The sequence below is a fragment of the Neltuma alba genome, unplaced genomic scaffold (genome assembly GCF_004799145.2).
Source record: "Neltuma alba isolate B1F8T4 unplaced genomic scaffold, ASM479914v2 tig00013402_pilon, whole genome shotgun sequence".
Classification (NCBI taxonomy): domain Eukaryota; kingdom Viridiplantae; phylum Streptophyta; class Magnoliopsida; order Fabales; family Fabaceae; genus Neltuma; species Neltuma alba.
In genome coordinates this window covers 1-51,102 of record NW_021637660.1, presented here as the reverse complement: position 1 = coordinate 51,102, position 51,102 = coordinate 1, and the positions used below count along the sequence as shown (strand labels likewise).

The 51,102-nt window shown below is 34.6% G+C and overlaps 4 protein-coding genes and 1 long non-coding RNA gene across 5 annotated transcripts; 2 read left to right on the top strand and 3 right to left on the bottom strand.

Annotated features, from left to right (window-relative positions):
- Positions 1–6,499: 6,499 nt before the first annotated feature.
- Positions 6,500–7,552, top strand: LOC114737060 (uncharacterized). The gene has a single exon (XM_028924958.1). It carries the CDS (start codon positions 6,500–6,502, stop codon positions 7,550–7,552), a length of 1,053 nt encoding a protein of 350 aa, XP_028780791.1.
- A 9,725-nt stretch (positions 7,553–17,277) lies between these two features.
- LOC114737058 (protein ACCELERATED CELL DEATH 6-like) lies at positions 17,278–19,555 on the bottom strand. Its single transcript, XM_028924957.1, has 3 exons — positions 19,488–19,555; positions 18,249–18,963; positions 17,278–17,799 (listed from the first exon to the last, which is right to left on the bottom strand). The coding sequence occupies exons 1-3, from the start codon at positions 19,553–19,555 to the stop codon at positions 17,278–17,280; spliced, it is 1,305 nt and encodes a 434-aa protein (XP_028780790.1).
- An 11,416-nt stretch (positions 19,556–30,971) lies between these two features.
- On the top strand, positions 30,972–34,686 carry LOC114737057 (uncharacterized). Its single transcript, XM_028924956.1, has 8 exons — positions 30,972–31,502; positions 31,642–31,678; positions 32,564–32,730; positions 32,811–33,424; positions 33,515–33,596; positions 33,675–34,082; positions 34,271–34,380; positions 34,470–34,686. The coding sequence occupies exons 1-8, from the start codon at positions 30,972–30,974 to the stop codon at positions 34,684–34,686; spliced, it is 2,166 nt and encodes a 721-aa protein (XP_028780789.1).
- Positions 34,687–35,699: 1,013 nt separating this feature from the next.
- LOC114737061 (uncharacterized) lies at positions 35,700–37,499 on the bottom strand. The gene has a single exon (XM_028924959.1). The coding sequence runs from the start codon at positions 37,497–37,499 to the stop codon at positions 35,700–35,702; it is 1,800 nt and encodes a 599-aa protein (XP_028780792.1).
- Positions 37,497–38,914, bottom strand: LOC114737062 (uncharacterized). Its single transcript, XR_003739384.1, has 3 exons — positions 38,865–38,914; positions 37,738–38,112; positions 37,497–37,617 (listed from the first exon to the last, which is right to left on the bottom strand). It is a non-coding gene; the product is annotated as an uncharacterized LOC114737062 (long non-coding RNA).
- Between the last annotated feature and the right edge of the window lie 12,188 nt (positions 38,915–51,102).

Below are 51,102 nucleotides of genomic sequence, written 5' to 3'. Positions count from 1 at the left end.
TTTTAAGTATCCTTGAATAATTATATATAGTACTGGGGGCATGTGTGCTTTTAACGTATTTAAAGCCTCAATTTTCAATAAGCTTTAGGATAATTATAGGAAAAATTACGTACAGGTCCCACAGAAGAGATTTTATTCATCTAAGACTTCACAAAATGTCAAAATTACTAACAAGTCCCAAGAAACCTCAGAGTAATATACTCTATTTGTAAAATTACATTACTGCCCCTCATATTCCAAATTCACATTTGCTCTGTCATTGCGATTTACAACCTCAACAACGACTACTAATAACCTAATGAGAAGGTGTTAACAATCTAAGCAGTACCCATTAACAACTTACTTTATAGAATCATATAACCTCCACATAAGAGTAAATTATAACCAAATAGTATAATACAACAACTTTAACACTAAAATGGGAAATTTTTTGATATCATTAAGAATTTTAACTACACCCAATAGGATTATAGCAAAATTTTAATGTGGAGATCCATTGACAACCTCAACGGTGAGTATTAATACCCAAAGAGAGTTGTTGACAATCTAGGCAGTATTTATTAACAACTGACTTTATAGGATAATATAACCTCTAACAACTATAAGATTAACTTTAATAATATTTAGTTACTCCTCGGTCCTAAATGTAAGACCCTTATACTAGTGTGTATAAGGTCTTACATTTAGGACCGGAGGAGTATAATTTAGTTAGTTATAGTTAGAGGTATATTATCCGATAAAGTCAGTTGTTAACAGACACTACTAAGATTGTTAACAGTTCTCTTTAGGTTATTAATACTCACCATTGAGGTTGTCAATGGATTTTCGCATTAAAATTTTGCTATAATCCTATTGGGTTTTTAGTTAAAATTCTTAATGATATCAAAAGCTTTCTATTTTAGTGTTAAAGTTGTTGTATTATACTATTTGGTTATAATTTACTCTTATGTGGAGGTTATATGATTCTATAAAGTAAGTTGTTAACGGATACTGTTTAGGTTGTTAACGCCCTCTCATTGGGTTGATAATAGTCACTGCTGAGATTGTAAATCGCAATGACAAAGCAAATGTGAATTTGGAATATGAAGGACAGTAATGTCATTTTACAAGTAGAATATATTACTCTGAGGTTCCTTGGGACTTGTCAGTAATTTTGACATTTTGTGGGACTTTAGATAAATAAACTCTCTTCTATGGGACCTGTGCGTAATTTTTCCTAATTAATATGTAAGTTCTTATAGTTTCAACTATCTTTTAATTAGGTTCCTATAATTTTTTTCTTCTTATCAAATCCTTATAATTTCACATGTTTTTAATCAAGTCCTTGTAATTTTTTTTTCTTTTTATCAAGTCCTTATTGATTTACCTTATTTTTAATTAGGTCCTTGTAGTTTTTATTTTTTATTCTATAAATAATAATAGTCCATAAATAATAAATTATTATAATAATCTTATGTTAATATTCTTTTAAATTTTTAGTTAAACATATATTTATTTATTTTTCAATTCCATTTTTTATAATTATAAAATTCAAATTATAATAATAAAATTTTCTGAAATTAGAATATAATTATAAATAATTTAAACATATATATTATTTATTTTTCAATTCCATTTTTTATAATTATAAAATTCAAATTATAATAATAAAATTTTCTGAAATTAGAATATAATTATAAATAATTTATAGTTAAGTACAATTGATTATTCTGATTAATTATTAAGTACTAAATCATGATATTAATTATTTTTTCCAATTATAAAATTATTAATTTAAAAAATGAAATTAATTTTAAAGAGTAAAGTTAATAAATAATTTTTTTAAAACTACAAAGGACCTCACTAAAAAATAAGTGAAACTATAAGGAATTGATTAAAAAAAATGGAGGGATCTAATTTAAAACATGTGAAAATAAAAAGATCTGATAAAAAGAAAAAAATTTTATAGGAACTAATTAAAAATCAAATGAAATTATAAAAACCTGGAGATTAATTATCCCATAATCTTTTAAAAAAAGTTCCATGTTAAACCTTTTAACGATTTAAGATTAAGCCTTAAAAAAATTTGAGTTAATTTACCATTTGGTCCTTAGATTTGCATAAATTTTGGTTTCAGTCCTTGAAATTTTAAGTCATAGGTTTTGATCCCTCAATTAGTAAATGGTCCAGATTTTTATTAAATTATAAAGACCAAAAATCAAAATGAGAAAAAATTTGAAAAATAAGAAATTATACTAACTCATTTGTATACGAATTCAAGCTCCGGATGAGGTTCAAATTTAAGTTTTAGACTTCTATTTCACGTTCAAGTCTATTTAACTAAATATAGCATAATCTAGTTCCAACCCTAATGCTGTGACCAAGAAAAAAATAATTCCATTAATGGAATAGTGTAAAATTTATAATAGGTCATAATATTCACAAGTTGTGCACCCGCTTTCCCAAACGGGCCAAACACAACCCACCTTTTTAATTAAATAATTAAAAGAATTACATGGTGTGAATTCGCTGGCTCCATTAATTCGATCCTCCCCTTCTTCTATGCAGGGGTCTTTTTCAGAAGACTTATTTTAAATTATCTGCTTTATTGTTTTTTTTCCCTACATAAACATGCTTTATTAGGAAGAAATGCATATTCTAGAATTGAATAGAGATAAATTTTGGAATATATTTATTTAAAGGGTTAAGAATAAAAAATATTCCTGAAAATATACCAAAAGTTTACCTTTCAGCTTAAATCTATCAGTTTAAATTTAAAAAGATCTCAATAATGCCAGTACTGTTGTGATGAACAAACATCCATTTTCTGGACACTTGGACCCACGAATTGAATAGGTTTTTTTCCTTTTAACTGGGGTACTTTGGTGTTTTTATTAAAAAATTATAGGTCCCACCATCAAAAGTAGTGTTTTAAATTCTCCCAAAAAATTGAACCTAAACGTAAAAGAAATTTTAAGTTGACTATTACACATGATAACATAGGCTTGAGAATAGATACACAATTCTATATGCTGTTGATACAAATAATTTATTTTCAAAAGATACTTATAATGTCTACCAAAAAAATATTGAAAGTATTCTGATGCTTTTATTAAAAATTCTATAATGTTTGAAGAACTTTTAACATAAATTTATGGGTATTTTTAACTCTTAACTGCTAATTAAATTTGTAAAAATCTTATATCTACTTAATTAATTTTTATATATTCTTCTTTTTAATCAATTACAGGGTAAAAACATTTTGCTTTGAAATCTACTCAGGTTTTTTTTTTTAATAAGATGTTTAAATATCCTGAAAATATCTATAAAGGAGAACTAAAATCTGAAATTTTTTTGATTTTTATATATGTTCAAAGTTTATCGTCATAACAAAAATACTTTGATTGTTGACCGTTATCCGCTGTTAGGTTTAACTATTAAGGCTGTGTTTGAGATCATGGTTGGGTCTCCAAACGTGTATCCCTGCCTAATAAGTTAAGAGGTAGTGTTTAAAACATGTTTGGACACATGTTTGATCAATCTGCCTTCTGAGTCTGAAATAGATTGCGGAAGAAACTCTTTGAAGTTGCTTTTTTTGGCATTAGAAAATATTGTTAGAACATTTATTTGAGTGTTAAAATTTTTTACGAATTTCTCTCACCTCACTTAAAAAAAAAAACACACACACACACACATACTCCTCGTTTGAAATGGTCACATTATATATATAATTTCTTTTTAACAATAAATTAAATTTCTTTATTTTTAATAATTTTATTCTCATTACTTCTTTTAAAATGGTCACATTATATATATAATTTCTTTCTAATAATGAATTAAATTTCTTTACTTTCAATAATTTTATCTTTCTTACTTCTTAAAAAATAGTCGCATTATACATATATATCTAATATTAGATATATACTATTTAATAAAATTCATATCCTTTTAAGTCATTTTACATCTAAACTTACTTTTATATTTATCAGTCAAACAAGTTTCAGCTTCTCAAACTGACTTTTTTCCAAAACCTAATCTCAGAAAATTACTTCTGCCATCGCTATCCCAAACACAACCTAAAAACACTAGCAAACCATATGATTTAACGGTCACATAAAAATAAGGGAAAATTGCAAATAAAGACCCCCCAATATATAAAATAGCAATCAGGGACCCTGAATTTGAGAAATTGCTCCAGAGGACCCGGTCCCAATTTGCAATTATGAAATGTGTGTTAAATGGCTGAAATGCCCCTCACTCATCATCACTGTTAATGAAGGCAGAGACCAGGATTTTAATGGGTGGCGGGAGAGCTAGTGGAGTAGGATGAGCCGAACGAGTATGTGTGATATTGGGATCTTCTAACATTGGCAATAATGCGAGTAACTTACTGAGTAAACCCTTCTTGTATTGTTCCCCGTAAGAGTTACACATCGTCACATTCTCCATCTTCATCTCTGCTGTGTGGGTGAGTAGGCTGGAGGAAGGGAGGGAATGGGAGGTGTAGTTGAAGATGAAAGATATCACAATGTAGGAGGTTGTGGTTAGTTGGAGGTGGGATATTTTTGTTTTCGTAGTCTGAACGGTCATCTGTCATTTGTAGTGCACGGTGCTGGTTGCGATGGGGAAGGGGTCAGAGTGTAGTGGTTTGGCAGAGTGTAGGTTGGATAATGGCTGTTAGTTTGACCGTGAACGTTGAGGTGTTGCCGCGGAATGAGGGAATGACGATACCATGATTTTCGGTGTTGAAGTCGTCAAGCCCTAAAGTGAAGTTGTGAAGCCCTAAAGTGATGTTGGGAAGACAGGAGGTCACTGGTTTTTAATTTGGTATGTAAATGGTTGAGTCGATGGAATAAATGAGTAAATATTTATTAGTGAAGCTAACGTACTGACTAAACGTAAATTTTTGCTGCAGATTAGTATGAAAAATGGATTTCAATAACCGAAGAAGCTGTGGGAAGGAGTTGTTCTGTTACGTGCACATTGGTGGACATTTTGAAGCAAATGGTGAAGGGATAGTTAAATATATTGGAGGGAGTGTAAGGGTAACCAGTATAAAAGAATGGATAACAGTAGACGAGTTGTGTGGAATAATTTTACAATGGATAGGCAATGATGGTGGTGGATATGAGATTAAGTATAAAGTTAAATTTGATGAGAGTACATTGATTGATCTTTGTGATGATGGTGATATCAGCAACTTGTTTAGATATAATGACAGCAGTGGTCATGTGTATGTAGGAGGGAAAGGGAATGATAGGGAACCTAGAGCAAGGAATGATCCAGACGTGTAAGTGGTTATGTTTTCCAATTGAATCTTGTTATTTACTAATATATTGTTGGTAATTCGTATAGAAATATTGTAACGAAGCTAATGGTGTTGCAGTCCTAAATTGTAATTAGTAAATGCAAGCATGTTATTGAACATAGTGGACATGTCATTTCCATTTGTAAACTTGTGTTTTAGAAATGCAGACTTGTTATTAGACATAAGCAGAGATTTCCATATGTAGACTTGTAATTCAACGTATTGAAGTTATAATTATCATATACGGACTTGTTATTTAGATCTGTAGATGTTATTTTACTAACCAGTAGTTTCTATATGGAAACTTGTTATATGAGTAACTCAAGTTGTAATTACCACATACGGACTTGTTAATTGAGCAAGGAATTGTTTGTAGATGTAGACTTGTTATTTTAGTTAGTAAAGTTGTAATAACCATATGCGGACTTGTTATTTAGATATGTAGACATGTTATTTTATTCAAACCTGTCGTTTGAATATAGCTGTCCTAACTTGGTATTATGGTGGCAGGAGTGAGAATTTATTTGGACTTTCACAATACATGAATACATTTGAAACGACCATTGGTGATGAACATGAGCCAGTGAATGTTGAGAATGGAGTTGAATGCCTAACTTTTGAAGGAGGCGGATCAAGTCAGAGAAGCAAGTGTAGTGGTTCAGAGAGTCAGGGAAGACTGACGGGCGAGATGAATTGTACGAAATGGGCAGGAGTGTTTGTAGGAGTGGGCCAATATGTTCCACATGCTGTTGCTTTTAGGGAAGCTGTGTACAGGTTCAGTATTGCAGAGAAGTTTGCAGCGAGATATATCAGGAATAGTAAGGAGAAGATGAATGTGAGGTGTAAAGTAGAAGGGTGTCCTTGGAAGATATGTGCAAATGCTGTTGGAAAGAACAGTCATCTATTACGTGTGACTACATTTTGCAATAAGCACATTCATTCAGCCTAAGACAATTTGATTGTGACTTATGGTGGGAGTGCTGCGTTGACATCATCAGTAATAGTTGAAGAGATAAGGGACCATGCTGAAAAACGGCCCACTGAGATAAGGAAGATGTTGGAGAGGGAGTATGTGTGAGGCTTACATATTGTCAGGCATATAGAGCAAAGGAAAAGGCAATGGAAGAAATACATGGGAAACCGAACAGTCCTATATGTTAATACCATGGTTATGTGAAAGGTTGAAGGAAACTGATGACAAAACGGTTGTGAATGGGCCTCATTGGTAATAGATTTGAGCGTGTGTTCATTGCATACGGTGCATGTGTTGAGGGTTTTTTGAACGGTGCAAGGCCTATATTATATGTTGATGGTACTCATTTAAGTGGTCCATATAAGGGGACGTTACTGTCAGCTTCGGCATATGATGCGGATAATGAGATGTTGCCGTTTGCAATAGCAGTGGTGAAGGGAGAGAATCTTGATGACTGGACGTGGTTTTTTCACAAGATTAAACAAAAACAAGTTGGTTCAATGCAACTGACTATTGTGTCAGATAGACATAATTCTATAATTGGTGCTGTGCAAGCAATATTTGGGGGTGAAAGGCATGCATACTGTTATAGGCATGTGAAGGAGAACTTTAGCTCTGAATATATGAAATTAAACAGAGGTCGGAGAAGGACAAGTGAAAATTCAAAGGAAGATGCATTAAAGGTACTGGATAAAGTGGCTTATGCAAGACTTGCGGATGAGTTTGATCATGCGCTGGATGATCTCAGAACCATGTCTCATGAGTTATATGAGTGGGTTATCAATCAAGGTGATGTGGATAGGTGGGCATTGAGCAAGTTCCCATATAGAAGGTGGGACAACATAACAACTAATTTAGCTGAATCTTTTAATGCTTGGATGGTAAGGGAGAGGAAGCATAACGTGGCCCAAATGATCCATGAGCACCGGGAGAAAGTAGCAAGAAAGATGCATGCATCATATGCAGCAATGACTAAGTGGAGTAATTGCGTTGGGCCAAAAATAGAGGCAAAAGTATTGGAGCATGTGTATTTCGGTAGGTACATGCACTGTGAGAATTATGGAGGGGGAAGAATATGCGTGCACACATCATGTGGAGACCAAAGAGTGGACCTTGGCCTACACAAATGTAGCTGTGGAACTTGGCAAATGTTAGGGATTCCATGCTCACATGCTTGTGCAGCCATTAAGACCATAGGGGGAAACGTTTATGATTATGTTGAAGAGTGTTACAAACGTTCATCCCAAGAAAAAAATCTATGCCCGGAGCATGGTTCCAGTGGTGACAATTGATATGCCTCACCTGAATGACTATACGTTTGAGAATCTTACTGCTCAACCCTTGCTTTTACCCCCAGTCACTGCTAGGCCTTCTGGAAGACCAAGAAGAAATAGAAAGGAATCACAATTCCACAACAAAAAAATATATCATTGCACTAGATGTCTTCATCCTGGACATACAAAGAGGACATGCAAAAATCCTAACCCAAGTTGACTTCCACTTACAAATGGGACAACTAATTTTTTTGGCACATATAGGGTTCATCCTTCTTAATTTTTTGGGAGCAGGATGTTAGTAGATGTGCACATATATTTTTGTTACTTCTATGTTTGGGACAAAGGGACATTAAGTGGAAGATGTAAGTTAATGTGCACTTGTCATTGAATGTTGTAAAGAACTTGTTGCTGTGAAAGAAATCAGAACTTGTCACTTCTTGTTATTTTGCATAGTTAAGTTGTCATTTGCTTTTGTGCACTTGTAATTTCATGGTCATCAGAAGTGGTTGCTGTCAGAAATGTGCAAAGTGTAATTCCGTGTTTATCAGAAGTGGTTGCTGTCAGAAAACGAAATGTGTCAAAACCTTATAGGAACTTGTCATGTGCCATAGTAAAGTTGTCATTTGGCAATATGAAGTTGTCATTCCGTGTTTATCAGAAGTGGTTGCTGTCAGAAAACGGAATGTGTCAAACCTTATAGGAACTTGTCATGTGCCATAGTAAAGTTGTCATTTGGCAATATGAAGTTGTCACTCCGTGTTTATCATAAGTGGTTACTGTCAGAAAACGGAATGTGTCAAAACCTTATAGGAACTTGTCATGTGCCATAGTAAAGTTGTCATTTGGCAATATGAAGTTGTCATTCCGTGTTTATCAGAAGTGGTTGCTGTCAGAAAACGGAATGTGTCAAAACCTTATAGGAACTTGTCATGTGCCATAGTAAAGTTGTCATTTGGCAATATGAAGTTGTCATTCCGTGTTTATCAGAAGTGGTTGCTGTCAGAAAACGGAATGTGTCAAAACCTTATAGGAACTTGTCATGTGCCATAGTAAAGTTGTCATTTGGCAATATGAAGTTGTCATTCCGTGTTTATCAGAAGTGGTTGCTGTCAGAAAACGAAATGTGTCAAAACCTTATAGGAACTTGTCATGTGCCATAGTAAAGTTGTCATTTGGCAATGTCAACTTGTCATTCTGCGTTGATTAGAAGTGGTTGCTCTTGGAAATGTGCAATGTAATCACTGTCTTCAAAAGTATGAAAATGTATTAAAACCTTCTAGGAAATTATCATTTTCCATAATAAACTTGTCATTTCCCTTTCTGAAGTTGTAACTTTGTGTTCACCAGTAGTGAAAATCCAGTCGTTTCATGAAAACATTATTCGAACTTGTAATTTTCGATAGTGAACTTGTCACTTTCGTTTGTGAACTTGTCATTCTATGATTATCGTAAGTGGGAATCCACTAATTTCAACAAAGAATCTCGGTTTCATGAAAACTTTATCGGAACTTGTAAATTTCCCAAGTCAACTTGTCAATTTCCTTAGTGAACTTATCATTCCGTGACTATCATAAGTGGGAATCCACTAATTTTAACAGACAATCTCGGTTTCATGAAAACTTTATCGGAACTTGTAAATTTTCCAAGTCAACTTGTCAATTTCCTTAGTGAACTTATCATTCCGTGATTATCATAAGTGGGAATCCACTCATCTCAACAGACAATCTCGGTTTCACGAAAACCTTATGGGAACTTGTAAGTTTCACTAGTCAACTTGTCAATTTCCTTAGTGAACCTGTCATTCCGTGATTGTCGTAAGTGGAATTCCACTAATTGGAACAAAAATTTTCCCTTGCATGAAAACATCTTGGGAACTAGTGATTTGGCATTGTCAACTTGTCATTTTCCTTTGTCAACCTCTCATTCCGTGAATCAATGTGCAAATTTAGCCACCTTTAATACAGAATCACAAATTTGTATGAAAACCTTTTCACAAGTTGTCATTGGCCATAATGAACTTGTCGTTACCCGTACTAAACTTGTCATTGGCCATTTGGCCTGACTAAAGGGAAATTTGTCATTCCAAATATAAGTGCTGTTATACCATCAATCCAAGCATATCATAACCATTACAATAATTGGCATACAATTTCAACAAATGAATCAATTGACAAAGTTAGTAAAAGTCACAGCCTAATTTAAATGCTCTCTATAAAGACGTTCTCCTCTTCTTGGTCATTCAGCCCTTCTCTGGTTGTGAGATAAGATCATACACCTTCTGACGGCATTCATTGTCATCATGGTTCACCAGCCACCACATCAGCTCACGCCGAAAAGAGGACACATCAGCCTGCACAGTAAATAAGGTAATGTCAATACCTCAGTATATTCAAGGGAAACATCAGGCTCCCATTTCTTGAGCCATATGAGCACATGCACACCACAGTCCCTCTTGCCCACAACACCACCCTAACAGTTTCAGCTCCTCAAACCAACACAACCAAATAACATATCACATGAGTAGGGTGTAGACACTTACAAATTTTTCTGCTGTGGTACATCAGGCCAGACAATTTCCAAGTTATCACTAAAATCTGGTCTGACCATGTGAAGTATGTCTTCAAACCGATCCCTCTGCACATATGCCATATTCATCAAAAGGATAATAATATAAAACTGTCATTTTCCTATCTAACATGCACAGGTCAGTAACATCTTACACATCCGGTGATGGCCATTTCTTGGGGGTCATATGTGGCTGCCTTCTTCTGCTTGGAGGTGGTCTTCTTACGCTGTAAACTTGCTCGCATGGAATCAAGGACATTAAACTTTTGGGTCTTTGGTTCGAATGCAAAACAGAACCAATGCTCCCCAACTAGAGCAGGACCCAGAATCAAGTCACAGTCACCTATGTTGTAGCCAACATAATGCGGAAGTATTTGTCGTGCATGCTGGTTAGGATCCCAACGAGCTGGATCACGGGTCATTATGGCCTGTGAAATGCAGAAAACCAAGTTCTTATTCACTGTAACACATTTTATTCTGTCATTTTCATTTCCAATCTTGTAAATCAACAAAGCCTATTAGTAATACAGAAACCTCACCATGAAGTCTGCATCAAATATATGCCTCCTAACTCGGCCTTCAACTGCCTGTTGTTCTTGCACCAAAGCCTTACAGACCAACGACATCACTCGGTTACTCACCCTGTTATTTCCACTAAGCGAATGCAGCAACCGTCGGGGGATGTCTTCATCAAACATTCTGATCAAAGGACTGAAACATATTCAAGTGAGTTACTAGATGTGTTATGTTAACATGTAGTCAACAAATAAGATCACATAAGCAAAGATTTTCACTTACATCTCACCCTCATCACCTTTGACAGCTCGGCTGACTAAGTTGAAAAAAAAATATCCTTGGGCTCCATAGGCCTCTTCACTCTTGATTGTGCCTTCAACTCCAACCAAGGAGACTTGATCTTGCTGAACCGAACCCTAGTAGATCTCCTTAGTTGTTGTGCCTCCACAGATACAGGTTCTGGATCAGGCCCAACATATTCAACAATGGCCAGGGGGGATACCTCCATCGGTGAGTGACCTTCTGCCTCATCACCTTCAATGGTGGGTGACACTTCCCTAGGGGGACTGGCTGCAGGTATGTCACCCTCTGCATCACCCTTGTATTCCCTCTCCCCTTTGCTCCTGTCATCACCATCCCCTTGACCCTCTTCCTCCATCTCTTCATTGTCGCTGTCATTCTCTGTGTCGCCCTTCCCATGACTGTCTCCATCTTCACTGCTTACTTCATCCTTCTCCTTTTCCTCAGTTGTGTCATCATTGTTGCGCCTCTCCTCCTCATCATCTTCAGAGTCACTTCTATTTGTAGGCACTGTCTCAACCCGAGCCTTTCCTCTTGATTTACCCTTCCCACCATCTCCCTATCTTGGGATTTGCACCTTCACCAACTCCTCATCCACCATTTTCATTAGCATCTTTTGCCCTTCCTCTATCCTCTTCATTAGGCGCTCACGTAACTTCTTCAGCTCCTGCATGTAAAAGACATTAATCAAGTAAGTATATACAACAACAAGTTCACTATGGGAAATGACACCTTCACTATGACATATTGACAAGTTCAGTAAACCAGATTACAATTCAGGTATGGCAGATCACAAGTTCATTATACAGAATTACAAGTTCAGTAAACAAAATCACAACTTAGGTATGGCAGATCACAAGTTTATTATATCGAATGACAACCTCAGTAAACCAGATTACAATTCAGGTATGGCAGATCACAAGTTCATTATACAGAATTACAAGTTCAGTAAACAAAATCACAACTTAGGTATGGCAGATTACAAGTTTATTATACCGAATGACAACCTCAGTAAACCACATTACAATTCAGGTATGGCAGATCACAAGTTCATTATACAGAATTACAAGTTCAGTAAACAAAATCATAACTTAGGTATGACAGATGACAAGTTCATTATACCGAATGACAAGTTCAGTAAACAAAATCACAACTCATGTATGGCAGATGACAAGTTCATTATACCGAATGACAAGTTCAGTAAACCATATCACAACTCGCGTATGGCAGATGACAAGTTCATTATACCGAATGACAACTTCAGTAAACCAAATTACAATTCAGGTATGGTAGATCACAAGTTCATTATACAGAATTACAAGTTCAGTAAACCATATCACAACTCACGTATGGCAGATGACAAGTTCATTGTAAACCATATCACAACTCACGTATCGCAGATGACAAGTTCATTATACCGAATGACAAGTTCAATATACAAAATCACAAGTCAGTCTACCCATTGATAAGTTCAATATGGCCAATCACAGCATAAGTATTGCGAATAACAACTTAAGTTTGCCAAATTACAACTTAACAATGACAAAGCTCTATGTCACTATAGCAAATCAGAACTTCAGTATAGGAAATGACAACAATACTATGGCAGATAACAAGTTCAGGTTACGAAATAAAAACTTCAGTTTACCAATTATACCACATACCGGGTCCAAAAACTCTACAATTATCCTCTCTTCTTTCCCTGTCACAGCTTCACTGCCTTTTCCTCCATACATAATTCCCCTAACACTCTTCCTCTCCTTGCTGGCCAATTCTTTTATCTTCTCATCAGTCCAGTATTCAATTGCAGTAGTGGACTCTCGGCCAACAGGCGTGTTCAGGTTAAAATTCTCACCAAAAAAAAGCTGCAAGCCAGCCACATATATACAACATTAACGTTATGCACATCGGTAATCAAATGCAAACACAATGACAAATAAAATAGTAATACCAGAAGTAAGTATATGCAGCCACCGACAGTGCTGCTCCCCTGCCCTTCATTGCCCCGCCTGTACCCTTTGACATAGTCTCCCATTTCTTTCCAGAGGTCCTTTATAATATAGGTAGCCCAATCATACTTTCCAAAGTCATCCATTGTGCAGCGCATGACTCTAACCAACTTCTCACTCACTTCTGAGCTTGAATTCGGACATAGAAAAGTACCCAGGGTGTATAGCACAAATAAAAACTCGAATCTGTGATCCTCCTCCCCTGAAACAATGTTTTTTAGTATTTTGCTAAATGACACTTTCTGATATTCATTTCTCAACTCCTGATACGTAGCATCACTCTCATCAACTTTAGTTTTCACCTCCTCCCCACTGTGACGGATTCCTAGCAGTTGCTCAACATCTTCTGCTCCTATTTCCTCTGATTTGCCCCTGATTGTAAATTGATGCGTTGGCGGGTCATATGATCTCAGCATGGTCACGATGAGATCACGGGGTAGTCTCTTTAATCCAACCTTCAACAGCCTCCCGAAGCCCATCCTCTCAACCCTCTCCCTTAAGTCTTCATTATTGTTCACAAAGTGCAGTAATTTTCTTAATCCCTTCAGGGACACCCGAGTTAGAAATGATGGGACATGTTTCTTTTTCTCCTCTTCTCCCTTTTGTGGCCTTCTTTTCTTCACCTCCTCGGTGTACCTCATCTTCTCTTCAGCGGCCAGAGCTTTCCATGCATTTGACGCAGCATCTCTTTTTTGTTTGGCTGTCATGTCAGGGTCAGCTATTGTGGCCATAAACTCACTTCTGAATAACAACCAACCGTTGTGTGCCTTTTTTGATCCAAAGGCTCCTTCTGATGCCATCTTCCTCTTCCTTCAAAATATTCAACATACAATCCTTCACAACCACATTTACTAACTAACTATCACCTCTGTTAACAACCTATTCTGTAACCAACAGCCTTCTTACATCACCACCATTGACTTCTTATTTCGAAACATGAACTTGTAATTTCATATAAGCAAGTTGTTAATTTCTCAAAGTAAACTTGTTATTCTCAACTACTTCTCATGCTTGTTATTTCTCATTATTAACTTGTCATTTACAATTATCAACTAGTTATTTTACATTATAAAGTTCTCCATTTGTCATAATCGCCTTTCTTATTCCCAACTTCTTATTGTCATTTTTAAACTTGTCATTTCCTATTGTTAACTTGTTAGGAACCCATGGCAACCTTCTTATTCCCAACTGCTCAATAACTTGTTATTCATTATATTCAACTTGTTATTTTCTATTACCAACTTGTCAATTACACATTCTTATTTTGCATTATCAACTTGTCAATCCCCCTACTTCAATTTTGTCATTTTAAACGACACTATCACTTTAACATCTCTTCAAATCAATTAATAGTTAACCAATTCAATTTACACTTTACCCATTCAAGTGTCGTCATTTCCCAAACTAATCTTGTCATCCTCCTAACTAATCTTCTAATTCCCTTCCCACCCAAACCCATTCGCCCATCTTCTTCCATAGATAACCATTTTTCGCCAATCAGTCACAGCATATTCAACAGAAAAAACATATATATATGTTCCTGCCCTAAACGCATTCCCTTCCCTCTCGTTAATGTATCACACAGGCAGCAACGAACACAAACAAACCAAAGCTTGAAACTTACCACCAGATTTTGTCGCCAAATGCCGCTGTTAACTTTGATAGCCACACACGACTGTCACGATGCCTCTACCTCTTCCCTTGCCTTTGATAATGCCGATAGATCACTATTCCAGCACGACTCCGTTCTCCTCTCTCACAGCAAATACACTCTTCTCTCACACAATACTCCTCTCGCCGCAAAATGGAAACAAACTCTTGCGCACAAATAAACACAGCAGACCGCAAAGAATGGCCGGGGGGATATACAAAGGAAGTTATCGCGCGTTTTGGGGGGAAGGAGAGCGCGGACAGGTTTTTTTTTTTTTCAAATGAGTGAGGGGCATTTCAGCCATTTAACACACATTTCATAATTGCAAATTGAGACCGGGTCCTCTGGAGCAATTTCTCAAATTCAGGGTCCCTGATTGCCATTTTATATATTGGGGGTCTTTATTTGCAATTTTCCCTAAAAATAAACTGTCAGAGTATATAAGAATCAATAAACACTTGCGGATATTGGACACTCATTTATAAATACTTTTAGGGTATTTAAATACCTTATTTTTTTTATTTTTTAAGAACTATTATAAGAAAAAGGTTTAGAGAGAGAGAGAGAGAGAGGTGTAAAAGACGTGTGCCCAGAGAAAATTGAAGGAATGAAGTAGGAAGCTTCCGGTAGAGAGTAAAAGCAAAAGGAAAGGTTCAGTTCAAAAAAAAAAGGCAAAAGCAAAGGTAAAAAGAAGCTGAAGAGAATTGATAAAAAAGAAGCAGTCACGTCAAGAAATGACTATGCGTGTTCCAAGAGGCATGATGAGCTACTCCACCGCCAATTCTACTCTGCTCTTTACTTGTTCAATGCCCAAAGAGAAAAAAGTAAAGAGGAAAAAAAAAGCTGCTTCGTGATGCGTGACATAAAGAGAAAAATGAACGTATGCAGTCAAAAGTTGAAGAAGTCTCAACAACTCCTTGCATACCGGAATTTGCAAACTGGAGAATAACAAAGAGAGAGACAGAGAAGGACAGAGAAGGTAGCAAAGGCTTAGCTGAAATGTAAGCCTAGTAAAAATGGAGCCGGGAGGGGATGCAGGGGAGAACCAGAGAGGCAAAGAAGACGCATGCTCCGTCTTACTTAGTGCCAAACCACTCTCTTTCGGTTATAGTAACGGCGTCGGTAACGGAGGGATTTATATTAAGACCAAGCAAATAATAAGGATCGGATAAAAAAAATTATACGAATCTAATTCAAAAATTGATGACACTACAAGGATTATTGAAATAGTTTTGCTGAAAAAATATTTTTACGTAAATTGAGATGAAATTTTTTTTTTATATTTATCTCAACCGCTGTAAAATTATTTTCAAAAGGCTAATCCAAATACTTTCCAAGCCCACCCATGCTACTCAGAAAATGAGAATTAAACAGACATAAATTCAATGTAAATTTATATGCTATGCTGTTTATTATAATTTTCAGTTAATAGATTTATAATTTGACATCCATTTACTTATACTTGTTAGATTATAATGATTTAATGTGATATGTTAATTTGACATCGTCACTTGTCAATGCAAGCTAGGCAGCACCCTCGCTTATTAATTCCCTGCTACTAAAAATATGATTTAAAATCATGATATTATTAGATTTCAAGTCACATGTCATGATCTAACATGATTTTAAATTACATATAATCTTGTATAATATTCACAACCAATTTGAATAAGAAATACAAAATATATCACTGTCAATACGCAATGCCTATAAGACAATGTACATTGGCATCTCAAGCGAGTTGCACATAAGATCACTCTTAGTTATAATGTCAGTTGTCCATCTATGTTTTCCTCTTGCTTTTTCCAATTTCTTGGTAGCAAAAATATCACTTTATCATCATGTAAATTATTCCGATGAGTTACAAGCTCTTTCAAATATTCACAACTCTTTCGTCTAATTTAATGTAAATTTTTTTCAAAATATGATTTTTTTTTGTATTTTAAAAACTATGAGTTGAAAATTTTAGATCTAGATTGTTGCAACTATATTTAGATGATGCAGATCTCATTGCAACGATAAGCGTGATGATCATCAAAACTAGCTGGTTTTGACAAATAATGAGGAAAAGGTGTTAGAGAATTCTGAATATTTCAAGATGTTGTCCTTAGGACCTGATTTGAGTGCTCATTACGAGGAATGAGTACCTAAATTCATCAAATTTGAATCATGATGATTAAATATGAATGGCCCTAATTCAAAATTTTCAAATATTTATTTTTCAAAAAAAAAGAAAGTTAAGAGACTATTTTTTTAGTTATATACCACTAAAATAATTATTTTAAAAAAATAAAACCGTTCAAATCATATCTAAACAATCCAAATTTGATGAGTTTGGGTTTCTCATCATTCGGTTGTCTTGGGCATGAAAGGTTTGCTTTACTGAATCATTCTTTTTCATTCAGTTTAGAGCAAATACTGATGTGCAAGTAAATCCATACAACCCGTTATAACAAGTACGTGGCATGCTTGCATAGACATAAAATGTAGGAAAAGAAAAAGATTTGATTACATTCTCATTACGAGCAAAGATTTTTTTTTAATTTTTTAAATCAAGCTCATTAAAACTTTCCTTCCCCTCCTATTTCCTCCATTTCCCACATATCAAACACAACCCAAATTCTAAAACAAATTAATTATATGTTGGCTAAGATCCTTCAGGTTGCTGATGGTATGGACACCTTGTCATATATCCATTTTCATTTTGACGCCATTTTTCTTGCCAACATATATGCCAGGTGTGAGCTTCGTTCTTTGATTTGTGGCCATGAGTGGAAAACCTCCACTATCAGCACAGCAGCAAAGAAAGTTATTATGGGCAGACCATGGTCTAAAGCAATGAGCAATGTGGCGTAACATCCGCAGAGCCACCACGCGATCACTGTCAAAGGGGCCATTCTTGGGCCCAGCATCAAAGTGGGAACCAGGACGCGGATTGACAGGAGGAAGGTCACGGTGTTCACAAACAAGAATCGATAACCGGCTGCTGTAACTCTGCCATCTGTGACGAAGAGTGATGGAAGATTTGCCAAAGCTTGGTACGTCAATGTTATAAATAAAGCGGCCGCCACTCGTATTGCATCCTCCTGCGACTGCCCTTCCTTATTACTTTTCTCTTTTTCAGATGCTTCGTTATCACTCCCCTCCCCCTCCACGTTTATTTGACGCTCCTCACTTATTTCACCACCCTCCTCCTCATCTTCCTTCAATACCTCTAGTACCTGATGCCACACTTAATTCCAATCAGCATGAACACTCAGATATATTGATCAGATGCATGGCAAATTATATACTCCTCCGGTCCTAATTATAAGACCCAATTGACTTATTTGAGGAGATTAAGGAAGTAAGTTAAGTTGGTTATTTATAATAAATAAGTGTTGTCATTCCTAAAATATCCTTGCTAATTAAGTATATTGGCTAAAACTATCATTATTAGAGGGATTATCTTAGAAAAAAATGCATAAATATAAGAGACAAAATGGATTGGGTCTTATAATTAGGACCAAATAAAAAGTCAAATTGGATCTTATAATAAGGACCGGAGGAGTACTACACTTCTGGTCCCAATTATAAGATCTAGTTTGTAGTGGGATTTACACTACAAAACTAGATCTTATACGTATTTATTAGGACCAGACGTAGTATTTCTTAATGCATATATGTATACCTGGTACTGTCTCTTTGCTGCCGCCAGTTGATAGGCACTCTGGCCTTTTTGGTCCTGCGCTTTCAACAGTGTCTGAAAATTTGGAAGCCTTTTGATCCTCTCCACCAGCACGTTCACTGCTCCAAATTGATTGGCGTTCACTGCCAAATGAAGAACAGTCTCTCCTTTTGCTGTCACTTGTTCGAGGCACTGGGGACATTTACTGATTAACTCTTCCATCACCATGATTTTGCCTTTCTGTGATGCACAGTGCAGCGGAGTCCAGCCTTCCCTGTCCATCACAAGGCACTGATTCACTCCATCATCTTCATCAAGATTTGCCTTCAACAGCTCCCTCACTGTCTCGACATGACCTTGTAAAGAAGCCACGTGCAATGGGATCATACCTTGCTGGTTTGTCTCAGTGGCTAATGAAGGCATTCGAGTTACGATGTGGTTTACAAAATCTGCTTTCCCTGATCTCGCCGCAACATGAAGAGGTGAATCTGCAAAATGAACTGAACACGCTTTCTCCAGTATTTGAGGATCCTCCTCCAATAGGTCGTGCAGTGTGTGAACATCTCCATCTATTGCAGCTTTCCCCAACCTCTGGTCCATGGCCTTTGCTCCACAAATAATCACACTTCTTGATTTCTTTAATCTCTGCAACAACCACTCTTCCTCTACTTGGCAACGCGGCTCCCGTGTATTTATAGAATAAAACTGGACATTTACCCTGTAAATATTAACATCACTTCATGTAAAATATATAATACTATCTCCTATACTTAATACGAGACTTTATTTGATTTTTATTTTGGTCCTAAATATAATACCCCAATCCACTTTGTCTCTAATGTTTATGTATTTTTTTTAAGATAGTCCTTCTAACAATAATAGTTCTAGCCAATACACTTGATTAGCAAGGATATTTTAAGAAAGATAATATCTATTTATGACAAATAATTAACCTAATTTCTTTTCTTAATCTCTTCAAATTAGTCAACTAGTTCTTATAATTAGGATTGGAAGTAGTAAGTCATAATATTCACAAGTTGTGTCCCCTCAGTCCTAATCAACATGATTCACTTTATATAATTAAGGAGAAATTACAAATAAAGACCCCCCAATATATAAAATGGCAATCAGGGACCCTGAAATTAAAAAATTGCTCACAAGGACCCGGTTCCAATTTGCAATTATGAAATCATAGCCAAATTACCAAAATACCCCTCTTTAATTTTTTTTTCAAAAAAGAACACCACTGCTTCGCCGGAATCCGGCCGCCGGCATCGGAGCTCCGGCGTCGGCGGCCGGATTCCGGCCATTGCCGGCAGCCTTCCTTTATTTTTTTTTGAAACTGTTTTTTTAAAAAAAAAAAAAATTGGGGGGAAGTGAGGTTGGGGGGATTTGATCCCCCAACCTAATGCTTTCCAAAATTAGAAATGACCATTGAGCCAACAAATTCTTGCTAACATTATAATACAAAAAAAAAATAAGTTAACTCATTTACTTTTGTTTCAGGTGATAACAATAATACATTTGAAAATAACAAGTTCTGATTATAAAATAACAAGTCTGGGATTAAAATTTAACAACACGTTTTTTGTATAACAACACACTCTGTTGCAGGTGATAACAACAATACATTTAAAAATAACAAGTTCTGAGTATAAAATAACAAGTCTGGGATTAAAATTTAACAACACGTTTTTTTTTATAACAACACACTCTGTTTCAGGTGATAACAACAATACATTTGGAAATAACAGGTTCTGATTATAAAATAACAAGTCTGGGATTAAAATTTAATAACACGTTTTTTTAGAAAATTATTTATATTATGATTTTGGAAAATAAATTATTTATAACTTATAAAAATATTTTTAATATATTTATTTTTTCTAAAAAATACTTTTTAATCTATATATCTATACAACTCATTATAAATCAAATTACTTCTTATAAATTATAAAGCATTTATAATTAAGTATTTTTAATCTATAAATCATAGTATAAATTTTTATATTATTTCATTCTTTAAATATTAAAATTTATTATTAAGTATTTAAATATTATAGTATAATTTATTATTTCATTCTTTAAATATTAAAAATAGTTTTCATATTTAAAGAATAAAATAGTATTTTTAATTATAAATTAGAGATAAATTTCATTTATAAATTTAAGCAATCAAAAAGTATTTTTAATCTACAATAAATTGTACTATTTATAATTTATAAGAAGTAGTTTGATTTATAATGAGTTGTATAGATATATAGATTAAAAATTTTTTATAAAAAAATTAAAAAAGTGTGTTGTCATTTTCCCTAAATTTTATTTATAAATTTGAACAATAAAAAAGTATTTTTAATCTATAATAAATTACACTTCAAGTTCTGATTATAAATTGGAGATGAAAATTATTTTTTTAGCAAATTAAATAGATTTAAAATACTTTTTATAAGTTATAAATAATTTATTTTTCAAAAGTATAAAATAATTAATTGTTATAAAAAAATGTGTTGTTAAATTTTAATTTCAGATTTTTTATTTTATAATCAGAACTTGTTATTTTCAAATGTATTGTTGTTATCACTTGGAATAAAATGTGTTGTTATATAAAAAAAAAAGGTGCTGTTAAATTTTAATTCCAGACTTGTTATTTTATAATCAGAACCTGTTATTTTCAAATGTATTGTTGTTATCACCTGAAACAGAGTGTGTTGTTATAAAAAAAACGTGTTGTTAAATTTTAATCCCAGACTTGTTATTTTATAATCAGAACTTGTTATTTTCAAATGTATTGTTGTTATCACCTGCAACAGAGTGTGTTGTTATAAAAAAAGCGTGTTGTTAAATTTTAATCCCAGACTTGTTATTTTATAATCAGAACTTGTTATTTTCAAATGTATTATTGTTATCACCTGGAACAAGAGTAAATGAGTGACAAACTCAATTATTTTTATATATTTTGGTATCTTTTATATGAGTTTTGTCAGCTTAATTGGTCCCTTTTTGCCTTAATTGATTTATTTTGAATTATTATTTTATAGGGGCAAAATTGTCATATTTTGGTTTAATTGTGACTAATTGATTTTTGAGGACAATTAATGCTACCTTATTTTTAAATTTTGTTTTCAGGTTTTTGGAAGATTTAAAAATAAAAATAAAAAAAAAGAAGAAAAGAAAAAAAAATAAATAACAATAATAAAAGGGGAGAGCAAAACGCAACGTTTTGCCCTCTCCCAACCTAATATTCTATAATCATCAGCTGGAGGGGCGGACGGGGAGAACGCCGAACACACACGAAACAGAGCAAGGCGAAGAGCGCACACACACGACGCCGAACAAGCTGAACGAGAGAGGAGACGCTGAGTGGCGGAAGGAGATAGAGGGAAGCAGGAGCGTGCTGGCGGCCGGACGAAAAAACAGAGACACACGAACGCGCCGCACGGAGCTGAACACACTCACGAGCTGGAACCGAAACGAGCCAGAGGAGAGACGCAAGACGCACGTGAACGAGCTGGGGGCTGGGCAGAAACACCAGAGGAGCGAGCGCCTCCGTTCACCACCATCACCACCGTCTCTCCTTGCCGGCGCACAGAATCAGTGAGGACCACTTTTCCGTCATTTCTTCCATGGCTGACCGCAAAAGAGGATTGATTGTGGCATTTTCATGGCTATGCGTGGCTAATTCCTAATTCTCTAATTCAACAATAATGGCAGGAGCTTAGATCATCAAAGGGGAGTTTTAGTTGCTTTAATTTCCTGTCTAATAATTGTTTAACAATTCCTAGGTCTTAGGATAGTTATTCTAATTATTAGAAAATAATTGTATTGCTTAATCTGATTATATTTGGAGATTATTGTGACTGGATTATTGCTTAGTATTTGACATTGGACTGTTTATAGTTTTGATCTCAATTATAATGTTGTGGTTATGACATTTGTATTGATTTTGGAATTAATATATTGTGATTTTCTAAGGTGGCTTAGAATTTTGGATCATATAGTCTCTTACTAGCTTTAATTCTGTTATTTTGGATTTAAAAGTTCTAATTAAGCATTGGTTTTAAGCATCCTTAATCCCATTTTACTATTCTGGTTGCAGTTAGTAAGTTGGGATTTTAGGAAAATATTTTGTGGCAACTCGAGGTGGCTCGGTTGTTGGATCAAAAGCTTAGTTATAATTCTTAATTCATTGTTTTTAACTCCCACATCCTTTAGAGTGATGATTGCCTGCGTTGTTGAATTGGAGGATTGATTTTTATCAGTGTTATTTGTGTGTCTCATTTTCATTTCTTTAATCTCCATTCATTTTAATCACTTTTATATAAAAACAAAAAAAAAAGTATTTTAATTTCAATTTGATTCGTAGTATTTAATTAACAGCTTTTCAAAATCAAAAATCTCTTTTTATAGTTTAGGTTACTTGCATTCATTTACTAGGATTTAATTTCGTTTTCGGCTCCTCAAAGTGAAACGACCCGAGTTTTGCACTATATTGCATTAATTCGGTTAATTTTTGGAGTAACCCCAAAGCGACAATTAAGGGCAGTTCAACTTCAATGAGTTAACTTATATTTTTTTTTGTATTATAATGTTAGCAAGAATTTGTTGGCTCAATCGGTTGAAAAAACCTGTTGTTAACCGCTATACTGAAGTTGTTAATAGGGTTACAAAAGTTGTTAACCGCTATACTGAAGTTGTAAAAATTTTCAAAAAAATTGTTTCCGGTCGCCGGAGTTTGTTGAATTTCCCAAAAAAGCTGTTGTTAATTGCTATATTGAAGTTGTGAATGGCATTACAAAAGTTGTTAACCGTTATATTGGAGTTGTAAACATTTTCAACTTCAGTATAACGTTCACAATTACGTTTTTTTGAAAAGTTTTACAACTCCAATATAACGGTTAACAACTTTGATATAGCAGTTAACAACAAGTTTTTAAATTCAAAAAGTGACATTTTTATAACTTCAGTAATGCCTTTAACAAACTCAAAAACCTGTTGTTAACCGCTATACTAAAGTTGTTAATAGGGTTACAAAAGTTGTTAACCGCTATACTGAAGTTGTAAAAATTTTCAAAAAAATTGTTTCCGGTCACCGGAGTTTGTTGAATTTCCCAAAAAAGCTGTTGTTAATTGCTATATTGAAGTTGTGAATGGCATTACAAAAGTTGTTAACCGTTATATTGGAGTTGTAAACATTTTCAACTTCAGTATAACGTTCACAATTACGTTTTTTTGAAAAGTTTTACAACTCCAATATAACGGTTAACAACTTTGATATAGCAGTTAACAACAAGTTTTTAAATTCAAAAAGTGACATTTTTATAACTTCAGTAATGCCTTTAACAAACTCAAAAACCTGTTGTTAACCGTTATACTGAAGTTGTTAATAGGGTTACAAAAGTTGTTAACCGCTATACTGAAGTTGTAAAAATTTTCAAAAAAATTATTTCCGGTCGCCGGAGTTTGTTGAATTTCCTAGAAAACTTATTGTTAATTGCTATATTGAAGTTGTTAATAGCATTATAAAAGTTGTTAACCGTTATATTGGAGTTGTAAAAATTTTCAACTTCAGTATAACGTTAACAATTACGTTTTTTTGAAAAATTTTTACAACTCCAATATAACGGTTAACAATTTTGATATAGCAGTTAACAACAAGTTTTTCGAAAAATTCAAAAAGTGGCTTTTTTATAACTTCAGTAATGCTTTTAACAAACTCAAAAACCTGTTGTTAACCACTATACTGAAGTTGTTAATAGGCTTACAAAAGTTGTTAACCGTTATATTGAAGTTGTAAAAATTTTCAAAAAAATTGTTTCCGGTCGCCTAAGTTTGTTGTTGTTAACCGCTATACTGAAGTTGTTAATAGGGTTACAAAAGTTGTTAACCGCTATACTGAAGTTGTAAAAATTTTCAAAAAAATTGTTTCCGGTCGCCGGAGTTTGTTGAATTTCCCAGAAAGCTGTTGTTAATTGCTATAGTGAAGTTGTGAATGGCATTACAAAAGTTGTTAACGGTTATATTGAAGTTGTAAAAATTTTCAAAATAATTGTTTCCGGTCGCCGGAGTTTGTTGAATTTTCCAGAAAAGTTGTTGTTAATTGCTATACTGAAGTTGTTAATAGCATTACAAAAGTTGTTAACCGTTATATTGAAGTTGTAAAAATTTTCAAAAAAAAAAATTCCGACCACCGGAGCTCCGGTGACCGCCGCTGCCAGAGGTCCGGTGACCGCCGCTGCCAGAGGTCCGGTGACCGGCCGGCCAGTAGGGGCTGTGATATTTTAAAAATAATATTTAAAATGAAGGGCAATGTGGTCTTTTCCTTTCACATAATAATCCCAATTTGGTCTCATGGTACCAAAATGGGATTTGTGGAATTGGGCGGACGTTTCTGGGCTTTTGGAGTTGGAGGTGCATTTTTCTATCTTTTTCCCTATTTTATAACTAAATAGGTGTAAATTATGGAATATATTTAATTATATTTATGAATAATTTATACTTATTTAATTAGCTTTTATATATCTTTTTATTTGATGAATAATGGGATAAAAAAGTTGTGATAAAATCTGCTCATGTTCTTCTTCTTCTTTTCTTTTTTCTTCTTTTTGTAGGGCATAGGTATTCTTTTAGAAGACAATCATGTTTGAGACACTATCGCACACTAAATATGAATACATCTCCTAACGAAAATTCAAAATTTGATTTGCCACATTGTAAATCTACTCACATTCTGATCACTAGCTAAAATGTTTCCAGTCCGTATTAAATATATCTCTGTAATATTAATGAATTGATTAATTTTGTAGGAGTCATTTAATAATGAAGAAATTATATTAATATAATAAAATGCCACGTGGCACCTCTACCAATTGCCACGTCATCACTGGGGACCACCTCCACGTGTCTCTGCCACCTCACCTCTACCTGCCACGTGTGTTGCCACATCACATGTCACCTTTGCCTGTCACGTGTCACCACCACATAATTCCCTCTTCAAAGTGACTTCTCCATGACTTGAACCCAGGACCTCTTCTGTGCGCGCATGCGGCTTTACCAGTTGAGCTGCAATAAACGTGTTGATTTATTATGTAAAATTAAATATATATAATATTATTTTACACAACAATTATATATATTATTAAAACTAAAAATATACTGTATGATAATTTTAATCATAACTATTTTAATGAAAAAATAATTTTTCAATATTTGTTTTATAATTTTTTATTTTAAAAAAATATTTTTAATATAATTTTAATTTCTAACCGCACTAATCTTAAATTTTAAATCATAAATAATTTTTTTAAATATTTTTTAAATTTATTTTTTAATTTAACATTGATAAGATATACAATTTAATGATATATGTATTATATTACATTATATTATATTATCTATATGTGTTTTATATATTTGAAGAAAATCATTTATAATTAGTCAAAAAATCTTGTTATTCAAAAATAACTACTATAATAAAATCTAATAAATTATTCTATATAAAAAATTAAATGATTTGAATAGATTATGATAAACAGTATTCTCCTGCTTGTTATATATCCTATGTAATTTATTTTCTTAAAATTTTTTATTTATACCATTTGTTTTTGTATTAAGACCAAAATAATCTATCATGGGTATTAATTATATCGTGATTAAATTTTATTGTTTAATGATTGAAATTCAAAATTCACTTCAATATTAATTTGCATTCATATAAATTTATTAAATCGTTTTGAATTTCTATCATATATTATATATTTCAATATATTTTACATATGATAAAATTATTTCTTTCTTATATCAGTTTGTATAAAAAAGTTATTAATATTCTTATTGTATTTTTTAATTATTATTAATAATCAAGAGGAATTTAAATATAAATAAGTTTTCTAGAAATTATCTTTCTATTTTCAGTATATACATAATGATGACATGAATGATGACGATATCTTCATTACCATCAACTCCATAAGTATATCAATTTATTTTATAATTAAAATATTTTTAAATCATTATATTCTTAATTGTTATAATATAATTTTTTTAAGATTATAATTTAAAATAATGAAATTTAAAATTAGTGACAGATTAGCGACGGAATAAAATTAGCAACGGAATTAGTGACAAAAACTTCTATGACAAACAATTTAGCAACGGAAATTTCCGACGGAAAAAATTCCGTCGCTAATTCCGTCGCTAAATATTTACTGATGGATTTTTCGACGGATTAGCGACGGAATTTAGTGACGGACAGAAATTCTGTCGCAAATCCGTCGCTAATATTAGCGATGGAAAAATTCCATCACTAATCTGTCGAAAAAAATTAGCGACGGAATTTCCGTCGCAATTCCGTCAGAAATTAGCGATGGAATTTGTTTCCGTCGTAAATTTCGTCGGTAATTAGCGACGGAATTTGTTTCCGTCGCAAATTCCGTCGCTAATCAGCTGTTTTTTTGTAATGATTGTTGTCTTAGATTATTGCTTTGTTGGTGTGACCCTCATGAATTTTTATAAGTATGTCTGTTACTATCATAAACAGATTATCCTAGTTTTTATGATATATTATGATGAAACTTTTGTTATTTTATTACAAATTTTAATTATATTTATTTAATAATTAAATCATGCATATTTTTTTATAATAACATAAGCTTTTAATTATACTTGAATAATTATATATGGTACTGGGGGCTTTTAAGCCTATTTAAAGCCTCCATTTTCAATAAGCTTTTAAAAAAGTTTCATGTTAAAACTTTTAATGGTTTAAGACTAAGCCTAAAAAAATTTGGTTAATCTAATACTTGGTCCCTTAAATTTGCATGAATTTTGGTTTTACTCCTTAAAATTTTAAGTCATAGGTTTCGGTCTTTCAATTAGTAAAATGGTCTACATTTTTACTAAATTATAAGGACCAAAAATCAAAATAAGAGGAAATTTGAAAAATAGAAAAATTTACTAAATAAAAAATTATACTAACTCATTTATGTACGAATTCAACTCCAGATAATTTAAATTTTAGACATCTATTTCACGTTCAAGCCTATTTAACTAAAACCTGATATAGCATAATCTAGTTTCAACCCTAATGTTGTGACCAAGAAAATAATAGTTCCAGCCCTAATATAAATGGTCTTTTAATATAAACATTAATATGAAATAATGTAAAAGTTACAATAAGTCATAATATTCACAAGTTGTGCTACCCTGCTGTCCCAAACACATAACCCATTTTTTTTAATTAAATAATTAAAAGAATTACATGGTGTGAATATAATTCAGTGGCTCCATTAATTCGATCCTCCCTTTTATGCAGCGGTCTCTTCCAGAAGACTTATTTTAAATTTTCTGCTTTTTTTTTTCCTACATAAATATGCTTTATATATTAGCGAGAAATGCATATTTTAGAATTGAATAGGCATAAATTTTGGAATATATTTAATTAAAGGGTTAAGAATTAAAAAAATCCCTGAAAATATATAAAAAATTCACCTAATACTATAAACTTTTTTTTTAGACTCAAATCTACCAATTTAAATTTAAAAAGATTTCAATAATGTCAGCTCTATTAAGATGAACAAACATCTTTTTTTTTTTTTTTACACTTGGACCCCTGAATTGAATGGGTTTTTTTTAGGTGTCACTATCAAAAGTGACACTTTAAATTCTGTCAAAGAATTGAACATATACGTAAAAGAAATTTTAAGTTGACCGTTACATAATGCTAACAGAGATTAGAGGATAAATACACAATTCTATATGTTGTTGATACAAATAACTTATTTTTGAAAGATACCTATAATGTCTACCCAAAATATATTGAGAGTATTTTGATACTTTTATTAAAAATTATATGATATTTGATAAACTTTTATTATAAATTTATGGGTATTTTTAACTCTTAACCGTTAATTAAATTTATGAAAATCTTATATCTACTTAATTAATTTTTATATATTCTCCTTTTTAATCAATTATAGGATTAAAAAATTTTGCTTAGAAATCTACTCATGTTTTTTTGAATAAGATGTTTAAATATCTTGAAAATATCTATAAAGGATCACTTAAATATGAATTTTTTTAATTTTTATATATACTGAAAGTTTATTGGGTCCGTTTGGATCAGCGATTAGAAAAGTAACTTATTGTCAATTTAACTTGTAGAAAAGTGAAGTTGGGTAAAAGCTAAATTGGATAAGTAGAAGTGTGTTTAGATTGGAGTTCAGAAAAGTTAGTCTGCAAAAGTAAGATTAGTAAAAAGTTGTTTGGATTATGATTGAGTAAAAGTAAATTTAGTTGTAAAATAACCAAAATGAGTATGAGTTTTGATAAATAATGAAACATGATTAAAAAAATAATTTTACATAATACAATGGATTTAAAATAATTTAATCTAAAGAATTGCAATTTAATGAGTGAATTAAATGTTAAAACTTAAAAAAAATCATAAAAAAATATTTTAAATATAAAGTGAACATGAAAAAAAAAAAGAATTGACAATTTGAAAACTTTAGAAAAATCATAAGAAATATTTTAAATATAAAATAAAAAGAATTTCCAGGAAAGAAGGGGTAAAAATTATGACAGGAAATAACTGAAAAATAAACTCCCTCCTATTTAAACACACACGTGTAACACAGCGTCTCTCTGACCAACATTTATGTGTTTATGATCACACGGATATATTTGTATATATATATATTAAAAAAGGGGATGGGGTCATGGTCAAAAAAAAAAAAGGGATGGGGAGAATTTGACGAGGGAGCGGCATAAATAAGAGAGATATTTGATATTTTGAGAGGAAGATGTTATTAATTTGCAGGAAGGGCTGTGAGGGAAAAGGGGCGGTGGGGAAAAGGGGCGTGAAGGCAGGCGCCATAAGAGTAGGTGCTGGGCGGATGGCGGTACGTGTCGCTTTCACACTGGTGAAGTTGTGGCGCGGGGGGCAAGTACTGGGCTCACAAGTGGAAATAAGCTCTTCATATTTCAGAATAATTGCCGCAGAAAATAAGCGGAGAGGGCTTGAAGAAACCAACCCTATTTGGAAAAATTACTGTAGAGTCCCACAGAAGACAATTTACTACCAGAAGGTCCCATGAAATCAGAAAATGTATATGAGGTCCCAAGGGACCTTATAGCAAAAAATTTGAAACTTGCAATTACTTTCTTACCCTTTTGATTAGAGAAAGTAACCGAAGCACACTCAAAATCGTTTCGGTTTTCATCTTCGCGAAATCGGCCGCGCGCTCACACTCCGTCGTGCGCTCACACTCCGTCGCCCGCTCACACTCCGCCGCCGTGTCGCTGGTGCTTTATCCTTGTGTGCTCCGACAGGTTCAATCTCCGGCGAGGTCTGTTAGTTTCTGGTTGGTACATTGTCGGTCGCTGCTCCGCATTCGGTCACTCTCTGGTCCAACGCCTTCAATCCCCTGCGCGGTCCATCGGTCTCGGGTCTGCACGCCGTCAGTCTGTCGTCCGCAGTCCGTCGGTCTCTCGTCCGCCCGCCGTCGCCGTCTTCTCCGACGCATTGAACGGTTTCAATCTCCAGCACGGTCCGGCCGACTCTGGTCAGCACTCCATCCCTCTCTGGTCCGCACTCAGTTGCCGTCTGCTCCGACGCCGTGAACTCTCTGGTACAGTCCGGTGGTCTCTCTACTAACGCCTCAATCTCCAGACAACTAGTCTCTCTCGGTTAGAATATTTGACAATTTGAAGCTTCTTGGTCATATTTTGAAAAATGTTTGGTTTGGAATGTTTGAACATTTGAATTGTTGATTGTTCATAAAAGCTGCTCGATGACCTGAAGTGGTTTGGAATGTTCGGTTGTTTCGTGTGTTTATATATGGAACCAGTGATAACCGTGACTTGTATTTTCACTGTGATATTAGAAATGTGAAGTATGTGGATATTACAATGATCTGACATGCGAATAAAAGTTAGGGGCAAAAGTTGGGGCTGGTTGGTACAAAGTTATATTAGAGATCAGTTTGAAGAACACTGGTTAAAATTGTCAAAAATTTGATTTGGTAGAGCTTTTTAAATGCAGCAATCAGTTATTGTTAATATTGCTGAATTAAAAGGGAGAACTTTATGTAATTGATTTGTTCGGCAATAAAATAATAAAGGTTTTGTTTGGCTTTTTATGGTGGGCTCCATGGTGGAATGTTAATTTGGCCATAAGGTCAGAAAGGGAATTGCTTGTTGGATATAGCACCTATTGGCTCTATACTATAACCAATGAAGGGAAATTCATTCTGGTGGATTGATTTGTGATCCATATTATTTACTGCCGTTCATTGCTTTCTGTCATCCAAAGGGATATATTTTGATTTTGTTGATTAGTGAATAATTTGGTGGTGTTGAAGATACTTACTATTTTAAAATATATGTTGATGACAGTAATTTTTTTCCTTTTTGCAGTCGAACAAAATGACTAAAAAGAGTAAGAGTAAAGATGGACAAAGGGCTAGGAATTTCTCCGGATACATATTATTCACTGAAGAGTTTTATGAGCAGAACAAGAAGAAGTTTAAGTCTTTTGAAGAGGGCACTAACTCTGTGAAAAAGGCTTGGGGGAACTTAACAGAAGAGGAGAAAGAACAATATGGTGAAAGGGCTAAAGAAATGAGAGTCCCACCAAAAGGGAAGAATTATATTGTTCCCTTTCACACACGCTGTGCTCCGGGACAATTTATGGAAGTCTGCAAGCAATTAAAGAAAAGTAAAGAGAAGATGGAAAGACTGAAAAGAATAGGTTTTGATAAATTGGTTGACATATGCTGCTCACAGATCTATAGAGATTTTTGTGGTGAATTGATCCGTGTGTTTGACCCTGTAAGTAGGCAAATTTTAATTCGAGGGAAGACGCATTTAGTGGGGCCCGAAGATGTAAATGAATTGATGGGTCTACCATTTAAAGGGGAAGATATTAAAATAAATGTGGAGAATGAAGATGAAACGTTCAAGAAATTAAGGAGTGACTACGAGAAAGTGCCATACAAAACAATAGGAACATGGTTGATTGAAGGAAAAGAGGAAGAAAAGTTTGAATTCCTTTTTGTTATGTATGCACTAGGAGTCCTCTTGTGTCCTGGCTCTAGTGTATGGGTGAGTGATAAAGTGTTGAAAGTCATAGTGGTGACAAAGGATAGTTTAGGACACTATGATTGGAGCAGCTTAGTTTTGAAAGAATTCTGCAACTCAATTGCAGAGTTCAAGAAAGGAAGAAGAAAGGAAAAGCTGATGGGACGAAAAATGTGGGAGGTTGCATGTACTTCCTAATGGTAAGTGTGGGTATGATTCATTTACTTTGATGTTAGTTTATTGTCAATGTGCTGTGTAGGTTGTGATTGGTTGCTCTGTATGTTGTTATTTACTACTCTGTTGTTAATGTGCTGTGTAGGTTGTTATTTACTACGCTGTCAACTGCTTATGTATAGGTTGTGATTTACTGGTGTCAAGGTTGTTATAGTACTGTGTGCAGGTTGTTAATGGATTGTGTTGGTTTGTCACCTGGTTATGTATAGGTTGTAATTGCCTTCTGTTCGTGTTGTCATTCGGTTTATCGTGGGTTGTCAATGGCTGCTGTGCATGTTGTGAATGACACAACTGTAGGTTGTGATTAGCTGATGTGTAGGTTGTGACTGTATGGTGTGGAGGTTGTTATTTTCCTGTGTTCAGGTTGTCATTAGGATGTGTTGGTTTGTCACCTGGTTATGTATAGGTTGTAATTGCATTCTGTTCGTGTTGTCATTCTGTTGAGTATGGGTTGTCACTGGATGCTGTACATGTTGTGAATGGCGCAAATGTATGTTGTGACAGGGTTATGTGTAGGTTGTGATTGGTCACTGTGTATGTTGTTATTTACTACTCTATGTCGTCAGTTGGAGAAATGTACGCTGTGAACTGGTTATGGATATGTTGTGACTGGCTGGTGTAGAGGTTGTTATTGTCCTGTGTGCAGGTTGTCATTAGGATGTGTTGGTTTGTCACCTGGTTATGTATAGGTTGTAATTGCATTCTGTTCGTGTTGTCATTCTGTTGAGTATGGGTTGTCACTGGATGCTGTACATGTTGTGCATGGGCTAAATGTATGTTGTGACAGGCTTATGTGTAGGTTGTGATTGGTCACAGTGTATGTTGTTATTGGGCAGTGTGTAGGTTGTGATTGGTCACTGTGTATGTTGTTATTGGGCAGTGTGTAGGTTGTGATTTTCCGCTGTTTATGTTGTCAGTGGCCTGTTTGGATGATGTTGTTGTATATCTAAGTTATCATTAACTTCACATGCAGATTTAATGCCTACAACACTTTCCTCTCGGAAAAGAAAAGGCGGCAAAAAATGAAAATGCCATTACTTATTGGGATGAGGAAAAAGTGAAGGCAAGAGTGAAATCAGAAAAGAATAGCGACAGAGGCATATTGCATGGCGTTCCGAGTGTCGGTGGGGCTTCAACAAGTGCATCCAACACAGGAATAAAGCTAACTCACCCTGTAAGTAAATCATGTGAAGCTTATTTTGGTGCTGTGTAGAATTTGGAGTAATGATAACTTTCATTACTGTTGTTTTGCAGGAAATCAAGAGAACGTATGAAAGGTTGATGACCATGGTTGAAGGGTTGGTGTCGACAATTGGAGAAGAGTTGGTTTCCCTGCAGTTGAGGTTGACGGATGAGATTGACAAGGAAGATGTGGTGGAAGCAGTAAGTAGCGAAGATGACAAAGAGAAGGCAACTGAAGATGAAGAAACCGGTGAAGAAGGTAAAGGAAGCCCAAAAGATTCAATTTTGTCACAAGAGGAACAACAGAGTGAACCAGAAGGAGATGATAAAGAAGAGGGCAAAAGTGCTTCGCGTGAAGAAGAGAGTCAATCTCAACCTGAGGAGAAAGGAGAAGGGAGTCACTCTGGATCAGAGGATGATGGAGAAGAAAAAACACAAGACAAGTCTAGTGATGCAGCAGCAGAAGAGGATAAGGGTGTAGGCGATGAAATGGAGGAAAAGGATGAAATGGACCAGCAAGCACAAGGGCAAATGGATGTAAGAAGATCAACACGGGTGAGAAGCCGTGCAATCAAATCTCCCTGGTTAGAGGAGGTGAAAAAAGGCCGTGGCAAGAGAAAAGCTGACGAGAAAGAGGAATTATTCCAGATGTGCACGAGAAGATGTGATCAAGATGAAGGTGCCAAGTAAGTGTTGGGACTGATTGTAATTGGGACAACTGATTGACAACAATTTTACACATACAACCCTTGTGCTCATTGTTCCTTTTGCTGCAGGTACATTGTAGAGATGTATGGGTACTTCTTGACACGTGCTGAGCTTTGCTGCCTACAAGACAGGAAATGGATGAACGACAGGGTAAGACAGTTGTTTATATAGATAGAGAACTGCGAATGTCATTATGATCATGACTAACTGTTTGTATGTGTGATATAGTTCATGTCTATGGTGGCGAGAACCTTGGTGGGAGATGAAAAAGAGAACCACAGTCGTGTCAGTAGGCACATTTTTACACCCGAGTTAATGCAAACAATGGCCGCTAATCCTCTTAGGTGGAGCATGGAAAAACATGAACATGAAATCTTACCGGAGCACATAGGATATAACATTGGAGACTGTGACTTCATATTTGGCCCCACCCTTTTCAATTACCATTGGTTCTGTTACGTGATGGATGTAAGAACCATGCGTTTCTATGCCCTTGACTCGTTGGTGGACAATTTGACGATGTTGAGATTACAAAGAGAGGAAGAAGAAGCAATGAAAACAGGGAAGAAACCACAAAGGAAGCAAGGGAAGAAGAGAGGACAGATAGATCCTAAGCAATTCATGGCGAGAGGGATTGTATGCACAACTTTACATTCATTCTATAACTTGTTAATGCGTTATGGTTGCTTGTCTGCTTAACTGTCCTGGTTGTTAATGCCTGCTGATTACTTGTCATTCGCTACAGCGAAGGTTGTTAATGCTTCCTGATAACTTGTCATTCACAACTGTCAAACTTGTTTCTTCTGTTTGTCCCTTTTTTGCAGAGAGATTGTTTCTGCCAAGTGCTTCGTGTGCTGAAGCCATCACTGTTTGCGGAGGAGGACAAGATTGACGAGGAAGTCACATGGGCAAAAGTTCATGTGCAATCTGACACGTGAGTTATTTTTCAACACAACAAGTACTTGTGTCTCAACTTTTGGGAGCTAATGTTCATTCACTAAAGTACTTGTTTTTCCTTTGTAGGGACTCTTGTGGGGTGCATGTGTTGAGCTGGTTACAAACATGGGACGGCACTGAGTATGGTGATGACGGCTACACAATGCCTAAGTACTCCCCTGAAGAAATCCATGACTTGAAGGTTGGATGCTTGTGGTGGCTCGTGACTCATCGGAACAACCTGCATGGCGATGAAGTGCTATCTTTGCTGCGAGGAAACCCCCAAAGCAAGAGGAAGAAATAAATGACAAGCATATATTGTATTTACATTTATTTATTTGACAACATAGTGACATGTGAACGTCAAGTTTACATTTTATTCTTTTCTTTGAGCATGTATGAATCCTGGATGTTAAGATATGTTAATGTGTTTTGATATCCTTTACTGGTTATCAAGTTTTTGTAAAGGCATTCATGTGTTTTCATCATGGCCACAAATGCAGACCGAATAAGACTGGATAAACAAATGGTACCCACGGTGACATCATAGGCATATATCAGAGTCCTCTCTGCCACATCTGTTTACAACCTCAACAGGGGTTGTTCACAACCTCAAAAGGGATTGTTGACAACCTGAACAGAATTGGTTAACAACTCAGTCGGGGTATAACACAACTGTTAACTTAATTATATTATGAGCACATATAACGACCTTAATAGCAAAAATTGGGAGCATTTTAAAGTCATTAACAGCTTTAAAAGAACCAAATCATATTACAGCAGATTTTTATTCCAGCAATTCATTTACAACCTCAACAGGGATTGTTGACAACCCGAACAGAATTGGTTAACAACCTTCGCATTGCCCCTGACAACTGACGCTGGGGATACCACAACCTCCACATGAGATCTAATTCTAACCAAATCATATCATATTATGACTTTAACACAGCTCGAATGTCTTAAGAAATCACTGAACACTGGAAGTAGGAGAAATTGTCACTTTATATCAGTAACATAATTGAGACTGCTAATGACAACCTGCATGGCGTCTGATAACAAGTCCATTACAACCTATTCACCAGTACATCAAAAATACAGAAATGATGTTATATCAGATTACAACCAGGTGTCATTTACCACTTGATATATATATGTACAACATAACTACACCAAATTTACAACCTATTCAAAAAAGCATACGTGTTGCATGTGTGGATAATGACGGACAACTTGAGGTGTAGGTTATGACATTTACAAAAAAAATGCTGTCACAAGCATTCACAAAACGAAATATCAACAAGCCACCAGCAAAGCTCAACTTGGATTGGGGTTCTGGCAAGTCTTCACAGTGTGGCCTGGCTCATGGCATCTTCCACAGTGGTAAAGTTTTTTACTTTGAAATTGAGATTCAATCCTTCTTTTCTTTGGCCTCCCTGAGGGTCTTTTAGTGATTGGTGGCTGTAAAAATGTTCCCGTCATCATCTGCGTAACGGTGAGAGCTTCGGGACGAGGACAATCATGTGTCGCAATTGGCCTCATACTACTTGCATATATCTTCTCTTGGGCTGACAGCTTATAGCAATCATCTACAAATTCATAAACACTACCATGAAGTAGCTTTATCGCTGCACAGGCATGAGCACAAGGTACTCCGCTCATTTGCCATGCTAAACAAGTGCATTTCTGAGCTGTGAGATCAACAGTGACACAAATTATTCCAGTAGGAGATGTAGTATCAACTTGAACTCGGTTATCTCCATAATATACAGTATGCATATTCTCCGCTCTTGCTACTTTTTCTTGCAACTTGGACTCAATATTTGGCCCAACGCCATTTGTCCAATTTTCCATTGCCATTTTGCTTGCAACCATCTTCTTGGCTAATTTCTCCATATGCTCATGTATGAGAACTGACACATTGTGCTTCCTCTCCTTCAAAATCCAGGCATTAAACGACTCCGCAACATTAGTAGTGATGTTATCCCATCGCTTAAACGGGAATTTGCTTAAAGCCCACCGATCTACATCTCCTTGAGTGTCAACCCAATCAGCCAATTGTGGACAGAATGATCTAAGTTTCCCCATTGCAGCAACATATTCATCCTCAATCCTTGCATAGGCGATTCCATCCAGCATTTTCAATGCAACGTCCTTTGAAGTACCTGAAACTCGTCCCCTGCCTCGGTTAATTTTTAAATAATGTGCACTAAAATTTTCTTTCACATGCCTATAACAAAAAGCATGTCTCTCGCCACCAAATATTGTTCGCACAGCACCTATAATGGCATTATTCCGATCTGAAACTATCGTTGTCTCCACTGATCTTGTGATGTCTTTGATGTTCTGGAGAAACCAAGCCCAATCATCATATGTCTCCCCACTAACTATAGCATATGCTAATGGAAATAGTTCATTGTCTGCATCATATGCATTAGCTGAAATCAATGTCCCCCTGTAAGGACCACTTAGATGACAGCCGTCTATATAAAGTATATGTCGACACCCTTCTAAAAATCCATTAATTGAGCATCCATAAGCAATGAACACCCTCTGAAATCTGTTACTATCCAACCCTTCCCATCGAGCACTTGTGTTTGGATCAGTTTCAATGAGCCTTTGACAAATCCAGGGAATCGCCATGTATGAATCCTGTGCACGACCATGTATTTCCCTCAATGCTCTTTCTCTACCCCTGTATGCTTGACTATAATTCAGTCGCACCCCATATTCTCTATACAGATCTCTTCTAAGTTCATTAGCATTCTTGTCTATATTACACCTCAAAGAATCTATCATGATTGATGATGTTAAGTTTGACCCTCTAGAGTGAGATACAACCAAGCTGTCCTGTGCATAATGCACATGCTCACTTCTTAAGGTTCTAATTATTAACAACTCAGAATCTTGTCTTTGTCCCATTGAGTATGCACCCATATACCACGGGCATCCCTCCGCCATACACTTCACAATGATCTTTTGTTGATTGTTCTTCACAAACTTGTATGAAAACTTCACAGCAATACTGTACCTATACAGTGCTTGCCTAAGAGCCACTGCATTAGGAAAAATCTGTCCTTCTCCGATAACCAAACCCTTCCACTTTATTGAATTCATTTCCGGAATTGGGGTTGGCATCATTTCTGAACCACATGGCAACAATAGTGGGTCTTCACTAACCACATTAGGTGGAGACATGGACAATGTATCTGAACCTCCGAACAAGTCTTCCATCCTACATAACAGAACAGGTCAAGGGGTCGTTAATGACAACCTTCGATCACTATAATAACAACTTATGCACAACAGTTGACAATAGCTAATATTACTTCGAAATTTAAATAACACAACTTACACATGTTGCTCTTCTATTACAACATCCCTTGTTAGTTGTGAATTTTGATCTCCATTTTCTCCTATATATACATGACCACTGTCGCCATTGAAGTTAATCAAATGTTCTACTCCTTCATCATCTACAAGGTCCACAAATGTACACTCATCAAAGGTTACTGTGAATTTCATAACCATTCCATTACTTTCTTTTCCCACAATTGATGCCACCATTGTTCTAAATTCTCCATATGATGTCCCTTCCTTTATCATTCTTGTTCTCACACCACCTCCAACATACTGCGTTTCACCTTCTACACCATTAATAAATTGTCCTCCTATATGGAGGTAGCAAAACAATTGCTTTGCACTGGAAGTTGCCATCCTGGATATCAACCTGCCATAATCACTTGTTAATAACAAGTCATACAGTTATGTTAACAATCTTCGATGTATCCATTAACAACACATTTAACCATCGCATTTGAGGGGTTACAATAATAAATATCTGTCATTTTCCACTTATTTCCATCAGCAACACAGCATCATTGCCCGAAAAACAGAGCATCATTCACCGAAAAACAGAGCATTGCTTTCTAACCATAGCCACACATAGTAAAACCACACCTAACATGATTAAAACCACATATGACTAAAATGAGCCTCCCTTGATATTTCTACAGAGCTTAATCACATGCTTAATACCAACGTATAAACACCCAATCAACTTTTCAGACCAGCATTAAAGCTGCGACTAGTTGTTAATAACAAGTCATACAGTTATGTTAACAACCTTCGATGTACCCATTAACAACACATTTAACCATCGCATTTGAGGGGTTACAATAATAAATATCTGTTATTTTCCACTCATCTTCATCAGCAACACAGCATCAGTGACCGAAAAGCAGAGCCTCATTCACCGAAAAACAGAGCATTGCTTTCTAACCCTAGCCACACATAGTAAAGCCACACCTAACATGATTAAAACCACATATGACTAAAATGAGCCTCCTTTAATATTTCTAGTGAGTTGAATCACATCTTTAATACCCACATATCAACACACAATCAACTTTTCAGACCAACATTAAACTTGACACTGGTTGTGTACAGAAGAAGAGAAATATTGTTAATGATGAGACGTACCAAGAAGATGAAGAAATAATGTCGCTTGCCTGCGATGGAGTACCAGCGCATAACTCCCTTCTTTCTTTCAGAAGCTTCTCTTCCTTGTGCATGCATAACAAACAACCGCACTAAATGAAGCCAATCAGCGTCTCTCCCTCTTTTCTTTCCTTTATCAATGACTGAGGGCAAGTACGTAATATCACAACTCAAATTATTTACCCAGAGGTCCCTGGGGACTTATCAGGAATTTGGAGATTTCATGGGACCTTCTGGTAGTAAATTGTCTTCTGTGGGACTCTACAGTAATTTTCCCACCCTATTTTCCTTCCCCTTCTTTGACCTCTCCTCCAACAATCTTTTTGGTCCGCAGCAAATCAGCTTCTGCCATGGCCTCACCGCTTTTCACTCCAACTAATGTCGAAAGGAGCAACACATCTCACCGCTTGCGCAGCTGCTTCTTCTCCCTCTCATTTTTATCAATTAACGTCCAAAGGAGCAACAGTGTCTCGCTTGATTGACGCCTCACTGCCTGGGCGGCTGCTTTTTCTCCCTCTGCTTTTCATCAGTTCTCTCTACCTTCCTTGTTCTTTCTTTTCGTTTTGCTCTCTCACTCTTCATTCCTTCCTAAATCTTATAATATTTCTTACAAAATAAAAAGAATGTGAACAGAATTCATAACAAAATTCATTTTTATCTTATAATTGATTAACGAAAATTAATTAAATTAATTAATAAAGTAGACAATTTAAAAGAAGTCTGGTAAAAAAGACCTATGCGTAAAAATGAGGGAGAATAGAATTAATGAAATCACACGAAGTAATTCTTTTAATTATTTAATTAAAAGGGTGGATTATGCGTTTTGGAAAGCGGAGACACAATTTGTGAATACTGTGGCTTGTTATATATTTTACAGTAATTGATATTAATGCTTATAATAAATGATCGTTCGTGTGTATTATCATTTTCATGACAAGTCAACAAGTCTTCTCCTTAACCGAACGCTTGGCTTTGCAAAACTTTACCTAAACTGTTTCATTTCGGAGAATAAGTTATTGGCAATTACCGTATGGGCTACTATATACTCCTCCGGTCCTTAATATATGACCTAATTCTTGAGTTAGTTTTGATCCTAAATGTAAGACTCATTTCTCATATTTATCAATTTTCTCTAAATTACCCCTATGGATACTCCCTCAACCATAATCAAATAGAAGAGGGAGAGGGGGTATTAAGAAAGATGATCATGGTGTTTTAGGAAAAATGTGTCACTTTTCTTATAATTAACTAACTTACTTAACTTTCTTAATCTAATCAAATTAGTTAAATGGGTCTTATATTAAGGACCGGAGGAGTATTTCACATTTGCCCAATTGCCCCGTTGTCAAACTTGTGAAGTGCTCATGGCTTTCATTAGTAATTTCCTAAACTAACCATGTATTTAAAACATTATAAGGATTGATTCTATTTGTACAAAACATGAAAGAAAGGTTTTTTGGCTCACTATTTAATTCGAGAAACATGTCGGCTATTTTCTTTCATTAAGAAGAATCGACATGATGTTGAAGATGTTTTTTGTCTAATATTTTCTCATCAAAGTGTCATGTTATCTTTTTGCCTCCGTCATATTAACAAATAAATGTTTAAATTATGGTATTATTAAAAAATGTGTGCATATTTAAATCTAAACTCTCTTCTTGTAAGGAGAAGTGTTTATCCACGGCCGGCCAAATGACATTAGCCCTATCTGTATTGAGTGTAATTCCTTTTTATCCCATGCATGTGGCAAGCATTCCTCTTACCATCTGACATGAAGACGAAAGATTATAAAGAAATTTTATTTGGGGACATAGTAACATTACTCATGGTTTCCATCTTGTTTCATTAAAAAGTTTATTAACAAGTTGTGAATTGGTACTAATAAGTATTGAACAGTAAATAACAAGAAATGTACCGGTAATGACAAATTATTTATTAATAAGTTGTGAACTGATAATGACAAGTGTTGAACAATTAATGATAAGTGTTGAACAACTAATAACAAAAAAAATGTACAAATTTGGAAGCTTTTTTTAAAAATATTATATCAAACCTTTTTTTTTTAACTGAGATTTTGATTTCTCAGGTCACTTTGTCATTTTTCTCTAGATGAAAGAAAAGTACAATCAAATCAAATATTATTGCCTTGGGGCCTGCATCGATACCCATATGTTCCTGAAGCACTCTGGTAAGATTACCATCATTTCCTCTCAAAATTTCATTTAATATTTTATAAAATTATTATCATGATATTATATGAAAAAAGAGAGAGGTCGATATTTATTGTTTTAAAAAATAAATCTGAACCATTCTTTTTTTTTTTTTAAATTCAATGGTAAAGATGTGGAAAAGAGAGAGAGGATTATAAGAGGATCTGGACATATGTTTTTCGAGTTTACCGCGTTTCGCTCCAAAAAAATCCCATTTGAGATGGATGCAGAAACTGAGAGGAAGGAGCTTGAAGGAGCTAACCCTATCTTCCTCTTCTCTAGTCTTTCTTCCGAAAGCCCTTGTGTCCGTAGCGAATCTCAAAACCTAGATTTCGATTGATTTACGCTTCATTGCATCCTTTTTGTCAATTCCCTTCAGCTTCTTTCCTTTTTCCTTTCTTTTTGCTTTTACTCTCTCCTGGAAGCTTCCTCCTCCATTCCTTTAATTTTCACAAGGCGCACGTCTTTTATACCTCTCTCTCTAAATTTTTTTCTTATAATATTTTTTAGAAAATAAAAAATAATGTATTTAAATACCTGAAAATATCTATAAAAAACACCTAACATCTAAAAGTATTTATTAGCTTTTATAGGCTCTAAAAGTTTATTTTTATTAAATCATGTGATTTGACCGTTGTCTTTAATGGTCAAATCTAATGACAGGTAACGGTCAATGGCTATGGTATTTTTGTCCGTTTGGATCAGCGATTAGAAAAGTAGCTTATTGTCAATTTAGCTTATGAAAAAGTGAAGTTGAGTAAAAGTTAAATTGGATAAGCTGAATTGCATTTGAATTGGAGTTCAGAAAAGCTAATTTGTAAAAGTAAGATTGATAAAAAGTTATTTGGATTATGATTAAGTAAAAATAAGTTTTGTTGTAAAATAACCAAAATGGATATGAGTTTTAATAAATAATAAAACATGATTAAAAAAAATAATTTTACATAATACAATGAATTTAAAATAATTTAATATAAAGAATTGCAATTTAATGAGTGAATTAAATTTTAAAACTTCAGAAAAATTATAAAAAATATTTTAAATATAAAGTGAACAAGAAAAAAAAAAGAATTGACAATTTGAAAACTTTGAGAAAAATCATAAGAAATACTTTAAATATAAAATGAAAAGAATCTTCAGGAAAGAGGGGGGAATTATGACAGGAAATAACCGGAGAATAAACTCCCTCCTATTTAAACACACACGTATATAAACACAGCGTCTAAAATGTTATTTGTTGTTATTATTACTCTCTCACCAACATTATTTGTTTATGATCACCCATATATATATGTATATATATTAAAAAAGGGGATGGAGAGAATTTGACGAGAGAGCGGCATAAATAAAAGAGATATTTGATATTTTGATGGGAAGATGTTATTAACTTGAAGGAAGGGTTGTGGGGGGAAATGGAGAGAAGGGAATGGACATGAAGGCAGGTGCCATAAGAGTAGGCGTTGGGTGGATGGCAATGCGTGTCGCTTTCGCACTGGTGAAGTTGTCGCGTGCGGGTTAAGTATTGGGCCCACAGATAGAAATAAGCTCTTCATATTTCAAAATAAACGCCCTCCTCTGACTTATTCCCAATGTACATTCAGTCACCTTAAAATTCAATAAACCCAATACAAAATAAGCCCTTCTAAACAACCCCAAAAAATTCAATCGGGCTCATCTTGCATTTAAGCCGCATTTGGACCAGCAAACGCTGACCCAAGCAGGCACTATATCAATCCCAACTGAGGTTTTGAGCGATATGCTATAACTTGGAAAAAGGTTCATCAAGACCCTTTATCGTGGCACCTTCACAAATGTGATATTAATAAAAATTTCTCTTTACAAACAAGAATTAGTCCAGTTGATTAAAAAGTTAGATTATAACCCATAAAATTATAAATTTGAATCTCGTTATCGATGTGAAGGCTTTATTGGTGGGCGATTTGTAAGTACTTTTATAAGTGCTTTTTGAGCCTAGGAGCATACCCTAACTCTAATGAACCCCTAAAGCCCAACTTAATTTTTTTATAGGAAAAAAAACTTTATAACATGGAACAAAATAGGGTTGTTCAAGGGACGGATCGGGGTTCTGTCCTGATGAACAGTAAGGGGACAGTAAATTTGTCCCCTATCTCAGCCCGTCCCGGTGTTGTCCCGGTCCCGGTCAGGACGGGACGAATCCGAGACGGGACTGAGACGTCCCGAAGTTTTTTTTTAATTATATTTTTTTGGATTTAGGCCTTATAAAAACATCTTTTTATTTTCTTTTTTATTTGTTTGAACACTCTTAAACAAAAACCCAAAATATTACTCCATCCGTTCCTTATTATAAGAGACAAATAACCAAATCACGTTGATCAAAAAAACAGTTAAAATTAGTTGGAAACAATTAATATGTAAAAAGTATAATATTTTTTCCCACAATGCCCCCATTAATAAGGAGAGAGAGTATGAGAGAGAACAATTAAATTATTAAAAGAAAGAGAAGTGGGAGGGAGAGAGAGTATGAGTTGGAGACAAAATAAATAAGGGTAAAATAGGAAATCAATACAAAAAATAGAGACAACTTTTAAGTGTCTCTTATATATGGGAACATGCTATAAGCATCAAATGTCTCTTATAATAAGGAACGGAGGGAGTATATATAATAGTCATTAAAAACTCTAAACAAAAGCTTTTAACACAATAAAAACTTGCTAAAAATTCTAATCATCAATAATTTCAAGTCATCAACAAATATAAAAACTCTAAATAAATATATCCATAGTTCCATACAATAGTCTCAAATCTTAAAAAAAAATGAAAAAAATGATATTATATAAATAGGATAAAAAATTAAAAGAATTAAAAAAAAAGGAACCGGGACGGGATGACCCTGTCTCGTGTCCCATCTCGTCCCGGTCCCTTTTTTGTCCCATCCCGAAAAATTTCGGGACGGGTCTGTCCTATCCCAATAAAACTAGGACTGGAACAGGCCAACTGGGACGGGCCAGCCTTGAACACCCCTAGAACAAAATTGGGTGTAATGGAATAGATTTGTCCTTCATAATGTGACAAATAAATGTTTAAATTCTTATTAAAATAGTACTCACATTTAGTATCTGTACAATTCTCATCATCTTTAGTGCCTAACAATGTGCATGTTAAAAAAATACCCACCTAGAATTTGTTTCTTACGAGTATGATTTTTGCATTATACTTTTTTTTAATAATTTTTATAATTGGGATAACTAATCTTTTGATCCCTATAATTTTAACTTATTTGTAACTTAATCCTTATACTTTGATTCAATACAACTCAATTACTATAATTTTAACTCGATTGTAAATCAATCCTTATACTTTTAATTATTTTATAATTTAGTCCCTCCTTTTATTAGGTATATAATTTTCATTCTAAAACATAAGGACTAATTATAAAATGCGTAAAACTATAGAGACCGAGTTGCAATAAGTCAAATTTCAAGGATTAAGTTACAACCGAGTCAAAATTATAGAGATCGAGTCAAAGTATGGAAATTGAGTTACAAAAATCTCAAAAATATAAGGACCAAAAGATTTTTTTTTTTTAAATAAAATATGTGGCAGACTAACTCTACCACCTATTTCATAGTTATTTCTCACAAACCCTATCCCCTTCTATTCTATTAGGATTATGTAAGAATCTGGGGGTTCGGTCTAAACCAATCTAATCCAAGGTGGTCCGTTTTGGTCCAAATAAGCTCATTAATAAAATCAAGCTTGACTGGTTAGTCAAGCTAGATTGAGTTTAAGAGCAGACTAAATGACCAAACCACCTGGATTGGTCCAATCCAGGTCAATGTTATTTCTTTTATATTTTGTGAATTGAATGTTAATTTTTATTGTTGTTAGAGATTACTATGGATTTATAATTAAATTTTAATGTTTTGTTATGAGTTTGATATGATTATAAGTTTTTTTTTTTGTCTTAATCGTGTTTATTAAGTTAAAGTCTTGCCTTTCATTAAGGGGGGAAAAATGAGCTAAAAAAGATAAATTGAGGTATTGGACTAGTGGATCAAGTCTGGTTTAACTCGACCTCAAATTAGAACCGAACCAGACCGAACCACTAGTTATTTTTTTCAGCCTGATATCTTATCTAAACTAGATTTCGAGTTGATAACTAACTTGATCTAGTCTGATCCATGCACATACTTATATTTTATTACTAGCCGCTCTCCTCTAAAGGCAAGCCCAAACTCTCCCCTTATTAAAATTAAAATATGGAGAATATCTTATCATGAATATAATATTCAATATAAACAAGGTCTAGGAGAAACAACCATCCAATTCTCGCAGCTTCAAGGTTTTGTTTCTCACCCTCTGGCTTCTTTACGCCTTGTCGGACACGTGTCCTTGGCTTGGGCTTCCCCTTGGATCACCTGCCGGGCTCTATTGTCTTGGGTTTTGGCAATTGTCAATCAAAGTCATGATTACTTTCAGGCCCATGAAGCAACTGCAAAGAATCAGTTTAGTGCTTAAAGTGCTTAATAGTATATCAAATAAAATTATTTCTAATAAAAAGATACCTATACTTAACTAAAGTTAAAAAAAAAGAAAAGCAGTTTAGGTAAACTTTGCTACAGCCAAGCGTGCTAGTTCAAATAAGAGTTCTACTTTCTCAGTAGAGGGTTTTTCAGGTTGTACAAATTGATTAAATCTGGAGACACAGCTAAAGGATTTTAAATTAGAAGATAGCTAGGAAGCAACCATCTCGTATATCCACGCTCTAGGTTTGCCCCATTAAATTCCGGCACAATTGAAACCTAAAACTCACCGCAACCGTATTGAAAATTTCTTCATAAGAAAATCAACCTAGATGTAGAGTCTAAGAACTAAAGCCACAATTGTGAATCATAAGCTTGGGTCGAATTTTAATATCAACATGGAACACTTAAACAGAACTCCACCACACTTTTTAATTAATAAACAACATATTTCACAGAAATCTAATCTGAAACAAGAGCAAATATTGCAAATCTACAAACTTTCCAGAATTTAAATGGTTTTTTTGAGGAAAACATTGGCCGCATGCAGCACTTTTCGGAACAAAACACAACTTCAAGGATTGCAGAAGTTAACTGCCCGATTTAAATTCTCGCCGAACTTAAACTACTACATATGCACTTTTCAGCCCAGAATAGTCACACAGATATGTAGTGATTTAACACAGAATCACGCGTAGAATTAATGCAGTCCATGTTCAGTGACTTTTGGCCCCAGAACAAATTCTAAGTCTCTCATTTGATTCTTCACGACCATCGCCTGATTCTAAATTCTCACTCGGTCATTTCAGTTTCACGCTATGCATATCATTTTAGAGAAAATGAAAAGATGGCACAGAAATCGGAACTTTTGTTGATGACATGGCTGCATGATACAGATAATATATAACGGTGATGCTTGGGTGACCTAGCATATGTGGCATCCGAGTAGGCTGGTGACAAGGACCAGGAAGATGACGTGGCAGGCTATGTACGTTGGATTATGACTAGGTCCTTTGGTGGGTTTTTCTTGCGCGCAACGTAGGTAGCATAGGGCCCAAGTTACTATCTGCTTTGCCGTCATCGTTCTTCAGAAGCCATTGATGATTCAGTCTATCGGTAAGCATTGCCTTCAACATGTCCTTATGTGTAAAATGAGTTTAATTTGTGTCTGTGTGGCTAATGAAGGCATACCAACCAATTAAAGTCACACTAATATGCTTTTTATTATAACTCACATTCCCATTATACTTTTTTATCAAAGATTCAAATTCACAACCTTACGTGATATCCGATTATATTGTTAATCTACTTTTATTTGCAACAAATATGAAGACATGATTCATTCTCTAAATCAAAGCCCCTATTTGGACAAGTCATCAACATCTCCCTCTCATTTATGGGCTTGCATAACAAATAATTACCCTTCTTGCTTTGCTATATACTTAAAGTATTATAACACAAGAAGAAATGGAGGTATATATGGCTGTCCGCTAATGTTTAAATTCTCAGCGAGGGCTCTCAAACGTTAAAACTAGTACTGTCACTAAATCTAGCACTCATCACTTACGAATTGGGACACTGGGTAGATAGTTGCATTCTAAGATTACTTTTCTGTCATTATGAGATTAGGCACGCCAACCCTATGACTTTGTCCAAATCAATTCAAAAAAAGCATTATATTTTCTTCCCTGTGGTCCACATTTAAGCATGACATAAAGATATACTCCCTTTGGTCCATAACATAAGATGTCAGTTAGAAGAAAATTATGTTCCAAAATATAAGACGTTGTCAATACAATTAATGTGATTTTCTCACTTTTGTCCGTGTTAAATACAGGAGAATTAGATTATTTCCTTCTTTCAACATTCTTTGAATAAGGGGTTGATTATTTGCTACACTTATTGTGTTGCTCTCTTTGCCTGCCATGGCCGGTTGCTTGTGGTCAAAATTGGGTATGGGTTGGCTCACTTTGGGTTTTATCTTCAGTTTCCAGCTTCCAGACCCAACGAAGCTTCTGGGAGAATGAGAAGAAGCAGAACAAAATATTTAGCTCTGAAACCAAAACATTGTTAGGAGAGAGAGCCAAAAAACGAGGAAGATATATGTTAGGACTTAGTTTCTTGACGCTTTCTCTTATTTTCTGCTGCATTTGAATCAATCCTAAATGCCCAATATACAGATTATATATTGCACTTAACGTGGATAAAGTAAGCAATGGAATGTACGAAGTAGTGGAGATCGCACGCATGCATGGCCTACTTCTCACCGCGTGGATAATAGAAAAATGAGACATGTTAGCTTTACCTTTTCCATGGAAAATGGATATCAAACAAGTCATAATACAAAACCATGGCTAATTAATCTCTCACCATTCACCGTATCTCAATCAACCGATAGAAGCTGGTTTATGATCAAAAAAATAATATTCAACTCAGTCATTATTGATTTAATAGTAACACATGCATGTTGCGGCTATATATAATAATAATGAATCAACTAAATTGAAATAAGACCCACTGAAGCAAAAGTGGTGGACTAATTAGTTAAAACTCCACCCATGTATATATGTTTATGCACACATTATACATGTGTACATGTGTGTACAGAAATGTGTGTGTATATAATTATATGATACCCCTCCATCTTTTTTTATAAGTAACCTTAGACTTTATCACGTAAATCAAAAAGTTAGTTAAAGACAATAAATAAGTAAAAATTGAATGTTTTTTGTCCAAAATATCCTTATTTATAGAGGAGATAGAGTATAAGAAAGAGAATAAGAAAAATTATTATAATAAAAAGAATAATTATGAAAGAGAGAAAATGTGTTATGGAGAAATATGATAGTTTAAAAAATAAGATAATAAATATATTGAGTATTAAAATAAATAATTAATGGGAGTAAAATAGAAAATTTGCTACAAAAATTTAAGACAACTTATAAATATTGTTTATATTTATGGACAAGAGAGGGATAATATTTTTTGCTTATAAAAAAGGACGGGGGAGTATTGTATTTATTGTGAATGAGAAAGAATATTTTTAGTCCTCTAATTTTGCACAAAAATTCATTTTAATCTTTTAATTTTATAAAGCACCTTTAAGTCCTTTAATCATAACATCGTTAAGAAAAAATATACTAGTATTATAATGTTAAATATTAACCAAATATTTTTTAAATACTTATATATTGAGTTTAATTTTTACAACAACAATAATAATAATAATAATAATTGTTACAAAAAATTAACATTTGAGAGTAGCAGTGAAAAATCAGAACTGAAAAGATATTTTCAGACAAATGGCTCTTTATTTAATTAAGCCGTCAATAAACACAACACATCTAACTATAAGTCAAATGGCTGTTCCAATTAACTCTTGCATCGCCACGTATGATTTTGCCCTCTGGGATGCGCAGCGCAGCGCAGCGGAGTCCAGCCGCCGTCGTCGCTCAGAGAGCCCTTGGTTTGGGCTTTCCCTTGGATCACCTTCCAGGCCCAATTTGCTTGGGTTTTGGGAATTGCCAAGCAGAGCCCTTAGTATATGCTTCAAAAAGGTTGACTATGGGGCAAATGTAAAATGGCAGCCCATATCAGAGGAAATTTCATATAGACCCCACTATAACAAAGTTATTTCATGCAGCCCCTATAAAAATTTGAAACTTCACTGCACTTTTTTAGGTTAAAATTCCTTATATTCCAATTGTGAATGCTCTTATTTTACTTGTCAATACCTAAATTTAGTTGGGTATAGTTTATGTTTCTTGTGAATAATCGTATTTTTGTTTTAAAAAGCTCTTGAATCCGAAACACTAAACTTATCTTGAACTGAACATTGTATTATTGTTGTATTACCTCAACGTATTATATTTGACCGATTTTTCAAAAAAAAAAAAACTTTAAACTTCAAAATTCAAAACTAAGTTGAGGTTAGTGAGCTATGGCAAAACCACGTTTTTAAAAAGCTATGAAACACAAGTTATTGCATAGATAAGAAGGAGAATGAGGAGAAACTAAAAAAAGGCCTAAAGCTTGCAAGTGGAAATGGAAAAATCGAGAGTCTACACATTGATTAAGCTCTGACCTCTTATAGAAATGAAAAAAAGGCGCAGAAAACAGAACCTTCATTGATGACATGGCTGCGCAATGTGACTGTTGAGCAGATAATAAGAAGGATGCTTGGATGACCTAGCGTGTGATGTGGCATTTGACGAGGCTGATGACAAAGACAAGGGTGGTCACGTGGTAGGATGATGTGGAAGATCATGTACGTTGGATGATGACTGGATCGTTTGAATGACGTGGCCAAATATTTATATATTGAAGGCATATTAATCTGCTTTTGTCATAATTCACACACCCATTATACTATTTTTAAACTCACAATTTCATACTCAAAAAGCTTCAAGAAAGATCTTTAGTGTCATCAGTTAGGCTATAAGGCCTTGACCATGTTAACATACTTCGTCTACTGTAACAAACATGGCAACGTGATTCATTCTCTAAATCAGTCACTATTAGCAAGTCATCAACATCTCCCCCTCCTTCACAGGCTTGCACAACAGATAATTACTACTTTGTTTCCTATTATAAGATCCTTTTAACTGAATAGTACTGTTTAAGAAAACAGTTAAAATTAGTTAAAAGCAATTAATATTTAGCAAATGTAATTTTTTCTTCCAAATACACCCGTATATATTAATGGGTAGATTTGAGAGGTAATAGTAATATAAATGAAGAAAGAAAATGTATTAAATGCATTAAATTAAGGATAAAATAGGTGATAATACATTAAATATTCAAACAGACTCAAAAAGGATCTTATAATAAGGGATAAACCTATTCAAAAAATTTAGATCTTATAATAAGAGACGGAGGGAACACCCTGCTTGCTTTGTTGTATTCTTAAAGTATTACTCCTCCGATCCTAAATATAAGACCCTTTTTATAATATAAAATTATATTATAAAAAGGGTCTTATATTTAAGATCGGAAGGAGAATCGGAAGGAGAAGGTATAACACAAAAAGAAATGGAGGTACATATGGGTGTCCATTAATGTTTGAACTTTCAACGAGGGGTCTCAAAGGTTAAAACTAGTACCGTCTCTAAAGCTAGCACTCATATCATAACTTAGGAATTGGGACACTATGTAGGTAGTCGCATTCTAAAGTTGCTTTTTTGTCATTATGAAAATAGGTACACCAACCCTATGACTTTGTCCAAATCGATCAAACAAAGTCATTATATTTTCTTCCGTGTGGTCCACATTTAAGCATAGTAAAGAAATACGTATGGTCTTTCCCCCAAGTAAACATCCATTTCACTGATTATTATTGGCAACTCACTGTAACCATTGCATATAATGGTTCAAAGTTCGACCAAGAGGCTTGTACAAGCGTTGTGCCAAAGCCACCTAAAACACCAAACCATTCATCATAGCTAGAATTTAGGTTCATAGAAAGATTTGGATTTACCAAAAGTGGAGTGAGGAGGGGAGGTATAG

Bases quoted from the DNA above. Each gene is read 5' to 3' on its own strand.
- LOC114737060 (XM_028924958.1), top strand. From the start codon at position 6,500: ATGGGCCTCATTGGTAATAGATTTGAGCGTGTGTTCATTGCATACGGT.
- LOC114737058 (XM_028924957.1), bottom strand. From the start codon at position 19,555: ATGGCCGGAATCCGGCCGCCGACGCCGGAGCTCCGATGCCGGCGGCCG. The intron at 18,964-19,487 runs GTTCTTTTTTGA...TAATATTTACAG, and splicing joins GATTCCGGCGAAGCAGTGGT to GGTAAATGTCCAGTTTTATT. The intron at 17,800-18,248 runs GTATACATATAT...GTGTGGCATCAG, and splicing joins CAGCAAAGAGACAGTACCAG to GTACTAGAGGTATTGAAGGA.
- LOC114737057 (XM_028924956.1), top strand. From the start codon at position 30,972: ATGGAAAGACTGAAAAGAATAGGTTTTGATAAATTGGTTGACATATGC. The intron at 32,731-32,810 runs GTAAGTAAATCA...GTTGTTTTGCAG, and splicing joins GAATAAAGCTAACTCACCCT to GAAATCAAGAGAACGTATGA. The intron at 34,083-34,270 runs GTATGCACAACT...CCTTTTTTGCAG, and splicing joins AATTCATGGCGAGAGGGATT to AGAGATTGTTTCTGCCAAGT.
- LOC114737061 (XM_028924959.1), bottom strand. From the start codon at position 37,499: ATGAATTCAATAAAGTGGAAGGGTTTGGTTATCGGAGAAGGACAGATT.